Source organism: Mus caroli, unplaced genomic scaffold (assembly GCF_978045245.1).
Source record: "Mus caroli unplaced genomic scaffold, Mus_caroli_1 scaffold_1, whole genome shotgun sequence".
Classification (NCBI taxonomy): domain Eukaryota; kingdom Metazoa; phylum Chordata; class Mammalia; order Rodentia; family Muridae; genus Mus; species Mus caroli.
In genome coordinates, this window is record NW_028227256.1 from 192,239,321 (window position 1) to 192,311,409 (window position 72,089).

The window sequence follows — 72,089 nt, forward strand, 5'->3', positions numbered from 1 at the left end:
TCAATTCTAGTCTTTGGTGCCACAAAGGGAAATGGCTAACAGATGGGTGAACATTTCAAGGTCTTAATGAAGAAGAAACTAGAATGACAGTGAGTGCAGAGAGCAGTGGCAAGGACACAGCAAGAAGGGCGAGTGGCCTACCAGAGCTGCTCAGAGATACAGGAAAATCTCCTTGTTACAGGGAGGCTTTTTCTGTGACTAGAGGTTCTCCATTAGTCACCAGAAACTCTTTGACCACTCTGGTCCCTGTTCCTACTCCCCTGCCAGCATACTGCATATTTCCATGATGCCTGGGGCTCCTAAGAGGTCAGAAAAAAATGGGGTATAATGGCATATTTTTCTGTGATTCTGTGGCCACCTACCCCAGTAGGAAGTCCCGTTGGTGATACCTAGATATTCTGAAGTCTCAGAAACAGTTCTAAGGTGGACCCATGAGCTAATCCTTACCACAGTAAGATACCATCTGCTATCTAGTTGGGGAGTTCCCTCAACCATGGTGAAATTTGATTATTGCTCTTGGCAGTTCCAAAGTGTTAAGGGTTACATTAAAGGTACAGTTTACCACTTAGGAAGAGATGCATTCCCTGAAGTTTTTAAGGCCCTGGTGCCCATCTTCTGTGTTTTTCCTGGTCCTCTGCTTTTGTGTCTCCTCTCTATGGAGAGAGTGGCACCTGTATATACAAAGTGACTTGAACATTCCAACATGGAATGTTGTAGTCAACATTCTGTGAAACAATACAAGACAAACTTAAAAAGAGAAAATGTTTATTTTGACACATGGCTTCAGTCTGTGGTCACTTGGCTCATCATTTCTAGTCTGTGATTAGGTTTTAAAAAAACCCCACAAACAAACAAACAAACAAACAAACAAACAAACAAACAAAAACCATGTAGTTCAGCAAAACCTCCCACCCATGGATGGCATCCAGGAGAGGCAGAGATTAAGAATGCTAGAATCTCTCAAAACACTTTCTGGAATATGCTCCTGCTGACCTCCAGTTATGCTATACCTGTTAAAGATTCAACTACCCCCCAAAACACCATCAGCTAATGAGCTTGAAGCAAGATCCTTGCATATGGGAGACTATGTAGAACCAGACCATTAACAGGGAATAGACTCACAATCATAACATGTTCATTGGGAAACTGAGAATATGTGAAGAAAGACACTTTATCATGTCCCTGTCTCAACTCCCTCAACTCTTGGTTGCCTTGTATACTTTCTTCTAGAGGGTATATATATATATATATATATATATATATATATATATATACACAAACAAGTATGTGATAATATATACAACAATTTTTCTGAACAAAATAATTTTACATTGTATTTATTGTCTACCACCTGTATTTTACTCCATGATAGATCACTGATGTCTCGTTTTCCAAGCATTGCCATAGCAAAGTACTAAAAACTGTATAGTCTGAGCAATTGAAATTTATTCACACGCAGTTTTAGAGACTCAGAGCCAGAAATCAAGTAGGGCTGTGTTCTCCCTGAGGCTCTGAGGAAGATGCTTCTTCTTGACTCTTCTGGCTTCTAGAGTTTGTCAATAACTTTTGGCATTCCCTTCTCACAGACAGTCACAGGCTAGCTTTCCTCTGTCTATTCTTCAATCATCTGTCTCAGTGTTTGAATTTTCATCCTTTTTTAAAAGCTACCAGTCAGGGAGACTGGGTTAGAGTCTACCCTCACTGGCTTACCTTACCTTGACAGTCCTGGCTTACAAGCATCCGTCTGTGTAAATCCCAATCTCCAAGTGAAGCTTGCATTCGCTCCTTTCTTGGCCACAACCAAACTGACTTAGTGGTCACGGTTTCAGATGGATTGTTCCACGCTTTTTTGGACTCCATGTACACGGGCAGATTCTCATGGCAGTGGGAATGTGTGGCAAAGAAGTTTCATCACCTCAGTGTAAACAAGAATTAGAAGTGGAGGGATTAGAAGAAACCAAGGAAGATACTGCCCAAGACCGAAGTCCAGCGACGTCCCGCCTCCTGAAGTTGTCAGGCCCACTTAAAATCGCACCACTAAATGAAGATCAAGTGTATCACAAGTGAGCTGATCATGCGAGACATTTCATACTCAAATACAACAGGACGTACTCTGAGGAGCATGAAGGGTGCTACTTACAGTAGCAATATCAATCAATCAACAACAATCGCAAAAATATAATATTATTTATTATTAATCATAAATAATAAATGTACCATGTTGAATATTTATGTTTCTCAGCAGCTAAATAATAACCCCAAAGCCTTATTCTCTGACTTGATCACCCATCAAGTGATATGCATTTAGTATTGTCCAGTTTTACCTACCCAAGTACTGTAATAAAATTTCTTAGAGGGTGGGGAAATGATTCAGTCAGGAAGTAAAGTAGTTAATGCTCAGGCATGAGAATCTGGGTGTGGATCCTATACCACATTATAAAAATTGGTGTGTGGTGGTACTCGCCTAGAATCCTAGCATCCAAAAGATGGAAATAGAAGGATCTCATAGGTTTGCTGGCTAGCTAGTCTAGACAACCTATGAATTCTAGGTTCAGTGAGAGATCCCATCATTAATTTAAAATGGAGAATGATAGAGGAATCCATCCTATGAAATCCTGACTATATATGCACACAAGTAAATATGCATGCATATAGAACACATCCTGTTGCCCACATGGCTAGTTATATATTTTCTGCAGTATTTTTAAGTATGGTGCTAATCAGAATTATAGTGCCTGTTCAAAATTTGTATGTTGGAACCTAATATACAACTTAATCTTCAGAAACTGCTCCTTTAGGAGAGTGGTAATCCAAGAAGGCAAAGCCCTGATTTCAGTTTTCTTACAAAACAGTCCAAGAGAACACCCTGGTCCCTTCTACCCCCTTCATCAAATGAGGACACACTCTATCCCTCTCTATCTCTATCATGTGAGGGACCAACAAAAGGCATCCTCTCTGAGACAGAATACTAACCCTCCCCAGACACCATATCTGCTTGTCTTAGTCAGGGTTTCTATTCCTGCACAAACATCATGACCAAGAAGCAAGTTGGATCTCATGGAGACATTTCCTCAACTGAAGCTCCTTTCTCTGTGATAACTCCAGCTGTGTCAAGTTGACACAAAAATAGCCAGTACACTGCTATTATTTCATCTTGAACTTAGCTCCCAGACTTTGAACAGGTTTTTGTTGTTTATAAATTGCTTGATCTCACTCAAGATGATGCCCTCCCGGTCCATCCATTTGGCTAGGAATTTCATAAATTCACTCTTTTTAATAGATGAGTAGTACTCCATTGTGTAAATGTACCATAATTTCTGTATCCATTCCTCTGTTGAGGGGCATCTGGGTTCTTTCCAGCTTCTGGCTATTATAAATAAGGCTGCTATGAACATAGTGGAGCATGTGTCCTTCTTACCGGTTGGGACATCTTCTGGATATATGCCCAGGAGAGGTATTGCTGGATCCTTCGGTAGTACTATGTCCAATTTTCTGAGGAACCGCCAGACTGATTTCCAGAGTGATTGTACAAGCTTGCAATCCCACCAACAATGGAGGAGTGTTCTGGATATTAGCCCAAAACTTAGGATACCCAAGATATAAGATACAATTTGCTAAACGCATGAAACTCAAGAAGAATGAAGACCAAAGTGTGGACGCTATGCCCCTTCTTAGAATTGGGAACAAAACACCCATGGAAGGAGTTACACAGACAAAGTTTGGAGCTGTGATGAAAGGATGGACCATCTAGAGGCTGCCATATCCAGGGATCCATCCCATAATCAGCTTCCAAACGCTGACACCATTGCATACACTAGCAAGATTTTGCTGAAAGGACCCAGATATAGTTGTCTCTTGTGAGACTATGCCGGGGCCTAGCAAACACAGAAGTGGATGCTCACAGTCAGCTATTGGATGAATCACAGGGCTCCCAATGGAGAATCTAGAGAAAGTACCCAAGGAGTTAAAGGGATATGCAACCCTATAGGGGGAACAACATAATGAACTAACCAGTACCCCGGAGCTCTTGTCTCTAGCTGCATATTTATCAAAAGATGGCCTAGTCAGCCATCACTGGAAAGAGAGGCCCATTGGACTTGCAAACTTTATATGCCCCAATACAGGGGAATGCCAGGGCCAAAAGAATGGGAATGGGTGGGTAGGGAAGGAGGGGGGGGGTATGGGGGACTTTTGGGATAGCATTGGAAATGTAATTGAGGAAAATACATAATAAAAAAATATTTAATAAATAAATAAATAAATAAATAAATAAATAAATTGCTTGATCTAAGGAATCTGTTGCAGCAGCCCAAAAAGATTAAGACTGACTCTAAGATGTAGGGAAAATGGTCAAAGGATATGTAGATCTTAAATGTGATAAATGTTATAAAATCCCATAAAATTATATTCATTTAGCACCCACCAGTTGTATACAAAAGTAGTGCCTTTTCTACCTGTCTCCATTAAAACTAGGTGCCTGCTAGTACTTTATATTTGTACCAATTTCATGAGAAAATAAGAAAATTTTACTGTTTCAGAGGTATTTCTCTATTTTCTTCTGAAGTTGAACATAATCTGTGTATATATTCTATTTAATTTTTCTACTTTGGTCACTTAATTACCCAACAATAGCTAAAGACCAACCACAAAGTCCTAGTCAGAACATTCTTGCTTTAATGGGATTTTTTTTTTTTCTTCTGAGTTTGGTGTGTCTAAGTTTGCTTTTCTTCTCCTGTGGTAAACAATGTAACCAAAAGCAACTTTGAAAGGACTCATTTGGCTTACATGTCTAGGGGCTAAGTTCAAGATGAAATAATAGTAGATATGGTGTCTGGGGAGGGTTAGTATTCTGCCTCAGAGAGGATGCCCTTTGTTGTTCCCTCCCATGATGAGAGGGATAGAGTGTATCCTCATATATGTCCTGATCACACACAGTCCATCATTGACAGAAGTCAGGACAAGAATCATGAAGGAAAACTGCTTCCTGACTCACTCAGAGGTCCAAGCTTAGCAAGCTTTCCTATACAATCCAGTCCCATCTGCTTAGGGATGGTTTACCCACCGTGAACCGGACCCACTTAAATAAACTATCAATCAAGAAAATACCCTATAGTCATGCTCAGAGGCCCATATAATCAAGTCAAACCTCTTAATTGAGACCCCTTCAAATAATTCTGGGCTATGTCAAACTGACAGCTGAGGCTAAGAAAGCATCTTCTTATAGGGAATCTTTAATTCTGGAAACTATTCCACTATGATATTCTTAAATTCTTTTCTTAAGATGAAGTTTTTTAAAATTTTGTGGTGATTTTGTGCTCTATGCAAACTATTAAACTTTAATCATTTCTATCATTTTTTATTTATTTGAAATCTCCACTTATATCTTTTCATAGGCAAAGATTATAAAAAAATTTCTGATATTTTATTCTAGTGCTTTTACAGACTTGCATTTTAAAAATGTGATTAAATCTTTAATTCATGTAGAATTTCTATTTGTTTTATGTAAGTTTCTTCTTTCCAAAAAGGAGTGCTAATATTTCAATGCTATACATTAATTATTCTTTTCTTTCTCCTTCTAATCAGCAATAGAGACAATCCCTAAAATGTTATCCTTAGTTTTCTTTTAGTCTATATTCTCTAACAGCAAAGTCCAAGTCGGAAAATATGTAAATATAAACTAGAATCTCTCTCTAAGAAGCAGAAATTCAGAACTGAAGCATGAGACTTGGTGGAAGGAAAAGTCTAGGTATGAGTGTGCTTTTAGCCATTTATACAGTGAGCAGCTATTGCCTTGTGCCCCAAATCTTCTGAGAACTTTCTAAACACTTTAGAAATGTCACAAATGCAATAAGAAGTATTTACCCCTGACTCCCACTCTGCATTAGTCAAGCTCACAGACATCAACGCTGCTGAGGCTCCAGGCTAAGCATGCTAGAGTATGGAACATGCCCACTCACCTGTGCACAAACAATGTAGTATCCCTCATGGAGAAAATGAGAGGTAAGTGATGACCAATGAAGGTACCTGCAAATCTCATGTCAATTTCTGAGAGCATCATGGTGGTTGTCATGGCAACCTCCTGGATTACAGAAATATGCCACACCACTATGCCCAGTTTTCTTTTCAGTACTGGGAATCTAAACTCAACTTCTCATACTTATACAGCAAGCATTTTACCAGTTGTGCTCTCTCTTTAGCCCCACTTTCGCATCTACTTTAACATAAAAATTAAAGGTAGATGAGGAACATATTCCAATGTAAACTAGTAGTTTGTAACTTAATCAATGAAAAACAGATTGTCACATCCACTAAACCACAACCCCCAATAAATGTTATAATTCCCCTTGTATGTTTGTTACTGGTAGTTTAATGTTTCCACACACATATCTATGCATTTCCAAGGACAGAGATATTAATGAAAAAGAGCTTAACCCTCTTAAAGTCATTAATTCTTTTGACTAAGGCTTTCAGACATGGTTCAAATATTTACACATCAGAGTCTCTATTTCCCTTCTGGCCTCCACTTGAGGTTATCATTTGATGTAATTTTAACCAAGTGTATCAGCTTTTGTAAATGCAACAATTACTTTGTGACTACAATTTTATTTGTCCCATTTGTGACTGCCATGAGTTCTTGTCTTGGCCAAGGCCACTTGAGAGTTTCTGATCTTGCTTGGTGACAGTGATGGTGATTCAGAAGAAGACAAAACAAATCAGGGTAGTGTTCACTGGAGAGGCTTACTAGCAGTGGCCCATGAGGACATGGCTTCTAGGAATTCCAACATTCAACAACATTCAGGGGTGGGGATGGCAGATTTAATTCCCTTCCTCTCCAGCTAGCCCCTTCCTGGACTTGTACCTCTTGCAAAAGCTCATTTGAATCTTCTTCAAGTCTCTTACATGTGGTCCACAAAGAAAACCCTGGAGCAAATTTCACACACCAGCAGGAGAGTCTCTGGCTAAGCTTGCTATTAGAGAGCATCACATTTACTCCTAAATCAATGCAAACAATGGGGTGCTTTATATCTTCCCACATGAGCTTTAATAACCCAGCACAGCCATAATGAATTCTGGGGCTGAATTAATATAAAAGAGTAATGGTGATTAGGTAATTACCAAGTAAGGAGTGTTTAACCTTCCCAGTGACAAGACTCGAAGACCACCTGACATCATGTGTGCATTCTGGAAATAATTAATAATTAAAATTATCCAATCTGTACTGTTAATCAGAAGTAAGAATCCCAGAGCAGTGCCAGTCAAGCTGAGTTCTTCCCTTACTGACGTCTGCCAATGTGCTGCCGGGCTTTGTGCTTTGAAGGTGTCAGCCTCTTTGATTTTTATTTCAGGTTAGCTAGACTTAAGCTGTTACAAGTCTCTCAGAATATTTCAACAAGCAGAAACGCATCACCCTCTAAAATTATCCACCAGAGTGAAATGCCAGGAAATGACCTTTGGCCCCTTTCTTTTTTAATTGCAACTCAAGCCATTTTAAAGCCATGGCTGCGACAGCCCCATACTCCATTTATCTTCATCTACCTTCTTCTCCCTGTGCCTTTCGGTCTGTTTATATTCTGGGAAGGTTATGTGTATGCATGTGCAGTGTGTGTGTGTGTGTGTGTGTACACACATGTACGTATGTGTGTATATGTGTGCTATGTTTGTATGTACATGTACATAAGAATATTGAATTTGAGCCGGGCGTGGTGGCACACGCCTTTAATCCCAGCACTCAGGAGGCAGAGGCAGGCGGATTTCTGAGTTCGAGGCCAGCCTGGTCTACAAAGTGAGCTCCAGGACAGCCAGAGCTATAAAGAGAAACCCTGTCTCGAAAAAACAAAAAACAAAAAAACAAAAACAAAACAAAAAAAAAACAAAACAAGAATATTGAATTGTGTCCTGATAAAATGCTCATTTCTCTTTTCTCTGTTCTCTTTTCCATCAGTGGTTCCTACTACCCCAAGGTGTTTAAGTCCCAGAGAAGAAAAGTTTGCTAGGAAATCACTGATAGGTTCTTCCAAGCTCTTTGTTCCAACAGTAGGAAACTGTGACTCAGAATGGGAAGACCTGGCTGAAGCCTTACTAAAGACAGCAGAGTTAGAAAGACCTTAGCTCTCTTGATTCCCAGTCCTGACCTTTGATGTTGAATATCATCCATGGGCTTTTACCAGCGTAAGTCCACCCCAGCTTCCTGTTTAAGTTGTCTCTCCTTTTAAAGGTTATGAACTGAATTAGAGGAAAAGCAATGTCCATTTAACCCTTTCTGCGATGAGAGGATATTCTGCATTTCTCCATTTGTCACTGCTATTCCTGATCTAGCACACACCTCTACATCTGCATTTGTGACTCTCTGTTAAGTGTCCTTATCTCCAGTCCAGCTTCTCTTCCCTGTCCTGGAATGTCTCCCCCTTTACCACCATCCAATAAGGTATTAATACAGTAGCTGCTTCCAAGTGAACCTTTAATGAGGGTTGTGGCCATCCACTTAGTGGAATTTGATAGTGACAACACATTGACATTGGTAAGGTTAATGATCCAATGCTTTATTTCATTGAACAAGTTGAACAACACTTAGCACATTGATCCACAGTGTCCTACAATCCATCTCTGCTATTGCTTTAATGGTGCCATGGCATTGGTGCCCTTTAAGTAATTGGCAGAGTAGAAATATGGACTTGGCCTTGTCATGTCAGATTAGCACTACATTGAATTGAGAAAGATTTTTGTCATTTCTGTGTTCTTTCTTTTCTCTCATTTGATATCTTTCTGATTTAATAAAGAGACTGGGGTTCACAGAGGCCAGGAAGAAAACTCTCAATACATTGCTAAGAAAAAAAAAAACATGCCTGAGATGGTACACCCACATTTTTTTCTTAGAGCAACTGGCCTGCAGGGTCTTAGGCAAGCTTTCCAGTCTCTCATGTCTCAGTGTCTTCTTATGACAAAAAGAGAATTTATGAGACTTGCCTGTCCCCACTTGTCTCACAATGGTGAATCTTGGCCATAAAAGTGGTTCTGTTTGATAAGAAAGGGAAATGAATATGTTAGAATCTCACCAAAGTCCTTCTCAGCAGACCTCACAGAGGCCCTGGAACATTACCATTGAAACCATCTCTGGAGTGTCAGGTGGGGCAGCTAGACAAAGAATCTAAAGTCTAGGCAAGCTCCTGGCCTTTCCAGGAGGGAACAATGGGGTGCTAATCAGCCATGTGTAACCCCCTGGTAAAGAACAAAGGTAAGCAAGATCAGCCATTAATACCTGAAAATAAGCCCCCATTGAGACCTGGTTGTCAAGTAATAGAGAGCTCAGGGCAAGACTCTAGACCTACAGTTTTCTGGATAGGTGAAAACTTTGAAAGAGGACTCTGAGAAACTGGAAAGTGAACTGTTGTACTGGGCTTATACACTGCCTGGAGGCTGCCTAACACAATTGTAGCTTGTCATGGTTCAGCTAGAACAATTCCTACACTGAACCCAGGTAAGTCTTAAACTTACACACTCACTGGATGTATAATTAAGTCTTGGCCAGGACTACCTGAGAATTTGAGGGGTGAGATAGGAAGAGAGAGCTCTAAGCCAGAATGAAGTGCTCCATAGCACACCATGGGAGGGTGAAAGTGCTGAACCTGGATTTTACACAACTCGCTGGCTGATGAATAACCATGCAGGTTACCAAACAGCTCAGGGGTTTTCCCTGCAGACAATAGAGTAAAGCCACTTCCGGGTCCACTATTAGACAGGTTTGAATAGCATACACGGGTGGAGTGGAACCTGGATGCTGAGCATTAAGTTTCTGTTTAAAAAAAATGAAATGAGGCAGAAGGGAGAGACATACAAAGGATATTTAACATCATTCATTGACCAAACAAAGATTGACTATGTGGTACTATGCCCCCAAGCTGCTCCAGACTTCCCAAAAGAGACAGACTATGCATTTTGATGTCAAGCATCAAATATTTAGTCCCCCCCAAAAAGGAAAAAAAAGTTACTAACCTCCTGAATGCAAATGGTGGAGTTCCTTTTTTCTGTCATCCCACTTGGACCCCTGCAGCATGCTCTAATCTATGTGCAGCTGGATGGGTGAGTTTGACACTGGAGGAAATGATGAGAAATCTGCACTTGGCTGCAGAACTAAACCATATTCTACAATAAATTTTGCCAATGAAGTTTATATTTGTATTTCCATCTGTTTGACAACTGTGTCTTATTTCTCAATTGATTCTGCATTCAATGGAGGAAGAAAAGGTTGTTATTTATTATTTGCCACAAAACCAAACATGATACAGATTATTGTTCAACAGAAATACGTGCAAAGCATAAAATCAGCTTAGAGTGTGGAGAGGTGTGTTCTATTTGAGGGCTGTGTGTGTGTGTGTGTGTGTGTGTGTGTGTGTGTACACTCTAGTCCAGAAATTATTTGTAGAGGAGAGACTGCTAAAGTAAAGATGATTCAGGAAAGAAGAAAAAGAAAAGGTAAGGGAGAGTATATATGAAGACATTTCAGGAAGGGTAAACATTGGATCACTTATCAGTAGGAAGAGATAATTTTTGCCAAGATTATACCAAAGAACTCATTTCTCCCAATATAGTATTTCCCAGATATCTCCCTGGCTCAACTGACATAGCCTTGGGCAGCAAGCTGATCCTGTGCAAATAAGCCTGACATAGTGGTATCCTTTCAACACTCATTCACCTACATGGCTTGGGTCTCAACATATTCATAAGACTCAAGGTGGAGTTTCCCCAAATGTGTACAAAATTGGACTTTATTTTTTCTAGGTTCCTTTCAGCTCTAAATGCTTCTTCCCAACAAGTCTTCTGGAGATTTCTGGCTTTCAGCAGGACACCCCACTCTCAGCATCACTATTTTAGCCTGTTGCCAACACCGAGTACACTTCTCATACAGTGTCATCCTCACTGACGCCATCCCTTCTTATAACTGACAAAGAGGGGAAGTTCATTTTGTAAAAAGGAAAAGGAATTGGCTTAGCCATTCTTTAAATTAATACATTTGTTGAAATTCTTCTCTTACTCTTAAGAACACTACTGCTCAGTAGTCAACACGCCATAAAAAGACCACTGGCACGATGGTTATCCACACCAAATGTGATCAAATATGGGCCTGTTGAGTCCACATAGTGGGACTCTCAACTCAACTATACTAACTTTTAGACTAGAGGATTCTCCACTGAGGGAGCTGTGCCTTGTAGGATGCTTAGAGGCACCTCTCGTCCTTACTCATTAGACTCAGGCCCTGTGTTTCCATGCATTGTCTGATATCTGTTTCAAATTCCTTTTATTTAATGTGAGCAAATTGATTGTTAACATATGTGCCCAACCTCAGAAAAGGGAGATAAAACAAATAGTTCTCTCAGATACCATTCATTCCTTTGTTCTAGATTTAGCTATTAAAATCTTTCTGCATGCCTGCTATGTTGCCTGCCTATTTAAATTCTCATTTAACCACCTCTTGCTCTAGCTATCATAAGCCTGAAACTGTGGGCTTTCTGTTGCATTCCCTCAGCTGTTTCTAAGAGCTCTTCCCCAGCTGCCTGGGGTTCAATAATCTGGGGTTGGTTCTTTTCCTCCTGCCCTTACATCTGCTGTTTTTGTGGCAAACTACGCAGTGATAAAATCTCTCATCCTGAAGGTCAGGTTCCAAATTCTAGTTTCAATTCTGCCACTTCTCTGCTGTGTGATATTAGACATATGTATGCCTCTCTGTTTGCCTATAAAATGATGCCTTATAGGCCTGTGACTTGGTTGTGATGAGGGAAATATAAGAGAATGGTAGAGGAGTTGATCTGAAGTATAGAACGTATTGTTTAAAAGAGAGAACTAGGTGTCATAGTGGTTAATTCATATTAAACAAGAGATTCATAACAGAAAAAAGAATTAGCACAAAATGCCTACCCTGCATCAAGCTGTCTGGTGAAGGAATAATGTCTCCTAAAGCAAGCTCCAGACAGGGATGAAAAGGATATGTGCTTGTGTTCTTCTGGGGCAGTAATTACAGCCTTCCTGGAGCATGAACCTATAAAAAGCCCTGGGCAGGGCAGCTAAGCAAGGCCTGGAACAGGTTCTGAAGTACAATTGCAACAAGTCCAGATCTTTTCATGCATCAGATGCTAACTATATTCCAGCTACTGTACAACAGGATTCAGAGAACAACCACCTAAACAATACATCTAGAAAAGATGAGAAAGCCCAAATTCTCCCTGTTCCCAACACACAGTTGAACTAGTTCTACATCCCAGTAGATGCAGGAAGAAAAGAAATATTCAGCATCCTTAAGAAATGAATTAGACCATGATATACAGAGTCATTTGAGAATCATGCACTAAGGTTCTATATTTTCAGGTGTAATGAAAGCAATAGATAAGCAGTGCATGCCAGGCACCCGCTCTGCACATTAAACTTCATTCATTAACTAGCAGAACTCAAAGGAAAACATTAACACCATTGATGTCTAGAGATGCTTCCTTCAGCCCAACCGTTTCTATATCTTACTTGTTAGGATGTTCAAAGAAAGGAAGAAGATACCCAAAATGGACAAAGAGCCCAGGGAATACCCAGTGAAAGTCACTAACAATAGGGATAATGTCATCATATTAAAGCACAAGTAAAAGCAGGTGACACAGACAACGCCAGAAATGCTCCCTGCCTGTTGTTGGACTATAAGCAACCATGAGGAAAAGGGAATTGGTAAATGTAGGATAAAATGCTCTGCAGGAGGTTGAAGAAGATGCCAGTTTACAAGGCACCTCAGGGACTTCTCCTTTTCCACTCAGGCTGTAACTTTAGAGGGCTGATCTCCCCATAATTTTGGAGTGGGAAGGGAATGTTTGCACAACTGTCCTGTGCTCTCATGCAAAGTCTTGTGAATGATCCACGTATCTAACACTGTAAAGAGATATTTTCTTTGGCAAAGAAGAAAACACTGCAACAAAAAGAGCATCATAGAAGAAAACACTGCAACAAAAAGAGCATCATAGTATTCCAGTGACTTTATATTCCCCAGTTATGACAAAAAAAAAAAAGTATCTAGAGACCTCACTTTCATTTAAAAAATTGGCCAATACAAGTCATTTTGATACCTGGAAGTGTGGATTTTTTTTTTATATAGTTTGAGATCAAGCCATCCTTTTCTGGCCAGCACACATTTCATTTCTTCTGAGGTGAAACAGGAAAACAAGGCAGTCTTAAATGGGTCCTGGCTGCAGCCTGTGAGAGTCCTGCAGGTTCTCTATGGTTTAAATTTGAAAGAAGGTCTCTTGTCACTGAGGGTATGCTTTTTAACCTTTTAACACAATCTGACTAGCATTTAGTTTGTATGTTCAAGGAAATACCTTTGGTAGCTAAAATCTTTAGCCAGTATTTTACCTCCCATATTTAAATCCACCTGGAAAGTTATGTTGCCTTGTATCAGGGTCCCTCAGTTACAGATGCAGTCTACTCTATGCATCATTCCACTTAGTTCTCCCAACAATTCTGAAAAGGCAAGCATTGTTATTTTCCCCCATAGGTTCCCCTTCCACAACTCTTCCCCCAATTTCCACCTTCTCTGAGCAGGTGGAGGTCCCCCCTGTGTATCCCCCAATCCTGCCACTTCAAGTCTGCTAGGCTAGGTGCAACTTCTCCCACTGAAGCCAGACAAGGTAGCCCAGATAGAAGAACATATCCCACATATAGGCAATAGCTTGAGGGAAAGCCCCCACTCCAATTGTTCAGGACCCACATGAAGACCAAGCTGCACATCTGCTATATATGTGTGGAAAAGCCTAGGTCCAACCTGTGTATGTTCTTTGGTTGGTGGTTCAGTTTCCAAGAGCCCCAAGGGTCCAGGTTAGTTGACTATGTTAATCTTCCTTCTGGGCCTGCAACCCTTCCTCCTGTTCTTCCATAAGAGTCCCCAAGCTCCATCCACTGTTTGGCTGTATCTGCATCTGTCATTTGCTGGGTGGAACCTCTCCGAGGACAGCCATGCTAGACTCCTGTCTGCCTTGTTCCTCTTTTTAAATGAGTCTTTGAGTGGGCAAATGTTTCAGAACCAGAAACAGCAGACAGTCCCAGACTTCATAGAGCTGTGTTCTTAAACTCTAAGAGCTGGATATTCACAGTTACCTAAATTGCATTCCTTTCTTGGTGCAGGTTTGACAATTTTTCAGGCCTATTCTTCCTGGCCTGGTACTCATGGGCATCCTCTGGTAGCAGCATTTAGACTGTAAGGCATCTTTGGGACCATAATCGTTTGCTTTATAGGGCTCCTTTTGTGTATACACACCATCCCATTAACGTGGTTCCCTGGCTTGTGATAGGCTTCTTGGAACACAGGACAGGCACAGCAGTAACACAAAGCCCCTGATATGAGAGTTTGTGTCTGCCTTTATTTTGCATTCTCCTTCTTAAAGTTTGTGCATTTGTAGCTCTCAGTGACTATTTTGTGCCACAAGGAAGTAAATCAGACCTAAAAGCTCAGATGCAGGCCTTTGAAAAGAGCAGCAGCTTAGGTTAGCTGACAATGCCAACCCTGTTGGATGCCTGGTAGCTTGGAATCCTTCTGGTCCTCTAGGTCCCACAACAAGCAGACAGCCACTCCTTTGCCTTCTGTCACTAGATGGATCTGGGGGCAGCAAAGGAAAAGCACCTGGGGATCAGGATGAGGCCACGAAACTCAAAGAGGAGGAACCAGGATGCAGTTGTCTCTGTAAATCCTCATGTTGGTCTCTGTTATGTCCCTCATTGAGCCCAATTCTACCTCTGGATATAGCCACTGACATCTTGTGTGTTAGGTGGTAAGGACCTAATAGGCTCGGGCTGTTACCCATACCTCTTGGCTTCTTTTTCACTTTACAGACTTAATGTGTACCATGCCTCAATATACGCCATATGGCAAAATATTGGTAGAGTTGTTTTGAATTCTATGCATGCTCTGATCTGTGTTGATGGCCATAAGAAAATTCACAACAAAATCCACAGTAGAGAAATAATCCTACAAGCTAAGACTCCAAAAGGATTCCATGTAAAGAAAGAGACATTCTGATAATAGGAGCATAGTTAGGTGGTTGGACACTTGCCTGGCATGCACTACACCCTGGGGTCAATTTACAGCATTGCAAAAGGAAAAGAACGTAAACAAAGAAAGAAAAAAAGAAGAAAGAAAAAAGGATGGATAACTGGCTTGAAATAGCCATACTTGCAGACCTAGAGAGGTCATCACTGACCCTTTTCCCTAACAAATTATATTGGGGGAAAAAATTGTCAAATTATATTCTGAGAACCACTCTTCACAGTGTCTCAGAAGCCTCTCCAGCCAGGTGGAAGTCTTCTGCTATGATTTCATTGTCTGGGGCCAGAGAGCAATTAGAGAAAACAAGATGTTACTGCAAGCCAGGAACTTTTAAATGGACTATTTTTGTTTTTAACAGTTTTACTGAGGTATAATTGACATATAATAAACTAAATATATTTAAAGTATGCAATTTCATAAGGCCTGACATATGTATACATCAATTAAATTATCACCACAATGAAGACAGCAAATGTACCTATTTTCCCCCAAATTTTCCTTGAACCTCCCCTTCACATACTTTCGACCCTTGCTCCCCTGACAACTAATGATGTTTTCTGTTGCTATAAGTTTGTTTGCATTTTCTAACATTTTTCAGAGACATGGACTCTTGCCATATGGCCTTCGTTCCATTGTATAGCCAAGCAACAGAAGCCAGCAGTTTACCTGTCTACTTGTTGATGGACATCTGAATTCTTGCCAGTTTTGTACAATCACAAGTAAAACTGCTGAATGTTTATATTCAAGTCTGTCTCTGGTCATGTTTCCATTTCTGTTGAATGGAATAGATGGCCCATGTGGTGGAGGTATGTTTAAGAAACTCCAATAAAGAGAGTGACTGGGCTGTGGTACGATCATCAGCATCATGAGCTTAGAGGCTTCTGTCCACTTACACCCTCCATCTGCTTAGAGGAGCCTTGTACCTGCCTGCCCTCCATCCTCACCTCCAGGGCTCCCAGTGCCCAGGCATGCTCCATCAGCTCTGGGGAGCCCAGCACCTATGACTCACCATGGCCAACACTTAACTGACAGTTTTTACCTCAGCAATTCCCCTGGGGAGCGGTATGCATTTAACTTTTAGCCTATCCTTTTCCTAAGGCAGAAAGGTTAACCTTCCATACGCAGGTGTTTGTTTGATTGTTTTTCATTATTTCTTTGGAGTTGACCACTTTTCTTCTAACTTAGCCACTGCTCCAGTGTAATATTGTCTCTGTCTGACATGACCAAGGCCTCAGCTTTGCATAGTAAGTTCAGAAGCATTTCCTCCACTCAGGCTTCCCGCCTCCATTATGCAGATGTATTCATTCACTAATGGAGGATCTTTCTATGTCCTTATTGCCATCTGTGTATCTTCTCTGGTGTCACTCCAAATCCTTTGCCCATTTTTAATTATGTTATTTTTCCTCTCATTTTGAGATTTATGAAAAAATCAACTTCATAGTGAATTAATTTACATACATTTCAATGAGTTTTGGAAATTTTGCTCACCTTAATAAATACCAGCACAATTGATTCATAGATTTTAATCCCTTCCAGACCTTCCCTGCCTCCTTTTGACAGCTTGTTCCTCTGCTGGTGTATGTGTATGCTTGTGTCAATGTGAGTGTATGAGTATATATTGAGTGTGTATGTATGTGTGAGTGTGCATGTGTATATATATATATATATATATATATGTGATTGTGTTAAAATGTGTGATTGTGTGCATATTTAATAACAGTTTTATTTGAATATAATTCACATATAACATAATGTCCCCCTTTGGGATATATGCATGAAGTTTAATACATTCACAGATTTTTACACCCATCATAGCTAAATTTAGGACATTTCATTACTTTACACATTAATCCTTATTCAATACCTCACATGTTACAGCTTATCATTCTTTACCTACCAAGAAACCATTAATCTACTGTCTGTCTCTAGGGATTTGCTTATTCTAGATATTTCATGTAAGTGCAGTCATAAAATAAATGGCCTTTTGAGACTGGCTTCTTTCCTGTAGCCAGAATTTTCTATGATCATATGTATTAAAGTGATTGGTAGTACTTCATTCTTCAGTACCAAATTACACTCTATCATATTGATGTAGAACAAAAGCATCATTACCTATCCATGGATCATTTAATGGACAGTTGCATAGCACCCATTTGAGTCTGTTTAGAGAAAGATGCTGTGGTTATTTATTTAGAGCTCCTTGGAACTATACCACCAATCAAAGAAAACACATGGTGGAACGTGTGGCTCTAGCTATATATGTAGCAGAGGATGGCCTAGTCAGTCATCAATGGGAGGAGGGGCCCTTGGTCCTGTAAAGGCTCTATGCCCCAGTATAGGTGAATGCCAGGACCAGGAATGGGAGTGGGTGGGTTGGGGAGCAGGGGGAGGGTGAAGGAGATAGGGGATTTTTGGAGGGCAATCTAGGAAAGGGGATAACATTTGAAATGTTAATAAAGAAAATATGTAATAAAAAAGAAAAAATAATAATAACAGAAGTTTCTGTGCAAATATATTTTGTTTCACTTAGATATAGACCAGAGAGTAAACCCAGAAGTTGATAGGCATTTTTCTAAAGACTAGAATTATTTCATATTTTACACTCTGGAAAAGACTCATTCTAGATTTTTTGGTTCTGTTTGTATCTTGTGTTTCCTTTCCCACTATAGACACATTGGTGGCATGATCTGAGAATCCCATGTAGTTTTGTTTTGAGACAAAATGTTTTAACATATTCAAGCATGAAGAGAAAGGGAAAGAGGAAACAATGGCAGAGGGAAAGAGAGAAAGTGGTGAATTGTTGAGGAAAGGGTTAGTAGATACTTACCCAGGTGTGGGTATGGAATTCTCAGGACAGTTTCTCTGGAGTTTTGGTTTGCACTTATATGATAGTGGGAGAACACAATTAGCCCATGTTTATTGGTTATTTTAATATATTCTTAGAAAATGGAACTTGATCCATTTTTAATTAGGGTATTTGCCTTTCATTATGAAGTTGTATACATCCTTTATGTTAAATACAAGACTTTCATCCAACATATGATTTGCAAAAATTTCATACTATTTCAAGAGTTATCTTTTAACTTTACTTGAAGCAAAAAAGTTTTCAAGATGTTGAAGCCTTATTGAGATTTAAGAGCTATATGCATATTCCAGATATAAGTCCTTTCTCACTATAAATGCATGATTCACAAATATTTTATCTGAATTTGATTTGTCTTTTCATCATAATATCTTGGAGAAAAGTTTTTAATGTTCATGAAGCCTAATGTACCAATTTTTATAAAGCAATTATACTTTCAATATTTTACCTCTATAACTTAAAATTTATTTTTAATTTTAATCATATGTATATGTATCTGTGTAGGTATGTGCATATGAGTGCAGGTACCTGAATAATCCATAATAAGGCATTAGATACCCTGGGGTTGCAGGCCTTTGTGAGTGTTTCTCAATGTACTGGCAATCATTCATGAGTCCTGTGCAAGAGCAGTGCCCACTCTTTACTGCTGTGCCATCTCTCTAGACTCAGTAACTTTTGCCTAATCCAGGATCACAAATACTTCATTCTACAATTTCTTCCAGAATTTTGAACACTTTAACCTATGATTCTTTTGAGTTAAATTTTCAAAATTCTTCAGAGAAGAGCCATGTTTACCTCTTTTGCTAAACACAATTTACTTTTTTAAATTGGGTATTTATTTCATTTACATTTCCAATGGTATCCCAAAAATCCCCCACCCACTCCCCCACCCGCTCCCCTACCCACTCCCCCACCCACCCACTCCCATTCCTTGGCCCTGTCGTTCCCCTGTACTGAGGCATATAAAGTTTGCATGACCAATGGGCCTCTTTTTCCACTGATGGCCAACTAGGCCATTTTCTGATCCATATGCAGCTAGAGACACGAGCTCCAGGGGGGGAATGGTTAGTTCATATTGTTGTTCCACCTATAGGATTGCAAATCCCTTTAGCTCCTTGGGTACTTTCTCTAGCTCCTCCATTGGGGGCCCTGTGATCAGTCCAATAGCTGACTGTGAGCATCCACTTCTGTGTTTGCTAGGCCCCAGCATAGTCTCACAAGAGACAGCTCTATCTGGGTCCTTTCAGCAAAATCTTGCTAGTGTATGCAATGGTGTCAGCATTTGGAAGCTGATTATGGGATGGATCCCCGGATATGGCAGTCTCTAGATGGTCCATCCTTTCTTCACAGCTCCAAACTTTGTCTCTGTAACTCCTTCCATGGGTGTTTTGTTCCCAATTCTAAGAAGGGGCAAAGTGTCCACACTTTGGTCTTAGTTCTTCTTGAGTTTCATGCGTTTAGCAAATTGTATCTCATATCTTGGGTATCCTAAGTTTCTGGGCTAATATCCACTTACCAGTGAGAACATATTGTGTGAGTTCCTTTGTGATTAGGTTTCCTCACTCAGGATGATGCCCTCCAGGTCCATCCACTTGCCTAGGAATTTCATAGATTCATTCTTTTTAATAGCTGAGTAGTACTCCATTGTGTAAGGGTGCCTTTTCTTTCTCCATTGAATAGCTACTTTGTCTTAAAATCAGGTGGCATCTGCCCTGAAACTTTACTACAAAATCTACTTGGGCTTTTTAGATTCTTTACAATGTGTTTGAATTTTAATGTCAGCTTACTAATGTTCAAGAAAACACTCTAGGATTTTGATTATAAAGCAAGTAAATAGTTGATATTAGCCAATATGAATCTTCCAATTCATCATAAAATGTATTTTTCAGTTTATTTAATTCTTCTTTGATGTCACTCAACAATACTTTTTTTGTTTTCAACATGTATAGTTTTAGATTCTTTTGTCAGATTTGTTCATGCTCCATACTTTTTCAAGTGAGTTATTTAATTTTAATTTTCATTTAGTCATTATTAGCTTATCAACTACAATTATTTTATATACTGATCTTAGTACCTATAATTTATCAATTTAATGTTATTTTTAAAATTTTTTACTTCTCACCCAGTTTTCTGTTATCAGTGGTTCTCAACAGGGAGATATTTTTTATTGTCACATCTTGGAGGGGTGCTACTACTTTCAGCTAGTGGGCAGAGGCCCATAGATGCTACTGAACACCTACTAAACATAGTGGCCACCAATCCAAGGAGTTGATGAATGGAAAGTCTCCAGCAGAGGTAGGAAATTTGTTCTCCTCAGATAAACACAAAAAGAAGACCGAGTCTCACCCTCTACTTTTCATGCTTTCATGCTCGGTTTGATTAAATTTGTTTGGGTTGTTTAGTTGGCTGGTTGGTTGGTTGGTTGGTTGGTTGGTTTGGTCTCTGTAATCAGAGTATGTGTTGAACAAAAGAGGCAAGAAGGAATTTCTGTTAGGTTCTGATGGAGGCGTATTCAATCTTCACCTCAGTGGATACTAGCCATCAGTGTTTTGGCAGAGACACTTTATCAGGCTGACATTCACTCCCATACTTCTAGTTTTCTCAGGAATGGATATTATGCTTTCTCTCACAGTTTTTCTATTCTTTTTTTTTTCGAGACAGGGTTTCTCTGTGTAGCCCTGGCTGTCCTGGAGCTCACTCTGTAGCCCAGGCTGGCCTTGAACTCAGAAATCCTCCTGCCTCTGCCTCCCGAGTGCTGGGATTAAAGGCATGCGCCATCTCTGCCCAGCTCATTTTTTCTATTCTTAATTGCATGATAGTGTACTTGGTAACCCATTGATTAATATTTAGATTTTAAATATTTAGAAATTAAAATAATTTTGTTTCATAAACTCCTGTTGTTCACGGTATGTTTTAACATATTGTCTAATTGAACTTAATATAAAGGTTATGTTAATTTTACATATATGTTTATAACTAATATTAATCTAGTGTTTCCTTTACCTCTTGAACTTCTGTCTAGTTTTGATATTAGTATAACCTCTGACCTCAGTGAGTGAGCTAGAATTATCTCTTCCTCAACTGAGTCAGTTTATATTGAGCTGGTGTCTTTTCTTTAGATATTTGAGTGATTCATAGGTGAGCTTCTCTGACTCAAAAGTACAGAAAATGTAGCAATGTGTTGAAGAATAAACCGATCATCAGTTTACTGAGTATAGGACTACATGGGTTATTTGTTTCCATTTGTTTTGTTTGTGGCACTGAGGACTGGCCATAGGCCCTCACCCTTGTCCTGCTGCTGAGCTGTACCTAAATTATTTAGATCTTTTTGCATTAGAATCTTTTTAAAACTTCACTATCATCATCTGAGACTAAAATCATGAAGTTGTTCACTATATGCCTTATCCTTTTCTCAGTCTGTGTATCTGAGGTGAATGGTCTCTTACACTGATACTGGATCCTGAGTCGTCTCATTTCCTTATCATTGTGGTTCATGGAGATAAAACCCACTAATAAACTCTCTGGCTAGACTGCTTTTACTTTGTTGGTGTTTGCTTTAAACGTTATTGTTTTCTTTTGGGGGGTTATTTGTCTTATTTTTCTGTTTTCTGCTTCATCTTGACTTTCATTTTCTTCTTTTCGTTTGTTTGATTGAGAGGTGAGTGATTCAACTTGCAGACCAGGATGACCTTAAACTCCAAATTCTCCTTTTCCAGCCTAGGAGAGTGCTTGGAACAAGCAGGCCCTACCACACCCAGCTCTACTCTTTTATCAAGAGAATATGATTGTTGATTGGCAGGAGTCTGGGAGAAAGAGGGAACAGAGGACACCAAGAGAACAAGACCCTCTGTCTAAAACAACTGATCAAAGCTCATATGAACTAAGAGACTCTGAAGCAGCAACCACAGGGTCTACATGGGTCTCTACCAGGTCATCTACATATATACTAGTTTTAAGTTTGGTACTTTTATGAAATTCCTGAATGTATGAATGAGTGGATCTTTGTCTGATTCTTGTGCCTCTTCTTGGAACTCTTACCTTACTATTGGCTTGACTTGTTCAACTTTGATATGATTGTATTTGTTTTGTATTATTACATTTCATTTTGTTATACTTTGATGTTGACTCTTAGGAATCTGTTATTTTCTAATGAGATAGAAAGGGGATGAATCCAGATGGGGAAAGAAAGAACTTGGAGGAGTAGAAGGTACTGTATGAGAAATGAGTCTCTTTTTTATAAAGGAATTTAAAAAATACAAAAGAGATGATTGAAGACAACTCCTTCCTAATGTAGAGGTCCCAGTTACATCCTCCATACTACTATGGAAGAATCCTGTAAATTCTAATGTGCTTACTTTTATTCTATTCAAAATACCTTTGTTATGTGACTGGACCCAATGCACTATTTACAAATAGTGCCCAAAATGACACACTTTCTCCAAAAAGGCCATACCCACCCCAACAAGGCCACACCTCCTAATAAAGCCACTCCTTGGGCCAAGGATATTGAAACCACCACACCAGGGAAGAAGAATCCAATGTCAAATTCATACACAAATACACACAAGTCAGTTCTAGGCTCCCCTTCTTCCAGGTGTTATGCATAAAATGTTAGCCAGAGGGATCATCAGGAAGGGAAACCTATAAGATATGTGTTCTGCATATTAGAATGAGAGCCCTGGGTATCCTCCAGGTTTGGGAATATTTGACTGAGGCTAGTTACATTTCTCAGGATCATTTTCACAGCTAGGTCACCATTATCCTTGAGGTCTTAGCTCAAATGTCCTTCTCTGTGAGGCCTTTCTACATCACATATGCTAAAGGATTACCCTTTAGTGTTTGACTTGATGGAAAGAGCATGGACTCAAAAGCCAATTGTCCTAATTTAAATCAATTAGCTCACAAACTTGCTCTGAAAATTCAATGTTTTTGTTCATTTGTACTCCCTCCAATTATATGGCTAGAATGATACTTTTCTCTAGGGTTATGAAGATTATTAGCTAGCTAACAATTGTCTTTTACACAATAATGTATGTTCTATCTCCAACGATTACTAAGGATCAAACTAAAATATATGTACTGCCTTTGAAGAAGGCATGAGGTGACACTATAATTATCCTGATTATTGATTCACCAATGGACCTCTTAGGTTACAACTAACACAGGCATATCATCTACTCTATCATATTCTCTACAGCTCCTGGTATTCCTCTGGGAATGATTATGACCCAAAGGACATTTTTGTAAGCAAATGAATGAGGCAAGTTTCCTCACCCCTGCAATGAAGAATGGGCACAACATCCTCATACCCCTTTGACCAGAAGCAGCTCTATTCACTGATGTTTCTACGGGGATTAAGGTGAAATGGGTCTTCTGGTTCTAACATAAACCTTTGAAACTTTTTCCCTCTTGTTCACAGCCCTCTCCAATCTGGAGTGGGCTTGAAAGGGTGGATTTGGTGGGATGCCTCTGAACTTTAGCACACTTGTGGGCAACCAGTCTAAAGACAACAATCTCTGATTTTCCAAAGGAAGTGGGATTGAAAAATGTGTTTGTGTTTGTTTGTTGGTGCAGATTTGCATTTCATTCCATAATGACAGGCCTGAGCTGGGCTTTGGAGCCACATTCCTCTCTATGGGTATAACCTAGGAGCCAGTCTGGTGAGATTCACCCAAGGCTGGATGGCATCTTGTCAAAATGTGTCTCCGGATTCAGGGACTTCTTTTTCTAACTTAAAAATGACCTTGTTTCAGCGTCCTGAGGAAGAGAAATCAGTCACTAAAGTATTTTCCATGCAGTCACAAGGACTGAAGTTCAATCCCTAGAACCCAGGTTGGGGAAAACAAAACAAAAAAACAAAAAACAAAAAACCTCTTGTGGTAGTATGCAATGTAGTCCATTGGGAAAGTAGAGATAGGTGGATCATTTGATGGCCAGCCAGCCTAGACTATCTTATGAGACTCAGGTCCCAGTGAGAGACCTTTTCTCAAAAAACAAAATAAAAAACAACATCATCTCCTTAGAAACAATATCTAAACAATATCCAAGTTTTCCTCTGGCCTCAATACATGGTTGTGCATACACCATACACACACACACATACACACACACACACACACACACACACACACACACCATTTCAGTCTTCTTTTGTGTCAGCAAGTAGTTAGGGATGTTAGGAAAGTGATTCCATTGACTACATAAAGTCCTGGCACAGAACTGCCAAGAGCTGGACCAAAGCCTCCACCACAGCACTAAACTTATCCTAGAAGGCCAGTGATTTGGGGAGGTGGGGAGGTGTAAGTACTTCCCTAGGGTTTAAGACTGGAGATTAAAGCACAGAGAAAACAATCCTCATTTGTCTACTGGAATCTTCCTGGAGGCCAGTTATGTGCTGGGCCACTTTCTTCATGTAAACTTTGTGCTGAATTCTTCTAGCATCTGTGCTGAGTCCTGTTGTCCCCAGAATCCTAAGGACCTCAAAATTCTAAGATAATTCTAAGGACCTCAAAATCAGCTATAGAAAATAGACTGTGTGCCTATTAGACTTTAAAAGGCATCTTTTGAGATTTCCACTCTAGCCTTTCTAGTGGAGCATGTCTCTATACTGACCCTGGATGTTTGCTGTTTTCTTATTAGGTTGTTAGCTCCCTAGATTCTGCCTTTCACTTTTGGGGTCCTTAAGTCTGTTCTGCTTTGATGGTTGCTTCGATAACTGGCCATTGTAAGAGGCTAAGATGGACTTTCTACCACTTTTCCCCCTTCTGCACTGGGTCCTTCAACCCAACTGTTTGCTTCTTTCTCAAGCAGTTCATCTTGATTGGAGTCTCACTGATTTTTTTCATCTGCTAGAATTTTTTTTCTTTACCTTACAGACTTATCAAACTTCAACATACTTTATAAGCATGGGACCTAAGTATTACCCCCCAACTCCCCTTAGTACATCACTACTTCACATTTCAACAATGTAATATTAGAGTAATTACTTAGATGATGTCCACTGAACTGAACAGTTCCCCACATTATATATCTTGCTTATATTATCCATGTCTCCTTTGTTCAAAGTTTGGTACCTGCATTCTAATAGGTACTCATTTTCTAATAACTGTTTATGGTAAATGGGTGGATGAATAAAAGATGTATAAATATATAGATTGTTGGATCCAAGGTCTGCTGAGTGATATTTTCTTCCAAAATCTTAATGTTTCTAGGATTATTAATAATGTACTTCTCTCATCTCATGTATCCTTAAAATACCTCACAGACATTCTTAGGCTGTTTGTTATCTTACTTTATTACATCTAATACCCATTTTATTGGTAGAATACAATGGCAGAAATAATACAGGTAGTGTCCCTCAAATCCTGAAACCCTTCCATTTATGACAGTCTTCTACCAGAATTCTCTGTACTCCCTGCCCTCCAACCTTCAGCATAGTAATCTTGGGCAATTTCTATTTAATGTGGATTGCCTACTCCTGACAGGTGTCAAGTGTGAGGATCTTTGCCTTTCAGAGAGATGAAAAGATTTTCATGGGGTAAGGAGCCTGATACTGGCCTTCAAAGGGAACAAATAGCCTTCTTTCCTAGACTGAAGCAGGCCAACATGGTTCTATAACCTCCCTAGCAGAATTCCTGTTAGTTCTTGTTGGTCTTTAGGTCAGCATTGACCATGTAAGGCCTCAGTGTTCTTTCTTCTCATTCTGTTTTGTACTTTTCCCTGTCTTACAGTAGTGTGTAATGTTGGCCTTGCTCCAGCCTTCATTAACAAGAAACTGGCTGCTCTTCTCCTGGCATTCTGACACACAGCCCTTCCCCAGGCTCACTCTTCATTCCAGATTACCTGAGACAGCCCCCAAATACACATGTTGTCCCAGTGTAATTATTAACAGCCTCCCTTTCATTCTCATAGTGTCCCAGCATAGATGATAAATTATATGGTCATCCACCCATCTCTGTGTTTCTTAGTTCTGTCTCCAAGCTGACAGCTCACTCGCTTGTCACACCTACCTTATAATGTGCTGAGATAGGACAATTCCCACCCTGACCTACTTCTGTCTATTCCACAGTTTTCTGGTTGCTGGCCAGAGTCAGTAAATGTGTTAGAATGAAATTCTGGGCTCCCATCTGTGTTCCACAGACAATCCCATCTCTACACGCACACATATATAAGCACAATGAAAACATTAGCATCCTTGTTTTTAATGTTTTTTAACAGAGCCTTCCCTGTGGTAAAAAGGGAGGGAAGAAAGACTCTGGCAGCTTTGTAATGATATGTGTCAAACAGTGACATAGAAAAGAATTATAAAGGACCAAAAAGATGGGGCCAGACAGTGATAAGATCCCTTTTCTCCAATAGGATGCAATCCATTTTTCTTTCAACCCCCATACTATCAAGAGAGGGATTTTTTTTTACACAGACATTGGTACAAACAATGCACACATGGTATTCCCAGCAGAGGCTCATTACCCAGCCAGCCACCAAAGCATTCTCTCCCTAGTCAGACTCCATGAGCTGCTCACCTCGTGGCAAAAGAGAACATTTGCCTGTGAGCTGTGTTTCATCAGTGTGGCTTTCCATTCTGCCTCCTCTGAAACCTGCAGAAGCCTAGATGTATTTGATCTCTTACACACTTTATACTGGAAATATCTATTTAAAATGGCTTCATTATGCCTCCAGATAGGCCCCAAATGGCACCCTGGGGTTACAAGCTAAAACAGGATGGGTATCCATTCCAACTCTCTAAACATTTCTGGAAATCTAACTCTTTCAAAAAAGACATTCTGAGTCTCAAGTGAGGTCAAGTGGAAGTGATATTTTCCCTCTTAACATTCACATTCAGCCAACATTTCTCTCTAAGTATTCAAATCAGGACAGATAAATATGGATGTAATTCTGCCCCCAGTTCTTCCAGCCAGGAAAAGAACCTGGACAAAGCTCTGAGCCCTTCCCTGATGTCTGCTGTTTGTATACTAAGGCACTAGTGCTCAGCACTTAGGTAGCCAAGATGGGACCCAATGCATGTGGAGCTCAAGGATACATACCTCAGTAGGCTCACTCCAGCAGACTGTTCAACACTGGCATGTCCACATGAGCCTAGCATGACAACCTTAGGGAACAAGGACAGGCTTGCTTCCTAAGCACTCAAGGCTCTAGACTCAACCCTAAACTTTGAGGTGAACCAAGAAGAAAGATATTATCACTCATATTATGGTAAATATTTCAGAGACAATGGCACCAGGTGAAGCAGGAATGAGTGATTGGAAATGTATTCATTCTATCAGAGCAATAAATACCCTGGGTGCCAATGGTAAATGTGATACAACAGCTTCCACTTCACCTTTGGTCTTCATAGCTTCTCATTTTTGTGTTGGTCAGATTTTCACTGTATTACCATCCGAAACCAATCCAGTAACAGAAAAGTTCTACACCACCATAGGAAGAGTACTAGCTCCAACGATCACCTACCTGTCTCAGGTGAAGATGTGTATGTGGGTGACTTATAACCTAGGTTGACCTGTTTCCCCTTTTATCTATTGAAGGGTTTAATTAATGTCTTTGATATTGAAAATGCTTGACTATTTGTAGACACCCTCTACGTGCAAGTGTCTTTGTAGAATAAATGATACATTGATTTCATTTAAGCCTGAAAATGCACTACCATACCACTAGGGCCTACTCACTAAGGAGGACAAAAAAAAAACCCAAAAAAACCAGAAAACTGGGTAACTGGGTGTAACTTTAGTACTGACCCAGAGCCAATTTTCCCTTCTAGGAGCAAAGAAGACTATAGTCCTCTGAATTCATACAGTTTTAAGACAGCATGACTGGTTCTAGCCAATAGACTGTGAATCCAAAGAATTTGGGAGATCTCTCTGCACACTCTTTGTCAGACAGGTAAGGTTTGTGCTAACAAGCATAGTCATAAAGATGCATCTAATCCCCCTGGGCTCTCAGGTGGTCAGGTGCACAGATCTCTCACCAACTTCCATGAGACAGACACCTTTTCTTTGGGAAGGACCAAGGTTGTTCGCTTTTGCAGCACATACTAGCTTATTTTTGACTCAGACTTTGACTTAACCAGTCACGAAATTTTGAAACTCTGGCTGTTGCCAGTTACTTCTTTAGAAATTCACACCTCTGAATAAAGTAAAACAAGAAAGAGAAGGCAGATCAATTGAATCTTTTTTTTTACTTTGGGTATGTTGAGTCAAACAGCTTGGTAGAGTGAAATTGAAGCTACCATTTCAATGTGAGTTGGTAATTCCAGTAACAACAGGAAACTCATTTTTCAAACTAAGATCAACGGAAGAAAAAAACATAAGAGGCAGAGGCTAGCTGTTTTCTTCCCCCAGTGGTTTTGTTTGTGGTTTGCATTATTTCAGTATGTTCATCTTGGGTCCCTGTCATCCAGTGTCATGTACATTTTGACCTCTTTCTTAGTGGAGAACTGAGTGGCCCTAATTCATCTGTCTTTTGCTTCCCTGCACTTCCATTATGATGTGGAATTCTAATGCCAGGGCCCCCATCAGCACCTCCGCTCAGTGGCTCGAAGTGGGTTGAATTGTAGCCGGCGGCAGGGGGTGATAAATGTAGCGTGAGCTGCCTTTCCCCCAGAAAACTGCAAATTGCTTGAGCAGTACAACCACAAAAGGTTCCTGTGGAGTGAATTTATCTTGTATTGTCGAATGGAGAGAGAAAGAGGAGAGAAGACCGGGCATTGTATTTTTGCAAAGTCACATCCGATCTTGCTCAATGTGCAGTCCACACATGCTTGAGAGAAGACTCCAATGGAGGAGAAGACTTGACCAGGAATGTAGGACAGATATATGGATTTTTTTGTTTTTTGTTTTTTACTCTGTTGGAGTTTACAACTATGTGAGCATTTCAAGCTCATGTCACTCCTGAATAATAATAATGTGCTCTTTTGAATACATTCTATGCCTGTTACGTCACCTGGTAATTCAGGATGCAAAAGACTATGCTTCAAACAGTAAGACATAACTGACCAATAAAGGGAAAGAGCCACTTTCCATGGCATCACTTCCCTCAGAAAGAGCTATGCTCCTATCCATGGTCCAGGCTCTCCTGGGGTCTCATTTCTAAGTTAGATTGTGCAATGTGGCTATTAACTTTAAATAAAATTTCATCAATGACATAGGTCAAACAGCTGTTATGAAATCTTTCCAAGTGTTGAGAAATAAAAATAACCTAGACCTATGGCTACTTTCAATGTAATAAGCTATGGAATGAGGACCTTGAGATAAATCTTTTAAAGACACAACCTTCCCTGTCTCCTGAAATGATGAGAAAACATCAACTTCTTTAAAGAATAAAAGAGACAACAAAGGACTTCCAAACACTAGTTTAGCCACAGGTCCAAAGAAACTCTGCAAGACTCTTCTCTGTGTTTTCAGATAAGTCAGGTATTATTCAGTTTTACCTATTATATAGAAACATTATCTGATCTAAAAGACAAGTCTCAACCCTCTTCCATAATTTTGAGAACCACTTACTCCATAACAACTTCTCTAAAAACTTCAGTCCACAGAGTTGTCCCTTCCTAAAACCACTGAGTGAGTACTCTCTATATTCTCACAGCAGACAATCATTACCTTGTGGCATCCCTAACACACCTGATACCTATGTTCTCTCAACTTTGTCAGCAGCTACAATTGTAGTGGTTTGTAGCTTAGGCTCAGGAACCCTGCACAATTGAGCTGAATTGCAACCTCTTCAATTGGCAAGTTGATGCTCCTCTCCACATTTCAATTTCTTCATTGTGAAGTGGAAACGATTACTATGAGACATACTCCATGGGTCATTGGGAAGGTGAAATGAGATGATGCATAAAAGGAGTCTAATGCAGTGTTCTAATGTATGTGTTACCCAATGAGTGCTGGCTGGGCCTGTCACTCTTGGTTATAATTTATGAACACACCTGCTGTTGCTTTGTGTCTGCTCCCTACAGTTCTTTCAACTAGTACTTTCAGGGATGCATTAGTCACTCCTCTCCAAGATTTGTTGTGGAAATTTATGTCAGATATTTTGCATTACCAGAATTTAGAAGAACTGGTTGAAAGAATGCCTCTGGTAAAACAGGGGTGAATTTTGTTGTACCTGGAGATCATTTAAGACAGAAGTCAAACACCTAACTATGGGAGAACTTCTCAGGTGTTTTCTAGTGGTACAGGACTCCTTGCTCAAGTTGTTGCACTGGTGAATTGGAAAAGCCATACAGATTATAAGGTCTATGTGGTGGTACAAATAAGAATGTCCCTCATAGGTGCATAAATTGGTCACCAGGGAGTGACACTATTTGAAAGGATTAAGAGGTGTGACCTTGTTGGAGGAAGTGTGTCACTGAAGAATGGGCTTGTAGATGTCAGCTCCTATTTCAGCACTATTTCTGACTCTATGCCACCATACTTCTCACAGTGGTGATAATTTTCTAAACCTCAGAAGCTGTAAGTAAGCTCTCAATTAAATGCTTTCTTCTCTATAGTTGCCTTGGTCATGGTATCTCATAACAGCAATAGAACACTGGACAAGATAGTCATCTACCATGGGTATTAAACATGGATTAACACCTGAGAGGTCTCACTAGCCACCAAGCTGCTTGAAGATACACGACTTCTGGGGGAAGCCTAAGGCAGAACCTACTAGACCCATTTTCTCTTACTATGATATTGGGAAGAAAGGAAAAACCCACTCTTCACAGCATTAATTACTAATATCTGTTTGAATTCATGTGACCTAACTAGTAGATAGTGTTATCTTTTTCTGACTATTAAAGCATATGAGAAAAAACAAACAGGTTTTCCTTCAACAAACAGGTATGTTCTTTTATGAGGCTAGAAAACAGGAAGAATTTAGACAATTCTGTCTGTAACTTGCAGTCAAAAGCTGTTCTGTGAAGACCTCCAAAGGATGGAACAGTGTCATCCTGTTCCATCCCTCATCCCTGATGAGGGCAGGGCCTTAGTGTCCATTCTGTACCAGACAACATGCCTGCTCTGAGTTGATCTAGTGGGATTTCATTCTTTTCTCCTATGACCTTTCAAACCACAGCCCCCAACTCGCAGCCCAACCCACACCATCCCATCATCTGTGCTGCTGTCATCCAACCTCTGGTCTCTAGGTAACTTGTCACTTATAGAAGATAGTTATTTTTTAATTTAAATATGCCACAACAATAAACATTAAGTGTACAAACTGTAATGAACTGAAAAAATGATAAAAATGGGAATATTCACCCTTGGACATGTCACAAACCACAGATTATATCCTACTTGTAATTTTAAAAAGCAATAGTTCACCTGCCTTTCTAATGAATAGAATTAAAACCCAAAATATAATAGTCCAATTGGGTTAAAAATTGAGACTATTTAATTATTTTAATGGTGTTTAAATTCACTGATCTCAAGCTCCATAAAATGCTTTACTAAATTAATTTTCTCTGCTTTTCAGCCATGAATCATGCCTTCTCTACCCATTAGAAAGTTCCATTTGTCACTTATAGGTGGACTGACCCATTTATAATGGCCTTGCCCTGTTTTTCATTTGTTTGTTTGTTTCTCATGCATACCTTTGACACAGTTTTCTAGTGGTTAGAACAGAATTAAAAGGTTAGAGCTTCAATCTCTATACGTTATCCTTTGGAAATAACATATATCAGGGGTAGTAGACTTATCCAGAAGGCACAGATTGAGAGAAACTGAGATGCACCAGACAAGAAACAAATGCATACCCCTAATTGTGCTGAACACTGGCCATGTAAAAGTACAACATATTATTCATTACATAAATTATATACATCACAAGAAGAAAAGCAAATAGACAGTTCATAAATGTTTTAACCTCCCTTCTAGCCTACCACCCTCCAGAGGTAGTGGAAATGGAAAAGAAAGGATAGTGGACCTGTTTATAAATGGTTCTTTGGAGCAAATTCTATCTGCATTGTCAGGAAATTAGTAGTTCTGTTCATAGGTCAGCAGTGGCAGCTCGTGGCAGCAGTGCTGGGTGGCCACAAGCACTTTACAGATATATCAGCTGTCCAGTTTGGTAGTGGTAATAGTAGCAGTTGTTGTTGTTGCATGACTTAGCAAAACCAGCTAGGCTTCAGGCAAATCAGCACAACTCAGCAGGAAGGACCAAGAGGGACACCAGGAAAAGTTCTCAGTGGTTCTGCTCAGAGAATCGAAGAATAAGTGAAGACACAAGACCAACAAGCATTCCACAGCTTGCTGTACCAGCAAGCCAAACCCAGCCTCCGTCAGTGTCCGCTGAGTTCTATTTATACTCCTTCCAAATGTCAAATGTCCTCCATGGGTCTTGCCTCAGCATGTGTCTTGCCTTAGCATGTGAGTCTGACTTAGCAAAACCCCATGTAAGTGTGTCTCAGCTGACATCACTGCCAATCTGCACAAATCTGCAGAACAGCAAGAAGCTTAGCCACACCACCAGAAGATTTTTGATGTGTATCTCTCTATATAGTCATGAAAAATGGAGCTCAACTACAAAATGTAAAGTGGACCAATACATGCATGTTGTTATCAAAGAGTCCTTCATCACATGTCCCTTCAAGTGCTTACTTTAGCAGAACACCCTTTCACCTGTGTCTGCTTCAGCAAAATGTTTCCTTATGTTTCTGCTTTAGCAGAATACCCTCCTACTTGCATCAGCTTTAGGAAAACACTCCATCACGTGTTTGCTCCAGCAAAACATCAATACAACTTACTTTCCAATGAACCCTTAAGTTTCTACTTTGGGCTTGCATTTCAGAGGTTTAGTACATTATCATCATGGCAATATCATCATGGCCATATGCAAGCAGGTATGGTTCTGGAGAAGTGGCTGAAAGTTCTACATCCAGGTCTTCAGGCAGTGGAAAAGAGAAGCCATTGGGCCTAGTTTGGACTTTTGAAACTTCAAAGACCACCCCTAATAAGGCACTTCCTCCAACAAGGCCACAACTCCCAATGCCACTTCCTGATGACTAAGCCCTCAAATATATGAGCCCATGGAGGCATTTTCTAATTCAAACCACTACAGACCCCTTGAAAGCAGAGAGAAAACAAAAGATAAGCTGGGAGCCTCTGATTGGACATTTTAAAAATACAATGGAGCCAGAATGCCAGTGTTGATTTGAAGGTGAATTAGGAGCTTCAATCAAAGAATGCAGATTATTTCCCAGGCCCTCCAAGAAGAGCCAACCACCACTAGCTCACACCCTGACTTCAATTTGGGAGATCTACTAGGCAACACAGACAAGCCTGCTTGACTTCTGAACTCTATGAGATGATATGGGTTATTCAAAATTAATTTGGTTTTTTTTTCTTGTTTTTTTTAATTGGGTAATTATTTCATGTACATTTCCAATTCTATCCCAAAAGTCCCCCACACGCTCCCCCACCCACTCCCCCACCCACCCACTCCCACTTCTTGGCCCTGTCGTTCCCCTGTACTGAGGCATATAAAGTTTGCATGACCAATGGGCCTCTTTTTCCACTGATGGCCAACTAGGCCATTTTCTGATCCATATGCAGCTAGAGATACGAGCTCCAGTGGGGGAATGGTTAGTTCATATTGTTGCTCCACCTATAGGATTGCAAATCCCTTTAGCTCCTTGGGTACTTTCTCTAGCTCCTCCATTGGGAGCCCTGTGATCCGTCCAATAGCTGACTGTGAGCATCCACTTCTGTGTTTGCTAGGCCCCGGCATAGTCTCACAAGAGACAGCTCTATCTGGGTCCTTTCAGCAAAATCTTGCTAGTGTATGCAATGGTGTCAGCATTTGGAAACTGATTATGGGATGGATCCCCGGATATGGCAGTCTCTAGATGGTCCATCCTTTCGTCACAGCTCCAAACTTTGTCTCTGTAACTCCTTCCATGGGTGTTTTGTTCCCAATTCTAAGAAGGGGCAAAGTGTCCACACTTTGGTCTTCGTTCTTCTTGAGTTTCATGCGTTTAGCAAATTGTATCTCATATCTTGGGTATCCTAAGTTTCTGGGCTAATATCCACTTACCAGTGAGTACATATTGTGTATTACTTTGTTTTTTATGAATTATGAAAGTAACCATGGAAAACCAATACAGTCACACACACACACACACACACTGCAGAGTAAAGGATAGGAAAGCTAAGATCAGAGCAGAGCTGTAAAAGTAATAAAAATTAGCAAGAGATGCTTCTTGCAAAGACTAAGTTCTTTTTTCACCATGAACAAAAGACTGACTAACCCAACTCATGAATATTGGGTTAAACATGTTCAGAAAAGAAAATTTGTTAATTATAAAACTTAGCTTGACACTCTAGTCTGGGTGTAGTGGAGTTTTGTGTGGAATAATGAAGACTAATCCATTTCTGGACAAGCCTGACATTCTGGGCAGTAAGATTGATGCCTTGCTTCTACTGGAAGTTGTATTTCCCAAAGAGGTGGGCTTTCTCAGTGAGGGCTTCCCACACTGACCTGTGTCATCTTTCCCTTACAGGTTCAACCTCTGCACTGAATTATTTTACAACGGCATAGCCTTTAATTTTAGCAGATTTCATTCCTCTTTTTAGAATTATCCCCAGCCACAGGCAACTTCAGAAGGCTGTTCCTTGAGTCTCAAAATAAGTAACACATCTCTGCTTACAATAATTATGTGAATAATTAGAGTGGAACTTGGGTAATGTGGGAGTCAATTCTCTTTCTATCAAAGATTATAGAACAATCTACCAGAAATCTCAGGTCCAGATTACTGTGTCTGTTAGTGAGACGGACCTAAGGAGTCTAGTGAGCCATGTTCCTGCACAGGTGTGTGTGTGTGTGTGTGTGTGTTCACTAGTATAGCTAAAAAGACACCCAAGTGGAGGATAAAAACTGTTGTGGTTTTTAGCATCTCTACCATGTCACACTCAAGGTAGTTTTCCTCTAGCACCTCCAGGAAATCGCCACAATATTGGAGCTCTCTATTGATGTGCTTTATCCCAGACAATGACAGCCACTGAAACATCCGTCTGATCACATTGGTGACAGTAATTATCTAGGAATTGGACACCAAGTCATTACCAATGAATGAGTTATTACTGGAAACTGTGTCCAATAATGAAGTTAATGGGAGATAATATGACAGTCATTAGATGGACATGGCTCTCTTCATTGTTGAAGAAAGAGAAACAGCTATCAAAGGCTGGCAACAGGCAAGAAGGATTAATCTATGTCACCAGTGTTTATGACCTGCCTGAACTCTATTCTTGAGGCTGATCTATGACTGAAGCGATTACAATTCCTGTTGGAAATTTGCATCAGCATCAAAAAAGATCCCTGGATTTGTAAACTGTCCTATGATTCTCTGGCATTGGAGCCCTAGTGCAAGGTCCTGTTTATTCTGCCTGGAATAAATTTCTCTTCATTCATCTACAAAGATTTGTTTTGGTTAGTTTTTGCCAGCTTGAAACAAACTTAGACATATCTAAGAAGAGGGAACAACAATGGAGAAAATCCTTCTATAAGACTGAATTTTGGTCAAGCCAATGGAACATTTTCTTAATTAGTGATTGATGTGGAAGGGACCAGATCAATTTTGGGCAGTGCCATCCCTGAATTGGTAGGCTTAGATGATGTAAGAAAGCTGACTAAGTAAGTCATGGAGAGCAAGCCAATAAGTAGCATTCCATCATGACTTCTGCTTTAGTTCCTGATTCCAAGTTCTGACTTTACTTGAGCTCCTGCCCTGATTTCCTTCAGTGATGGATTGCAATATGGAAGTAAAAGACCAATAACTCTTCCCTCCCCAAGTTGCTTATGGCCATGGTGTCTACTCATACCAAAAGAAATTCTAACCAAATTAAACTCTTCTCATCTCTAACCCAAATGTTACTTCTAAAAATTTACTATATTTTTAATCTAAAAATGTTACCCTAATAATTTAGCTTTTGCCACATAGAACACCCCTGCCTTATCTGATCCTTTTCTCTTGCTCCTAAACATTGCATTTCCTGCTAAGTGGATGGTTAGCTGACCTCTATTCTTTCAAGGGTGTCTCAGAGGCAGAATTTGTAAAAGTCTACCAGGTTCCATACAAATGCCTGATGAAGACTGGAGAGGAAAATGAAGCAAAGGAGAAAAAGAAGAAGCACCAGTTTCTAAGTGTGACTCCACAGTGTAACTGGCATCAAATCTCTTTTTTATTATTAGATATTTTCTTTATTTACATTTCAAATTTTATCCCCTTTCTTAGTTTCCCCTCCCAAAACACCCAAACCTCTCCCACCTCCCCCTGCTCACCAACACACCCATCCCTGCTTCCTGGCCTTGACATTCCCCTATACTGATACATAGAACCTTCATGAGACCTAGGGCCTCTCCTCCTCATGATGAGAAACTAGGCTATCCTCTGCTACATATGCAGCTAGAGCCATGAGTCCCACCATGTATTTTCTTTGATTTGTGGTTTAGTCCCAAGGAACTCTGGGAGTACTGGTTAATTCATATTGTTGTTCCTCCTATGGGGCTGCAAGCCCTTTCAACTCCTTGGGTACTTTCTCTAGCTCTTTCATTGGGGACCCTGTGCTCCATCCAATGAATGGCTGTGAGCATCCACTTCTGTGTTTGTTAGGCACTGACAGAGCCTCTCAGAAGACAGCTGTATTAGGCTTATGTCAGCCAGCTCTTGTTTGCATCCACAATTGTGTCTGGGTTTGGTGGTTTTATATGGGATGGATCCCCAGGTGGGGCATTCTCTGGATGGTCATTCCTTCAGTCTCTGTTCCACACTTTGTCTCTGTAACTCCTTTCATGGGTATTTTGATCCCCCTTTTAAGAAGGATCGAAGTATCCACACTTTGGTCTTCCTTCTTCTTCTTTTTTTTTTTTTTTTGGTTTTTCGAGACAGGGTTTCTCTATATAGTTCTGGCTGTCCTGGAACTCACTTTGTAGACCAGGCTGGCCTCGAACTCAGAAATCCTCCTGCCTCTGCCTCCCAAGTGCTGGGATTAAAGGCGTGAGCCACCACACCCGGCAGTCTTCCTTCTTCTTGAGCTCACATGTTTTGTGAATTGTATCTTGGGTATTCTGAGCTTCTGGGCTAATATCCACTTATCAGTGAGTGCATATCATGTGGACATCAAATCTCCTAATCCATCTCATCCTGAAAGATCATCCATACAACTTCTTAACTCACCGACTCAGAAAAGACAGTGGAAGTAAAGCCAATAACGAATAGCATGTAAGGTAAGGTAAGAGAATGTAAAAATACATAGGGATTTTACCTCTGTGATACAGAAGATAGAGATCACAGCCTTTCGACTATATGAAAACATCATTCCTCGTGATTTAATGCATCTCTTTGTGGCCTAGGTAAAAGAATGAAACTCCAGAGAAGGTAGCTGACCACTGACATTCTATAGCTGAAGAGACTTCTTTTCCCTTTAGATTCATTGAGTATGGTAGGTAAGAAAAAAATTTTGAAAAGAAAATTAGTGGTAAATCTTTTCTAACACAGAGAAAAGGAAAAAGAAAAAAGAGAGAAAGGGGTACACTTCCATCATGGCATTGTCTCTGATGAGATATATAAGACAGTGATTCCACAAACTACTAAACTTCATTTTTAAGATGGCTGACTCTGTCCAGGAAATAAAGCTATATTATGATCATCTCTCAGAAGGAGACTGAAGTGAAGAGGTTCTGGAGGCTGAAAGTAAAAAAATAAAATAAAATAAAATAAAATAAAATAAAATAAAATAAAACAAAATAAAATAAAATGGGAAGTTGCCCATCCCATCTACCATCGCCCTTTTTACACACAAAAGAAGCTTCCAGACTGCCAAGACACATCAAGAATGAAGTGATAATGTTGTAAACTGCTCAGAACCTAGGATATGTGAATTGATGAGGTTGAAAAGTGGAGGCTAATAGATGCTCATCAGCTGGGCTTATATATGGTCAGGCTTCTTGGGAGAAAGAGAATAAATGACATAGTGTAATATAGTTATGATAAGAAGTTGTCTCATGTAGTTATGAAAGTCAAAAGTCTTAGTATCTGCAATCAGTAACCTAGAGACTCAGGAGTATCCATGTGGAGTTCAAGTCCAAATTCAAATACTAGAATACGATGAGAACTAACTAAGTCCTAGAACAAAACCCAGCATGCTGAATACCAAAGAAAACCAAGTTTTATATCAAAGTTTCAAGGCCAGAGATCACTGTCTCAGATCAAGCAGTCAGGATGAGGTGAAATGTTTAGTCTTACACAGCTTTCCATCATACTTAGGTCTTCAACTGACTGGACAAAGACCCCCTACTTCTGCTCATTCCACTAGTTCAAAAACTTCTGGCCATCTACCTGGGGACAAATCCAATTGTCATATAAATTAACCAAGTCTACTGAATGTCCATTCCTTTGGCCCCTCCACAGTGTCAGTATCAGACTCCATTCTAGGAATCCCACAGCCTGGAAGCACAAGTCTGCCATCCATGATGCACACTGCTTTTATTCTAGAACATTGTACCAGGTGCTCTAGATAGTTTTAACAGTCACCTTGACATAGTCTAGAGTCGCTGAGAGAAGATCCTCAGCCAGAGAATTGCTTAAATCAGATTTATCTGTAGACACTCTGTAGAGGACCCAGCCTACTGAGGGAGGCACCATTCCCTGGGCAGGTGGCCTTGAACTATGTAATATGTTAGATGAGAATAAATCTGTCTACACACTTGCAAACAGCATCTTCCCTGGTGCTGCCACATTTCTGTAGCTGTGAAGCAAGTACCTTTGTTGAAGGTAGTACTTTATGGAATTGCAATCAGGCCAAGTTGACCTCAAGGCCCTGACTTGAGCCTCTCAATAGCAGACTATGACCTGAAGTTGGACACCAAATAAACTGTTTTTCCTCCAAAGTTACTTTTTGTTAGGACTTTTGTCATAGCAACAGAAATGAAACCTAAGCACCCAGTTACACCAACTGCCTCAGCAAACTGCAGCTACTATGATATGGCCATGTAGGAGCTCCTATGACCCTTGTACTCCTTGAAAATAGGAGCGACATTTTCATCTTTTTGTTGTTCCACTTTATTGATGTCTTTCATAGTATCAAGCCTCTGGCACACAATAGGCTCTCTCTTTAAAGATCTTTTCCCTTCCACCCCTATGACTGAATGAACCACCAGCTATGATTGGGTGATTTCTCTTGCTTCTCTACTTTTGCTAAATTGTACCCTGAAGTTCTCTGCTCATATCTACACATTTGCTTGTTCAATGCTTGCACAAACCAGCTTCAGTGTCCCTTGGTGACCATATAGCTTCTACTATTTTTTACTTAGCTAGTGGTAAAGCAAAGGGTCTCATCTCTACAAATAGCACACAAATACCACAAAAGGATGATACTGCTCTTGGTAGAGCTGAGTATTGAGTGTGCCCTGCAACAGGGCCTCACCTTCATAGATAGTATGATTATCAGACATGTCCCAGGTCAGATTTCTTCTCTGCACTTGGATACTTGATTCTGAGAACTGTATTACTCTTATATAGTTAGTCTATTCACCTTGAATTCTACAACTGCAAGTAATCACAGAGCCTACTGACTACCCCTGAACACCAATTTTTACCAATGGGTGGTAATACAGATAAAGTAAGACCTGAGAAGTAGGACATTGGGAAGACATACTTTTCCTGACTCCCCTGCAAAGTCTTTTAAAGAAGGCAACCACTCTTGTATTTATTCAGCTTCAATCTAGCTCTAGATGGAAGCTCTTACATAGAATCAATACTAGCTTCTTACCAAAATTCAATTAATTCAAGAAAAAGTGTCTCTGCATTCTCAATTCTCATAAGACTAAAACAGTTTAAGAGTCAGGGTGTGAACAGACTCAGTGTTGGCAAAACATTTCTGCACTTGGGTGACCAGATATTGATGGTGGCCCTCCAGAGAACTTCACACATAAGTACTGGAGTTACTGTGGTAAGCTGCATATTCTTAGAATAGTGCCAATGTGTATAAGGTGTATTTTGTTAATTCATCAAAGTATGAAAAACTGCCATTTATACCAAGCCACATAACAATATTACTTTAGCATCAGATACAGACATGATTCTTCACTGAAATTCTACCCTCTTGGGTCACTGAGGTGCCTATGACCACACTTTGACTGTGCAGCCAGCTCAGATCATTGAACGAGGGATTGAAGTCAGCCTGAGATTGCCTATTTGTAATGACTAGAACATTAATTAGAAGTAATTTGGAAAACATCTTAGTGACTATACATGTGTTGAGTGTAACCAATTAAACCAATGAAGCCAGATACTTAGGCAGCCAGGCTGCTGCTCATAGATGTTTCAGATAAGAAGGAAGCTTAGTAATGCCCTTCCAGAATCTGACAGTTCTGCATCATCAAGCAGTGTTCCCTCATAGAGGCTTCCTCAGGCTATGTTGATGGTAAGCAGAATGAAGTATCGGATAAGTTCTAAATGATGAAGAAAGCCCTCATTATTTTTTCAAAATTATGCACATTTCTAGAAGTACCAAAGCTATTATTGGCAATTATCTGACATCAATATACAGGAGCTGATGTTGGAAAGGGGTTAATGATCTCTTAAGTTAAATCAGCATATACTTAAGATGAAGACAAGGCAGTTAGAGGAATCAGGCCAACTGTCAACACATCCAAGCTAACCCATGATGTTGGGAGCTATTAAGACAACACTATTGTCCTGATCTCTGAATTGGGTCTCTCCCCCTGAGAAGAAAAGGGGGTCAAAAGTGGGCCACTGACGCACCACTCAGAGAACAACCACAGATTGTTCCAGCCCTAAGTCAGTGCCGAATGTCCTGACCTCAAGATGTACCCTGATACCACCAAGTTCCAAAAGAAAAATTTCTGCTGCCCCATCCCTCCTGCTGAGAAGTACTTCCCCTTTTTGCTTGTGCACTTAAGCCTTGAACCTTGCTAATACAGTGACACCTTGATGTTATTCAGAATGGTTCCGTGTCGTTTCTCGCACTTGGTGTCCGTCTTTCCCTCCCCCCCCCCATTTGGTTCTTAGGAGAAGGTCCCCTTAAGACCCTCGAATAACTGGACCTGCTGGACGGGTCACCATGATGGAACAGTTTAGTCTGGTTCATAACCCAGTCAGTTCCAACATGGGGAAAACAAGTAACCATGGGTTGGTCCTTCGACCAGTATCATTGTTCTACAGCATTACAAAGGGCATTGCTGATTCTCACAAATCTCTAGATATCTAAGTTCTATCTCAACTAAATTCCTATTTCTTTTATCTTATGGCTGATTTTAGTATAAATAATCAGTATCATATTTGACACCTTTTAGCTTTGAACCTATTCTACTCCCATATCTTGTACATGTTTGTATTATTTGTTGTTTTTCTAGTATGAGCAAGCACATCATTTAAAGAAGTTCAGTTAGGAATTGCTTCAGGTTTTATATAGTCATGGTAACTGTATCAGCTCATAGGCTCTGCTACTTTAACATACGGGCAGCCACAGTTAATTGTAGGTAGACAAATACAACTCTGTTCCAATAAAGTTGTGCTTGCAAAAACAAAGGAGGGCAGGTCAGACTTGCAGACAGTACTTTGCCAGTCCAGTCCTATAGGATCTGAAAGGAGGATTCCACTAACACAGAAATGTGTTTCTCCACTGTGCATTTCCACTTGAAATAACATTCCCTTCCACTTCTGCTGTGCAAGCAGAGGGAAATGACAGGGGACTGGTTCACTTGTACTTTATACCAATGGCTCTGGCCCAGAGTAATTTTATCACAATATAGTGAGGCCAGATAATTTATCTGCTAATGGCTCCTATGGCTTGCCATAGCATATGAAACCTTAACTTTATCTGCTCCAGGAATCACTCTGTCTTCTCACTATCCTCTTCTTCCTCCAAGAATCCAGAGTCTTCTGCTCTGTACCCTTGTTCTCTGTAACCTTACTCCTAGATTAGTTCTTCCAAAATCTGTGTAGCCATAATCTCTTCTTCCTTCAAAAGCCCTCATGGAAAGACTTCTGGGTTGTACAACCTCATACTTTGCCTGATAAACTTAGGCCTCCCTTAGCTTCAAATATTTCCTTACAACCCAGCACTGTGTAGTATTTTATACACATGTGTGTGTTGTATACATGCATGTATTTACTTAATTTCTCCTTCCTATCAGAACTCAGACTTCTTAAGGGCAGTCATTTAATCTGCTTTGTTCGGTACAATATTCCCACTGTCTGAAACAGTGTCTACAGTCCTATAATCTGTGGGGAGTGGGTGTGGCAGTAGTCCCAAAATTATGCCCAGGACTGCAGCCAAGTTTTATGACTTGCACCTGACTTCCTCATACACCCGAAAATAAGCCACGTCCATTGTGAGAGCTGCACAAGCGCACCACAACGCAAGATCAGGCCATTTGATGAAGGCCAATGAACTGGAAGGCCAGTGGACTGGGCTGATGGGGCGTGGTTGAGGGGTGATATAAGGGATTGTGATTGGGGGCTAGGAGAGATTCCTGCTTGCATGTTGAAAGGTTCCTGAATAAACTGCTTTGAGAAGAACTCTGTGTTGTCACTCTTTTCTGCTGGTCAGAGACAGAAGCGACAATTGGTGACCAGTACTACGAAACTTCTCTTCATTCAGAACTCATCGCAGTCAAGGCAGCTAGCTGGTAAGTTCCCAGTTAAGTGGGATGAGTTACGTTCTCGGATTGAGACTATAAGGTTTCCGGTTTTTGGACAAGTTGCACCAAGCACCATGGGGAATTCAACCTCAGTTCAGACTGTTCGCCAAGCCCTTAAGGACTTATTGAAAGTGAAAGGAATAGGGTTGAAGAAAGAAACCTTGGAGAATTTTTTAAAAGCTGTGGACCAAGTGGCTCCATGGTTTCCCATGTCAGAACATTTTACGGTGCCCAGTTGGGAAAAACTAGGGAAAGACTTGAGGTTTGCAGAGGAACAGGGGGTTTTACCAAAAGGGGTTTTGCTGGTCTGGAAGTTAGTGAGAAATTGCATAGAAGATAGAGAAAGATGTGGCACAGAACTCCAGAGAGGTAATGAGGTGCTGACTCAGGTAAGAGAGGAACGCTCTCAAAAACCGGAGGCAGAAGGGAGTTCTAGTGAGGGAGATATGTCGGAGGATGATCTAGGAAGCATAGCTGACAGTTCAGAGAAAGTGAAACTGAAGGTAGAGCCATCAGCGCCAGGGCCGTTGCACCCAACTCGTATGCCCCTGGAGGAGCATCAGGGCGCAGTCTACATCCAGAAACTCGGAGAGCACTGCGACCCAATGCTTCCCTGTATTTCAGGATGCACAGGGCAGATCCCTACCATGAGCCGCTTGGTTGGAAAATTATCCAAAGACTGGCCAAAGGGGTTCATGTGTACAGCGTTAGCGCTGCTTTTGTAGTAGCGCAATTAGAGTCTTTGCATCGTTACTGCCTGACTCCCAGTGACTGGCAGAATCTGGCTTGCACCAGCTTGTCACCAGGCCAATATTTAGACTGGAAGGCATTTTTCATTGAGTTTTCAGCAGAGCAAGCAGCAATAAATGTGGGTACAGGCTAGCCTGCCTGGGATCAGGACATGTTGTAAGGGCAAGGAAGATTTGTAGTGGCTCAAATAAATTATCCCATCCAAGTTTATGAACAGATCAATAAGATAGGAATGAAAGCATGGAAATCCCTTCCTAATAGAGGGGAAGTGAGTGGGAATTTAACCAAGATCGTCCAAGGCCCCAAGGAGCCACTTGCAGATTTTGTGGCTCGTTTAGTAGAGGCAGGAGGCCGGGTGTTTGGAGATCCTGATACTGCTATGCCATTGTTGAAGCAACTGATTTTTGAGCAGTGTAATAAAGAATGCAGGCAAGCAATTAATCCATATAAACACAAAGGGTTAGAGGTTTGGATAAAAATATGCAGAGAACTAGGAGGGCCTCTCTCTAATTCTGGTCTGACTGCTGCCGTCATGCAGATGTTCCAAGGAAGGGGCGGCCAGAAGAACAATAACTGCTTTAAGTGTGGCAGCCAGGTCACATGAAGCACCAATGCCCACAGCTGAGTGGGTCAGGAAATCAGTGGCCTAAGATGCCTGGGCTTTGCCCAAAATGCAAAAAGGGGAACCACTGGGCCAGTGATTGTCGATCAGTTAAGGATATTCATGGACAGCCTCTTGATTCTGGAAATGGTGGTCCTCGGTCAAAAAACTTGAGGAGGGGACCCCAACCCCAGGGCCCACAAATATATGTGGTAGTAACCAAGGGATGGCTCAGTTTGAGACCCCCAATGCAATGGAGTCACCCAGGAGAGCAATGAGAGGGAGTGCGGAACTTGACCTCAGTTCTGCCTCCTGACTCATATTAACCCCACGCATGGGTATCCAGCTGGTGGATACGGATTTCAAAGGCCCATTACTGGTGAATACAGTGGGGTTGATTTTAGGGAGAAGCTCGGTTACTATGCAAGGATTAATAGTTCATCCGAGAGTGATAGATCCAGATTTTACCGGACAAATTAAGATAATGGTATCTTCCCCTAGAGGCATTATTGTCATTTCTCCTGGGGATAGGATAGCTCAAATGCTTCTTTTATCTAGCTGTCATTCTCAATTTCCTGCAAAAGATTCAGAATGAGGGGACAAGGGCTTTGGCTCAACAGGGACTTCTAATGTTTTTTGCTCTTTGGATCTTGATACCCGACCTTTATTAAAGCTTTCTATTGAAGGAAAGTCCATGCTGGCCTCCTAGATACAGGTGCTGATCGTAGTATCATCAGTACCAAGGATTGGCCCTCTGGTTGGCCAAGGCAACAGTCAGAGCAGACTTTAAGAGGACTGGGATATGCTCAAATGCCCCTACATTGGAGGGATGGAGAGGGACATTCTGGCCAGTTTCAGCCATATGTATTGGCAGTTCCGGTGTCTTTATGGGATCATGATCTACTGAAGGAGATGGGCTTTATTTTAACTAATGAAGGAAGCTACAGCACCAAGGCCAGGGATATCATGTTGGATATGGGCTATGTCCCCAGAAAAGGACTAGGTAGCTCTTTACAAGGAAGAGCCTCCCCAATGCTGGTCTGCAGAAAGAATGATCGTGCTGGGTTGGGTTTTTCCTAGGGGCCACTGAGGGAGCATTACCCATCACATGGAAAACTGAGGATCTGGTATGAGTTCCTCAGTGGCCACTTCCCTCAGAAAAATTGAAGGCTGCACAGGAACTAGTACAAGAACAATGGGAATTAGGCCATATATGACCCTCCACCTCTCCGTGGAATACTCCTATATTTGTTATAAGGAAAAATCAGGGAAATGGAGACTTTTACATGATTTGAGAGAAATAAATAAGCAAATGGTTTTAATGGGACCAGTACAGAGAGGGCTGCCATTGCCTTCTGCCTTGCCCAGGAATTGGTCCATTATAGTGTTATATATCAAAGATTTCTTTTCTCTATTCCTTTATATCAGGTTTGCTTTTACTGTCCCTTCTCAAAATCATGCTGAACCTGATAAGAGATTTGAATGGACGGTTTTGCCACAGGGAATGGCAAACAGTCCTACTATGTGTCAACTATATGTTGATACAGCCTTGAAAGGGGTTAGAAAGAGATTTCCGAAGGTAAAATGTTATCATTACATGGATGACATTCTTATTGTTGATCCCATGGAAGAGTTACTTGATGAAGCATATAGCTTTGTGGTAACACAGTTGAAGGAAAGAAATTTAGTAGTGCCCTGGAAAAGGTACAAAAGGATATAGTAGTAAATTATTTAGGAATGAAAATAACTGCAGAATTGGTGTCCCCACAAAAGGTCCAAATTCGCACCGATAATTTATGTACCTTAAATGATTTTCAAAAATTATTGGGAGATATTCAATGGGTCTGACCCTATTTGTCTTTAACTAATAAACAATTGAAGACATTATATGATATTCTACCAGGCAATACAGATTTGAATTCTCCCAGATATCTTACTAATGCTGAGCAAAGAAGCTTTACTTTTGGTGGAGCAGAGCATTCAAGATGCTGCCTTGAAACAGAGAGATGAGTCAAAGCCTATTGCATTGTGTATTTTGCCAACAGAATCACAACCAATGGGGGTCTTATGGCAAGGGGCTCCCTTGCTCTGGATACATCCAAAGATTTCCCCAGCCAAAACACTTGTTTATTATCCCGCCTCAGTGGCTCAATTAGCTTTGCTTGATATTCAGCAAAGTGTGCAATTTTTTGGCATTCCGCCAGAGGATTTGATAGTTCCATATAATGTTAAACAGCTAGAAGTGTTATCAGCTACAGTAGATGATTGGGCCATTTTGAGGTGCAGTTTTCAGGGCCAATTTGATAATCATTTCCCAAAAGATCCAATATTACAATTGATTAAAGCTCATCCTGTGATTTTTCCTTGCTATCCTTCAAAAAATCCTTTGCCGGATGCTCCACTTATTTTTACAGATGGTTCTAAGACAGGATATGGAGCATATTTAGTAGCAGTGTCATCACCAGTTACCACACAATTTCCCCCCGCATCACCACAAGTTATTGAATTGCAAATTGTGATTAAGGTGTTTGAATTAATTCCAGGCCCTTTTAATTTTATTTCTGATAGCCAATATGTTGTTAATATGTTGCAATGTTTGGAGGTGGTAGGCAAAGTTAATCTAAAATGTACCATTGGAAAATAGTTCTTACATTGCAAGATTTTATCTTGAATAGACATTCACCTTTTTTGTGTAATATATTCGTGCTCATACCAGATTGCCTGGACCCCTTGCAGAAGGGAATGATATTGTAGATAAAACTTCTAAGGCATACATGGCCTTTTTAATTGCCTCACCTATTGATTTGGCACGTGGTTTTCATTCACAGTTTCATGTTATTTCCAAAACCTTATCCTCCCGATTTAAATTTTCTCAAGTGGAGGTGAGAGATATCGTGAAAATGTGCCAAACATGTGCCCCATTATTGCCTCAGATAGGGGTGGGGGTCAATCCATGTGGATTGCACCCCTTGCACCTATGGCAAATGGATGTTACTCATTTCTCTGATTTTGGAAAGTTAAAATATCTTCATGTCTCCATAGATACATCTTCTGGTGTCATTTTTGCCTCCTTGCATACAGGAGAGAAGGCACGTCACGTGATTGCACATTGCTTTGAAGCTTGGGGTGCCTGGGGACAACCTAAAGAATTAAAGACTGATAATGGACCGGCTTATACTTCTGCCTCTTTTGTTTCCTTTTGTAAAATGATGGGTGTCTGATTGACCCATGGGTTACCCTATAACCCTCAGGGTAAGGGCATTATTGAACGAGCCCATCACACCCTAAAAGAATGCTTAATTAAACAAAAGGGGGAATTGCCTCTGCTGGTTCCACTCCTAGGGAGAGATTAGCCATTGCCTTTTTTACCTTGAATTTTTTGAATGAAGACAAACATGGATGGGTTGCAGCCGAGCATCACATCGATCCTGATGTTTCTCCAAAAGGCATGGTCATGTGGAAGGATGTCTTAACTGGTTGTTGGAAGGACCCTGATCCAGTGTTGGTTTGGGCAAGAGGGTCTGTTTGTGTGTTTCCTCGGGATCATAGACAGCTGCTGTGGGTCCTGGAGTGGTACCAGAGCAATCCAAAATGAGTGGAGTGGGGATGGTGTGGATGTTCCTGGTGTTGAGGATACTTCCCATGGTAATGACTGAAGATCCACGTTGGGGAATCTGTGTTTCCCAAACCCATGCAGTTTACACATTCGGCACAATGTTCCCTCGATTTTTCACATCTAATGCTTCACTGCAGTTACCCTTTTTACCATGGGATGGGGAAATAGCGCCTGTGCAGGAACCAATGCAGCTTCAGTTGAGAGGATTGCTATGCTTTCAAATGATTCAAGATATTTCTCAGAATAGTGGCTGCGTTCAAATGTATAATCAAACAGCAGCATGGTTTGATATGCCAGTTAATAGTTCTACTAAAGCTAATGCCACAAGGATTCAAGGGGTGTGGCCTGCCAGTATTTCCAAAGGCAATGATACCATACCTCCCCAACCTAGATGGGCTCCCTTTTGCAAGGGTACCCATGATTACCTTCCGCCATGGACTGGGTATCAGTCTAGAAAGGCAGCTTGGGCTGTAAAGAAATATTTTACCTTTTCTCTTTATATTGGCACAGTCCATAATAGCTCATTTTCAGGATATAATTGGACCTATCAAAATCCAGCTCAAGTGGGAGTTAGTAATCCTTTTAATGTGTGGTGTGAATGGTAGTTGCACAGATCTTTCTCCTCTGAGTATGCTAGTGGGAGGGGCATGGGGTAATACAAGTTTTTATTGGAATGGGTCTAGTGTGTTTGAAACCTCTGTATCTCAACTTGCTGGAGGGTGCAATGCTTCCTTTAAGGCTATGCCTGTTTGTTTGTGGCCTCCTTTTGTGTTTATTGTTTATAATGGTAGTTATGAGAATAATGTTGTTAATTGTAGTAGTGATATTTGTTATTATAGTATGTGCTGGAATGCATCTGAATATCATTTAGCTGTTGTGACTAGGATGCCTCGCTTTGTACCTTGGCCTGTTCAAGCTCCTTCTTCTGCTATGACTTTGTTTAGACCTAAGAGGGAATTTTGGCATTACTGCGGCCATTGTCACTGCTATAGCAATTTTTGCCACCGCAGCCACGACTGCGGCCATATTCCTTACCTCTGTGGTACAAACTGCCGCAGCTGTGAATAATTTATCCATGGGTGTTGCAGAAGCTTTGGATGTTCATGGAAATTTTAATAGCCAGCTGAAAGCAGGAATTTTATTGCTGAATCAAAGGGTTGATTTAGTCCAGGAACAAGTGGATGTTTTGATGGAGTTAGCACAATTGGGTTGTGAGTGGAAATATCCGGGACTGTGTGTTACATCTATACCGTTTGTGACTGCCAATCGTGCTGCTCATTTATCCCGCAATATATCTCAGTACCTTACAGGAAATTGGTCTCAGCATTTTGATGGATTAGTTCGGGAATTGAGACAATCCATTGTCCATATTAACTCCACCATGTGGACTTGTCCATGGCTGAAGGACTGGCCAGCTGGATTTACAACTGTCTCCCGCTTGAAAGAGTGGGCCAGAATTGGTGGACTTGCCCTGTGTCTGATATTAATCAGCATCCTGGCCTTTTGGTGCATTTGCCTTATACAGTTTCATCAGCACAGAACCCAAGCCTTGATGATACAGGCTTTTGCAATGGTGGAGACAGGACAGTCTCCTCACGTGTGGCTTGGCATGCTAGAGAAGTAGTCAATGACAGGTAAGACTCCCTGGGCATGTCACCAACCTAAGACAGGGATCAAACCAAAGCTGTTTGTCTTCCAATGATGGGTAAGGGGCATTGCCACAGGGGGCAACCTAAGACAGGCATTCTCTCTGCAAAAAAAAAAAAGGGGGGGGAGATGTGGGGAGTGGGTGTGGAGGTAGTCCCAAGATGGCACCTGGGACTACAGTCAAGTCTTATGACTTGCACCTGACTTCCTCATACACCCAAAAATAAGCCATGTCCATCATGAGAGCTGTGCAGGTTCACCATGATGCAAGATCAGGCCATTTGACGAAGGCCAATGAACTGAGATTATGTGGACTGGGCTGATGGGGCATGGTTGAAGGGTGATATAAGGGATTGTGATTGGGAGCTAGGAGAGATTCCTGCTTGCATGTTGAAAGGTTCCTGAATAAGCTGCTTTGAGACAAACACTGTGTTGTCGCTCTTTTCTGCTGGTCAGAGACAGAAGTGACAATAATCAATACACATTTGTTAGATGTATGCTTTTGTGGCATTGTACTACAAGTGTTCTCTTAAACTGAAATGCTATGTAATGACTGTGGCTTCTCTTCTTTCTGAATGTGCACTTTCCATACCTTAGTTTTATTTTTCTACCCTAAGCATTTTCCTGCCTAAGAGAGATAAAAGATTATTATAGATTTAATGTAAAAAAACAAAAACAAGGTAGTAGTCCATTGAAAGTAATGTTCCCTTGAAAGTAATATATTATAAATTATAGATATTATTATTGAATAATGGATATACAAAATTATATATATTATAAATAAATTATTTATATAATATCTATATAATATATATACAATAGCTGACAAATAAACTTTCTGCTGCATAAGAGTATTCTTCAAGTCTATTTTCTTCTTTAGCACCTCAGTATATGGCCTAGGTCAACTCCTGACCTTGGCCACAAGTAGTTTCTATAGTACAAAAGGCCAGTGCTGTGAGGGGAAAAGTGAGGGGAAAAGTGAGGGGAAAAGTGAGGGGAAAAGGTTCAGCCATCATTGGATCTTCTATATTGTAGAAAGGAATGAGATAAGACACCAAAGAGAAGAGAAGGCTGAGAAAAACACTAACAAGATGGGGTTTTATCCTTTTATTTTAGTGGAATATGAGGTTAATCTTGCTAACAAATAGCCTCCTACCACCCTTGGGCTTAATCATGGAGAAAGTCTGTGATGTGATAAAGAACAGCCCAATATTTAGGACAACTGATTGATCCATGGGTGTTCCTAGATAAACATAGGTGTTGAGTTGAGAATTACTAGAACTTTTACAGAAACACGACAGAACCTACAGTAGGGCCTGGGAGTAAACTTCCTGGCCACCAGAGTGACCCAGACACAGTGTGAGGCCCAACAGTAAGATGGCAGCGAAGCCAAGACATGACTAGAGAGATGGCAGAGCCACTGTGAACTATGAGTTTGACTCTTCACTAGCCTTTTACAGAAGCTTCAATAACACATGACATCAAGCAGACAAGAAGGCTGAACACCAACCTGCAAGGGCGCTGGAGTAAAATTCCTCTAACAGATCCTGGCTAGATCCCAAAAATGCTACTTCCTTTCTCAATCACATGGAAAAATTCACTGATATGTTCATTAATATTTCTGTTACTTGATGAAACACCATGAACAAAAGCAACTTGCAGGGAGGAAAGGGTTTATTTTAGCCTATATTTTTACATCATATGCCATCATTGCAGGAAGTCAGGCCCAAGGAGGGAAGGTACCTAAAGCTGGTAATGCAAGTGGAATCAATGAAAGAGTGATTGCTCCCCAGGGCCTGATCAACCTGCTTTTTTAATTTTTTTTTTTTTTATAGCCTGGACCGCCATCCATGGGTAGCACATCCCACTATGAACTGGACCCCCATACATCAATCATCAGTCAAGAAAACACAACACAGGATTGCTTACAGGCCAATCTAGTGGGGGAATTTTCTCAGTTGAGGTTTACTCTTTCAAATATGACGAGCTTCTATCAGGTTGACATAAAAACTATCCACCTTAACTAAGTCAGGACCAACTACCAGATCCTTGTAAGTAGAATGTGAGCAGTATTACAATATTGATATATAGCACTTCAGGGTAGATACAAAGACCCAGAAATCATATATACCTAGGAATTGCCACAAGGTCAGTCAGCCTAAACATCAAGCCTATGCATAATTCTGGTGCATTCATTTTTCACAGCAAAGCACCCAGCAAGTCTACTGAAGTGGAGTGTTTGGAAAGGGAGAAGGTCAGAAATGAGCTTTGATCATCAAGCAGATGCTTATAGAAAAGCCACCATTCTTACATTGCACAGTGAGGTCAAGGAGTCACTTGTCTTAGGTTAAGTTCTGGGGATGGAGAGGAGTGATGTTTGTTATAGAAGATAGCATGTGTATCCTGACTTAATACCTTCATAGTGTCAAGCCATATCCCTCTCTCCCATATCCCTATATGCCAAAAATGAAACTAACCTTCTTCTAGAAAGAGACTGAACATTACCTGAAGGGTTATTGCAACTGTTAAATTTGGACCACAGATATATCTGACAAGATATTAAGTTCATTTATTCCACTCACTAAGTAGAATTTCAGGAGAAAGATCAAATTAATTATAGACAAAAATAAAATCTCATATTTTACTCTTTTGCATATCTGTGCTAAGTTGGAAGTTAAATTTGCAATTTGATTATGCAATTTTGGAGAAAGGTTTGAACAAGACTTCTAAGTCTGATTCTTGCATTTAATATATAAATGAGGTGGGGTTTGGGGAAGCACAGAAATAAGGGAATGTGTTCAGGAGCTATAAATGCATTATTTTAAACCAATTGAAACATGGCTTGCCATTTTTTCTGTTTTCTTTGAATTTGTGGCTTGGGGGGGACATTTGTGAGTTTGAGTCATGTTTGATTCATCTTCAACATGGATGACACATGTTGTATCCAGGTGTAATGTTATATTTAAACCATCTAACTCAGAGCTGGTACAACATACATCCATAGTGATTGGCAGCTAAAAACAGATGGAGACTATTACAGAGATCTACTACTGGTCAACATGCAGAGAATAAGTGACCAAGGGATGTCCAGGCCCATTGATACATCGGCAGTGCAACACACATAAGGCTCACAAGAATTACATAAAGAAGATGAAATGATTCCGAGAGCCACAGGTCTGGAATACCTGTTTTAGATAGCATCCCCAAGACAGTACAGGGAACAATACCCTTAAACTCTCAACAATATGATTGCCTGACAAGACCAGCATATTCATAGCTATTAACATATTAACACAGGCAGGAAAATTCCCTAAGTCCTGCTCTTAGATAAAAAGGAATCAATGAATATTGAGAAAGGGAGAAAGTTTCCCCCAGGGATGAACTCCCATATAGGTTGTCCAATCTTAAGTGCTCAGCCCTTAAGGACACTGATAAAACTAAAGATTGAATGCAGACAATGGGTGACCACTGCATAGGATACTGAGAAGGGAAATTGTTCTTTCCAGCTGGTCTTGAGCTAGTCAGCTATGTGGTATAATATCTTATTCCCTGGAGATCAAGGACCATTTATTTCTGAAATAGCAAGCTCTTTTGAAGATCTATATGAGCTCATTGTCTGTTCCCCGGAACCTCTGGACATTGGTCTAATCCTTGACCCACAAGGTGTAGCTCTTCATCGTTTGGGTCCAGCCCTTAGTTCTTCTTTCCTTCCAATACCCCATAGATGGATTCAAGCCATTTTCCATCATGCCAAAGGCTCTGGACCCTCAAGGTTTTAAGATCCTTTTAGCTAGACCTAGCTTGACAGCTTCCACACCACATTAACCATACATCAATGGACATAGGCATGTCCCTCTACAGTGCTATGTTACTGTAGCCCAGTATTTGACCTCAGTGCACAGAGGCTTACTAAAATTCCTTTTCTTGTCCTGTGATCTCAGTCACTAATTTTTCAAGACAAGATACACTAGCATGGGTTATCACCTTGAGAAAAGGACAGAAATAGCCATTCTGTAAGTAGCAGCTGGTTAGCAGACACCCTTCTCACCATCAGTGAGTAAGAGTTGCTGATATTTTTCAGAATATTGTACCCTTTATAATATCATGAAAAAGTACCCTCTCCCCATCATTCTTTTAGTATTTGCTGATTAAGAAATGCATGACAAGAAATGACCATGAATTCAGTTATGTCTTCATATGCTCTTACAAAGCCCAGTAGTGTATATATGAATGCATGTATGTTTAAATGTATTAGCATAAATATGTATGTCTTATGCACTATGTATGTATATGTGTGCAAATATATTTCCATGTGTATATTAGCATACATTTGTATGCATGTTTATATATGCATATTTAACAATAAGATATATAGATAACAACAAGGCATACTGAGAGTGTTAAACACTGCATTAATCTCCTGTCTTCCTAGGTAACCACCATTCAAGAGTAGATTCTCACACAAGAAATCACATATACCACAAAGAAGAAGTCAGAATAGTGCCAAGAATCTTCACTTAGTTTCCCTTCATTTTGTAGTCAATATCTGATGCTTTCTTCCTCATTTTAGGCTGGGCAAAATCTCTCCTCAGCAATCAGCTTTATTCCTTCCTCCCTTCCTTCCTCCCTTCCTTCCTTCTTTCCTTCCTTCCTTCCTTCCTTCCTTCCTTCCTTTCTTTCTTCCTTCCTTCCTTCCTTCCTTCCTTCCTTCCTTCCTTCCTTCCTTCTCAAGATACTGCATGATTCTCCAAGCATAAGTGGCAGAAATACAAAGACAACATTTATTATAATTTAATTTACAAAGCAGGCACATGGATTCATAATGCCAGAATCTTATGCAGTGTGTATGATCTTTGCCAGGCCCTTTTTCTATTTTACCAAAGAAGAAAACTTTAGCTTAAGTCAGTGGTCCCCACCCCAGTGCTTCCTGTACACAACCCAATGTACCTGTTTCACTAGAAAAGAAAGCAAACTGTGGGCATTCATAAATTATATGAGATTTTGTCAGCACTCTCATGATTAATATAGAATGTTCTACAAGGTCAGCTGTGAAGATTCTTACACTCACTAAAACAACATCAAGGTAGACCTAGGTTCTAACTAGGCTACTCAGTAGGGAGATACATTGCTGTGCATGTTTATGTCAATAACTTAAATGTAGCATTCATAGTGATTAAGATCTCAGATCAAGATCTCTCTTGGAGTCAGACTACCTAAATTCTGATAAACCTTCTGATGAACTAGGAAAGTATTTCCACACATATGTTATGTGGGAAGATAATTGTGTCAGAATTAATACACATAAGTACTTAGTACATTGGTTCACATATAAAATAGAGAATAAAAAGATGGATGGAAGTATGGATGAATGAGTGGATGGACAGGCAGATGAATAGACAGACAGACAGATATCAAACAGTACTTTTGCATTGAATATATGCCCATCTGCTACCTCAAAACAAAACATGAAGTAAAAATAGCTTGAGCTTAAGGGCAGTTAACACAAATTTTCAGTACTAACAATATCTGGCAGGTCTCATTGGTCCATCCATCTGTTTTCTACCATCTATAACATGCACTATTCCTACTTATGCAGTCATTGGAACCCATGTATGTACATCTGAAACTCTGATGGTGTCCCTTATTAGTTGTATCTATGGTCTTATGAGAAATATGTGGTATAGTGTGGTTGAAAAACCAGTTGAAAGAATTCTAACCCTGACTTGGACTCACGTTAGCAGATGATCTTCCATAATTTTAACCAAAATGCAGTGACATTTGTGAGGAGACTGGAGAGAAAAACCTCATGAGAAAAACATTGCTCTTTGCCATTTAAAAATACCAAAATGAGCACATTACCTAAGCATTTACATTGGACTTGAACTATTCTCTCAGAATGGATAATATGTGGCAGGAATTACAAATGAGGACATTACAAAATGTTGTATTCTGAGTCAGCTGTTACTGAGCATGAAAGCAATCTGAGTAACTGACAGTATTGAGGAGACAAAGCCCTGCCATCCAACTCATGGAGGATCTGATGGATGAGTATGGAAGGGTCATCCTAGCTGAGCTAAGTTATGAAAGGAGGTGTGGGACTGTGATAGGCAGTCTATTTTGGTTGAATAGGGCTTGCTGTGGTGACCCAATAAAGAAATCTACAAGGGACAGAAAGGCAAGCCACGCTCCCAGAGTTAGGTGCCTGTCCATAATTTTATGACTATCAGTCATGCAGACAATGTCCCAAGCTTCTGGCATTCTGGCTAGACTCTACTCTCACAGTTACCTGATTATAGCCAGGTGTGCTCCTCCCCACAGTTACCTGGCAACAGTAAGATAGCCGAGCCCATTATAAGAGGGGCTGCTTGGCCCCTCCTCAATCTCTTTAGCCCTCACCTTTCTTACTCTCTAGTCCTCCTTCTCTCTCTTTCCCTCCCCCCCCCAATATGGCCATGACTGGTCTCTCTCTCTTTCTACCTTCTGTCCTTTCTCCCTGCCTTTCTACAATAAAGCTCTAAAACCATAGATTGTCTCTGATCATGAAGGCCCACCATGCTTTAATGATGGGATAGGCTTTCTCCTAACGAACCACCTCTAATCTCCCACCAGAAGGCCATCCTGTGCTCCAGCCATGGTCCTGACCAAGGACTCTTGCCTGTGTGGGAACCATCCAGGCCCTCCCCCACCCCACGCCACCCCTGTCCTCTCCTCCCTTCTTTCCCCAGGGCCAAGTGCCACCCCAGGGCCCCTATTCTGCTCTCAGCTCCTCCACTGTATCCAGTGTGGGATACTAGAGGCTGAGAACCTTGTCCACCACCTGCTGTGTGGGGTCAGTGGATTAACACAGCCAGATGCCTACCCAGGGCCTCATGGAAAGCAGTCCTGAGACTGCTGCCCAGAGCACTGGAACTCTGGCAAGACACGGGTTCTCTCCCACTCCCCTCTTTCCCCCATACCCACATCCCTGCAAGGAGAAATGTAGAAAATGATAAGTTGTATTGTTCATAAGACTTTCCCACTAAAATGTCTAAAGTTCTGGTAGGAACTTAAGAAGGAAGAGGAATAGCAGACTCGTCTTCATGCTGAGCCCCAGTCCCTAGTCCACAGAAAAGGTAAGTGACTTGCTGATTTTCCACAAATTAGCTCTTTCAAACCTGAAAATCTCTAAAATTAGAGGCTTCAGTACCTCTCTAATTTCTCCCTGGATACTTCCAGGATAGAGAGGAGGCAGATCTTCATGTAGAAGTTAACCAGTTATCATCTACAGAAGTAAAAAGGAGACTCCTTAGCTCTTCAGGGCTGCTGTATGAACCACTACTAACTAGTACTATAAAACAACATAAATTTATTCTCACACAGCCTCGAAGACTAAAAATATGAGATAAAGGTGTCTCCAGGTCATGATCCTCCTAAACGTTCCTACGACTCCTAGGGCCTCCAGGTATCTCTTAGCCTATAAAAGCCCTACTCATTTCTGTTTTCCAGTTTCCTGTGGTTTTCTTCCCTTTATCTCTTTATATTTTCTTTTATTTCTGTAAGGACACAAGTCACTGGACTTGGAGACTACCCAAAATTTAGTATGATTTCATCTTGAGAGCCCTAATTAATTCACATTCAAAAACTCTATTTTCAAATTAGGTCACATGAATATTTGTGCAATACTATTGAATTCAGTTCAGTAGTCATGAGCAAACATGTAAGGACTAAATGCCAAATTCAGAAGTGCCTGTTCAGCTTCTATCTCTACCTCAGATGCCAGGCATAACCAGTATAGACCCCGGGTGCCCACTGTAGACCCTTCGCCCACGTTGTATTTCTGCTAGCCTTGGTGCTTTCCGTGGATCAGGCAGAGCATTGCAAAGGTCACACTTTTGAAGGGAGAATAAAATTTATTTTGAATGCATGCTCCATTGAGCAAGGATCTGAGGAGACAGCCCACGCTTCCCACTTCCCAGAGGGCTGGCCTTGACTGTGGTAAAACACTCAGAGGAAGCTGCAGAACTACAGAACCATGACCTCCCATTAGATGCGCTGGTAGAAAACATGACACAGAGAGATAAGGAGCAGAGAGACCACAGGGGAGCCTGCCTCTGGGGCAGCAGCTCAGCCTCACAGCTGCTCAAATGATACAGACTGCAGGCCCAAGGAAATACATCTTTCCTACCGGTGACCAAGCGATTGCAGTGACCCAGAAGCAGGTGGCCAGACAGTTCAAGAACTGTCTCTAGAGGGAGGACAGACTCAGAAAGCCTGGCAACCACCTTTTCTCCAATTGTTTAAAACAGGACACTGGACACTAAGGCTGTGGTTTGACTTTGGGGAGAGTGTGAAGCATTGTGCATTGCCCTGTTGACTTTTCCCTGGGAAATACAACAAACATTTGTTTACCCCAGATAAGGCATCAATGACAGACCAAAGTATGATTCCATCAAAGCCCAGCTTGACAAAACAATGAATTTATCAGGCTTTCTTACAGAGCACAGATTAGGAGTTGTTTACAGTATATAGGCAACCCCTAAACAGATGCACTGCTGCAACCCTACCCCCAAATGATGGCCTCATGAAAGTTTCATCATGAAGTCACACTTCCAGCTGACTTTCTATTTTCTGTCTACCCCAGCATATATCAAGATCACTTGCAGCTAGGGTAGTGAGCAGAAAGGAGGAGTAGTTGGAATCCCAGGTGAAGATCTTATGACTTTCTGTCTTAGTTAGGGTTTCATTGCTGTGAAGAGAGTCATAACCAAGGCAATTCCTATAAAGAAAAACATTTAATTGGCACTGGCTTAAAGTTTCAAAGGTTCAGTTCACTATCATCTCATTGTAATGGGAAGCATGACAGCATCCAGGAAGACATGATGCTGAAGAAGGAGTAAGAGTTCTACCCCTTGATCCTCAGACAGAAGATGATTGTGTTCCTCCACATTAGGCAGAGCTTGAGCATAGGATACCTCAAAGCCTCCCTCCACCATGATACCCAGCCTCCAAGAAGGCCATCCCCCTCCAATAAAGCCACACCTCCTAATAGGGCCACTCCCTATGGGCCAAGCATTGAAACATATGAGTCTATGGAGGCCAAACCTATTCAAACCACCATACTTCCTTTTCCCCTCTACTACTCCTTCATCATTACCACAGACTTGGATATCACTGTATTGTTCTTATTAGTAGCCATGGCTACAATCTCAAATTAATTTCTACTCTAAAATGGCATAATGTTTTACCCAGAAGGGGAAAAACTGCCTCACAAGTGTTATCCCCAGGCATTTTTGTCATCAAAGGTCTTGTATTCTCTGCTTTTGCATCATTGTGACCATAATACCTTGAAGAAATGATGTAAAGGAAGAAAGGATTAGTTTGGCTCATGTTTCAGAAGATTGCATCCATGACAGGTGGAGAAAGAGTCCACCTCTGTTTTTGATGGAAAGAGGATGAACATAGATTGTTCATATGAGTATGGACAAAAACGAGAGAGTGGCAGAACCTAGGAACAACTATAGACATCAAAGGCTCACCTCTATGACCTACAGTCACTGGCCAGGTCTTATGAGTTTAGAGAGTCTCTAGTTGTCACTTTATTTCTCCTCCAAATCAGGCCACACCCCTTGTAGGCTACCCTTCTCCAAGCAGTAAATAAGCGGCTGCTGAGGTCTTGCAGTTTCTCTCCCCCTTGCAGTTACAAGTCCAGTTTTTCCTGATATCCAGGCTCAAGACAAACATGAGTTATAATTTGGTGCCTACATACCTAATGACTCCTGATTTATACACTATAGGTCACATCATATGGAACTTTCTCCAATCCTTTGAAAACCTATGAAAGCAAGGAATTTCCTTCATCCTTTGGAATTGAAGACCCTATCTTTTCTTCAGGAACCCTGTCTGCACTGCTGTCTGGGGAAGAGGAATTCAAAGTCTGAGACTACAGGAATATCTTAGATTTTCTATTTGCTGCAATGAAATGTCATGACCAAAAGCAAATTGGGGAGGAAAGGATTTTATTTGGCTTATACTTCCACATAATAGTTCATTACTGATGTAAGCTAGAAAGGAACTCAAACAAGAGCAAATATAGAGGCCAGGTAGGGGTGCTGCTTACATGCTTGTTCAACATTTGTGGCTTGCTCAGCATGCTTCTTTATAGAACCCAGGACCATCATCCCAGAGATGGCACCACCCACAATGGACTGGGCTGTTTCCCACTAATCACTAATAAAGAAAATACCCTACAGCTGGAGCTCATGGAGGCATTTTCTCAATTAAAGTTCCTTCCTTTAAGATAACTATAGGTTGGAGAGGTCAATCTGCTGTAGACTGCAGTACTGGGTTTTTATCTGGTAGGAATTACTAGCACACTGCCCATTTCCATGTGTTTCATCAATGTGCTAATGCAAAGGTTCCCTTACTATGTAATCTCAGTGAGAAAAAGTACCGATCCCACACAGAACAAAGCCATTTATCACACACACAACTTGTTTGTGTATGAAATAAGCCAAAAATTAATTATATTTTGAAATACTAAGAAAAGCAAAACAAAAATAATATAATCCTTGCCAACCATAATAAGCAAAAGAGAAACATGAAATATTTACCCTCTAGTCCTTTACAAAAGTATAATATGGGGAAAAGAAATGTCACAGCTCAGTCACAGATCAAGCATCTATAACTGAATTCTCTGCAGCTTCTCAGATAGTGGCCAAGGGCTTCAATGTCTTTCTCTATCAAACAGAGGCTGCAAGGTCTGGGTAATGGCTCAGTTGAAAAGAGTGCTTGCTGTGTAAGCATGAGGGACCAAATTTAAATCTCCAATTCCCACATAAAAATCCATTCATGGTTGTGGGTGCCTGTAAAGGCAAAGAAAGGCAGATCCCAAGAGCTCACTAGCCAACCAGACTAGTCAAAACACAGGCTGCCAGTTCATAAAGAAACCCTGCCTCAAAGGCATTAACATAGAAAGCGAATAGAGGAAGACCCTGAAGTCTTGTTCTGGCCTCCGCATATGAACACAAAGGTGAATAGACATGATTCATTGTGAGTTGTGAGAATCACACAACAATCATACTTTTAAGAAGCTTAACAGTCAAAGGCATGGCAGAAAGAGTACTCAATAAATTACAATGCTATTTAAAATCTATTTCATGAAGGACTTTAGGATAAGAATATAAAAGCATCTAGAAACACTGTACCATCCCAGGTGTTCTACAAGTAAGAAATGAATTTAAAAACAGGATCCATTTTTTAAATTATATCTTTCTATGTATTGTTTATCACTATTTTAATTTAATAGCAGCATAATTAATTCCTAACACCTCCAAATTAATACAAAGACCTGAATGTGTGGGGTAGTCTGTCTCTTTCTGCATTGTGTTCTAAGGGTCTCGCAGGAATCAAGCCAGCAGGATTATTTGTGCAGAAAAATGGAAAAGAATACCAAGGTGTCTGAAAGGCAATGATGGATATGATGCCACAAAGGGACCAGGCTAAGGAAGAAGTGAGTTGAAAGTTTGCTTGGTAACTTTGAAGAGCAATGTAGCACAAAAAACAGTAAGTTCAAATACTATTTATTGGGACTTTATTTTAAAAACTAAACACATGTTTACAATAATATGATGTTAGAACTAAGGCAAGAGAAGGACACTCACATCCTCAACCACACATCCCTCCAGAAAATCAAAATGGAGTCTCTGAAGTTTGTCAAGCCAGTGTGCCTTCCTCGAGCATACCTATCTCTGCAGACACAAAGTGCTTCATTTATTCAGTTCTAAAATGAGGGTGAGACTTCCTTGCCAAGGTCTGATAGATAAATTAAAATACTCACATAAAGTTCGAGGTACACAGTAAGCATTCAATAAGTGGTACTGCCCTTACTATAATAGTGATTATTCATGCATTTCAATGCGATTATGCACAAATCAGTCAATTACTAAAGAGGCACTTCTGTGTTTCCCCTGAAAGAATCTTTTCCTGAAGCTTCACTGTGAAAGGCATGAAGTTGACTTGTGGAACAGTGACACCTAGACACACACACACACACACACACACATCTGTTAAGCACAGTTCCTTTACTGTGCCAGCTTTGGTGACTCACACTAATCTGATACCGGGTACAAAACTGTATTCTGGTTGCAGGCTCCAGAGGATTTCTGGGACAACTACCAGGAGAAAAGTCGTATCCCTCATTCTAGAGAAAATAACTGGGAAGTAGGCCTGAAAGGCTACAGAATGTTAACATCTCAGGCTGCCCAAGTCGGGCCATTACCTGTGTATTATAAAATTTTGTCTCTTTAGAGCATCTTACCCATCACTTTTTTTCCAGACCCCTCAGTATTCTTGGTCAAATAAATTCAAATTTTTTCACAAATACCCCTCAGAACACAATGTAAAAATAGACAGACTTCCTTTCATGCTCAGACTGTTGTATTCATCTGGAGATAGCAGGAGTTAAAGAATTAATTATCCAATTATTTATGCAATTATGATAGTAATAAATGCTACAATTGGGATGTACAATAAAAAAAATTCCTGACTTCATTGCTTACCAGTTTGAATGACCCTGATCTTGTTCATTTATTTGAGCTTTAGTTTCTTTATCTGTATAATGGGGTTAATACACACCATGCAAGATTATTGAGAAGAGGAAATGAAACGATGCATGCATCCCACAGTGTTAAGTAACTGGTGTGCACTAGAGGTTAACAGAGGGTAATCATGTCATCTTCATGCAGTTGCAAACCTCCCATGTTGATGAGGACTGAGACATAAGAGGTAAGAATTCAGACAAGAGGCCATGGGAATTTGCAAAATCTTTGGTAATAAACAGCAAATCTTGGCCTTCCGTGCAGAAAGAAGAGAAAGCATCAGCAACTTATACAGGAAGTGGTCCAGGATATTTTAGAGATATTTGGGATTCCCCTCTTCTCTCTTAATATTTCCAAAGATCCATTTTTCTTCAAAGGCAGGAACTCCAAAGAAGGAATTTGGACCTATCTTAAACCAAACAAGGAATGCAGAATGAACTGCTTCTATGGACCTGTGTCCTCCAACATCTCAAAGCAATAGTTGTCAAGTGTGGGGCAGCACTTGGTCTGAGGTTCTTCTACATGGACTCCCACCAAGGATAACATCAGAGTTAGGTTAAGACTTCTCTCTAAACTTTTCCAGCTCCTTTCTGAAAGCATACTTCAGAGTCATGGTTTATGAAAGATACAGACTCAATCTGCCAAAGTTTTATTCTCTTATCCCTTATCATTGGAAGAATGAAATGAAGAGAAAGTGGGGTCCAGCCTACTGTCTGCAGATGGCAGGATAAGTGTCACTCAGTCATTCTCCTCTCTCTCTGTTTCATCAGGGGGGTGTCAATCCTCCAAGTGGAGCTGCATCTTCCCGAAACATCAAGCAGGGTTCCATTATCCACTCCTTCCCAGGGACTGCCTCTGCAGTGTCCCACTGACCAGAGCTGTCTCTGTTTCTGGAAGACAATCCAGCCTGAACCTCAGGCAACAATCCCAGCCACCCCTGCCTACTCCTCAGGTTTAATTTCAATTTACTTAGAAGTATGGAGTAGGACACTTTCAATAGATCAAAGGAATAATGTAAAAATGAAAGAAAGTCTGTGACAGGGCAAAACCAGGTAGTTATACTCAGAAAGTCAAGCAATTTCCTGAGATGTACTGGGCAAGTACAGCCTCCACTCAGCTCTGTGAGAGACAAAGATTGCAAACAGAACCTGTATGTTCTAGAAGTTGGAACAGTGCTACCAGGTAAGCTCTACAGAAAGGTCCAAGAAAGCCTGGTTGTCAGTCTGTGGCTCTATTCCAAGAGTAAAACATTGACAAGGTGGTGAGGATGTTAAGTCATTGGAAATGTGCTCTTGAAGAGGATATTGGGACTCTCCCTACTTCACATTACTTCTTAGCCTCAAGGTCAATAGCTTTATTCCTTCTACATATTTCCCATGATTCTTCTTCCCTCACTGCATTCCCAAGGAAAACAGGATCAAGAGACCATGTGAAATCTCTGAAACCAGAAGCCAGTCACCCTGAGGCTTTCTGCTGTATGAGTTGATTTCTTGGGTATTTTATCATAGGAACAGAAAACTAAACAACACAATCTATCATCAATATCTATCATCAAATGAAACTTTCTAGCTGTAGAGACGGAACAGTGGTACATTCCATTAGTCACAAGAATGTGAATTACATGAAAAGTCTGATATAGCAAAGGGAGATAAAATAAGAAGTAAAGAGGAAACTCTAACACAAAGAGCAAACCCAAGAAGACACAGTCTAGAGCCACTATTGCTCACTAGCAAGCAGCAAGCAATCATTTTAAAGTATCAGAACGTGAAAACTTGGCCACATTGCCTCTCTCATAACTAATATCATCATTCAAAATAGAATTAATAATCTGGACATAGTGGTGTGCACCTTTAATTCCAGCACTCATGAGGGAGAGGCAGGTGGATCTCTGTGAGTTTAAGGCCAGTTCGTTCGGTTTACACAATTATTTCCAAGTCACTGTGAGTTACATGGTAAGACCTGGTTTCCAAAAAACAAACAAATTTAAAATTAATAATGCTTGTCTTACCAGTTTGTTTGGAGATGATATACTAAATGTTCCCATGGAGAAGTTTCTAGAATTAAGTCAATATTTAAACACATTTGAATAGTGAATAAAAATTTGATGAACTAAAATACTGTGGCAGAGCCTTTGAAAGACAACAAGAACAAAACATGTCTCTGTTTCCCAGGCGTTCATAGTCCAGTGTTTTCAGTAGCTCTATGGGAAGTTCATGCATCCTTTTGAGTGTATATATCATCATTTAAAGCCTCTCTGTATAGTGTGTGCTTAAACATAAGTTTAAATTGTTTCTTAATTTCAAAAATAAATACAAGTATCTCCAACTCAAGTCAGAATATGATGAAAATTTTGAAAGTGGAAGTCAGTTGGAAGACACAAGTAAAACTTAGAGTAACTCAGTGGTGGAACATATATTTAGCATGCAAAGGTCTTGGGTGCAATACCAGGGCACACATGTTTACATGTAGATGATATAGATAATACGTACAGAAGTCTAAGAATTGAAGTCAGCATTTTATATTGTGCACATCTACTCTCTCTGACAACACACTGAAACTAGCAGTGCTGTTCATCTTCTCATCTAGCAGCTATGAAAACTGAAGCACAGAAGTTAAACGACTTCCCAAATGTGAGCAGCAGGGACTCCCAGCCATACAGCCTGGCTGAAGAGTTCAGGCTACATGCTATCTATCTAATCTCAGCTAGGAAACACTGCACTACCCAGAGTTTTAATTTATTGAAAATAAAGAAACAAGCTATGTGTCAGAGTGACAGTATGGAAGTGCTAGGTGGGTTAATGCAGAGACCACAGGTAGTGAGGTGGTTTGACTTGTAAATCAGCTTTCCTGCAGTATAAATTGTCCCTAACAAAATATAGACATTATAGGTACACAACTTGGTGAGCTTCGACAAATTATATTATCCTCAGCTAATTCAATCCTAAATAATGAAAAGATAGAGAAAAATGTCATCAGTCCAAGAAGTCTATTCATGCTCGTTTGAAAGATAGAATTTCTGCTTTCCTCGGAGCCAGTTAAACACCAACTTGTTTACTACAAAAAGACATTAATTCTGGACATTCTAGAATTTCATATCAATAGACTCTATGCTGGGTAATTTTTGTTAACCTCACACAAAATTGAGTTACCTGGGTTTAGTAAATCTTAATTGAAGAATGTCCTCCACTAGACTGTCCTGAAAGCAGCTCTGTGGGGCATTTTCATGATTAGTAATCGATGTGGGAGGGCTTAGTCTTGAGTGTTGCCACTACTGGGCAGGTGTTTCTAGGTTGTATAAGAAAGGTAGAAGAGTCAGGCATGGGAGCACCAGTGAGCAGCATTCCTCCATGTCCTCTTCTGCAGTTTCTGACCCCATGGGTGCCTGCCCTGATTTTCTTCAGTGATGAGCTATGGCCTTGGAGGTGACTATAGAATTTATTTTATATACAAATAAGCTCTTTGCCAAATATATTGTCTTAGTTAGGGTTTCCATTGCTGTGCAAAGACACAATGACCAAGGTAACCCTTATAAGGGACAACATTTAATTGGGGCTGGCTTACAGTTTCAGAGGTTCAGCCCATTATCATCAGAGCAAAGAGTATAGCAGCATTCAAGCAGACATAGGGATGGAGAAGGAGCTGAGAGTTCTGCATCTTGCTCTGACTACACGCAGGAAAGACTGACTTTTCTGTACTGGGAAGAACTTGAGTACTAGGTAACCTCAAAGCCCATCTACACAGTGACAAACTTCTCCCAACAAGGCCCAACCTAATACTAGCACTTACCATGGGTCAATCATATTGAAACCACCACATATACGTAGAGCGAATACCTCTGTGTCTGTATCATGTAGGCAAATAACTATTGGATACACAGCTTCCCCCCTTAGAAAAGCACTAAATTTTTACCTTTAAATTAAGAGGAGGAGAATCTCAAAAAATGGAAAAAGGAAAGTAAGGTTGTAGGGGTACTTTTAGCTACTTCATTGGGTTCCTAGATCTGCCATACTTCTCCATCCCAATCCCTTCAAGGGGGCATTGATCTTGTTAGACTACTTCCTGCTTATTAAGGGGGTTGAGTTCCACTCTTCATCAACTGGATATCCAATTTCTTCTTCTCATTTCTTTGCTCATTACCACGTGACAAGCTACAGCAACAGGAACCAGCAACAACAGGAACCAGCAACAACAGGAACCAGCAGCAGAGGCAGTAGCAGGGGAAGCAGTGGTAGCTTTGGGGGCCCTCTTAGGGACCTTTTGTTTATACCCCCTTAAGAGCCCCCAGAATTCTAAATGTAAACAATCTGCAGCTAGAAAAAAAATCACACCCCTGCTAGAGCATGAGACAAATCATAGTTAGCAGCTGTGGACCATCTGAAGCAGTCCAGTATCCCACACACTGGATTAAAACAAAAACATATTTACATAACATAGCTGGGCTTTTTAAGAAACCAAAATTACCATGACATAAGGTAGAGAGAGGCAGGTTGGAGCCAGACAAAGGGGGTGATACACCCTGAATTTTGGAATTTATTCTGTTGGCTTCCAGAAGCTGTGAAGAGTTCCTAACATAGAATGAATAGAATTAAAGCCCTGCTTTAAGGAAACAATTTAAAAACAAACTGACGAAAACTCAGTTTTCTTAGTTACGTTGTAGTCATTGTAATAGAATGCCTTAACAAAACAACTTACAGGGAAGAAATCTTCTAGAACAAGGTTTCAGAGAGTTTGTGTGCTCAGACAGAACCCAGTGGCAGTGGGCAAGTGAAGTGAAGCTTTCTTACCCCATGATAAACAGGAAAGCAGAGAACAAAGGGAATGTGGACAAAATATGATCTTCAAGACAAAGCCCCAATGATCGAATTCCTCTAGGTATGTGCCATCTCCCAAAGGTTTACAGACCCTTACAAAATAGTAGTGCCAGACATTAAAAATATAAGCCTCTGAGATACATTTTAAATCCAAATCATACCAGAGGTCCTGAGCCAGGGTATTACAAATTTTAATTTATGCAATACAATCAGCAGCTCTTGAAAGTGACTAGAGGTCAGTTTAGAAGGAGTAGAACTAGATGATGAGGGCCCCAAGATTCTAAACAGATGACTGGTAGGCAGACAATGCTGCTGCAAAGCTTAGGAAGGCAGGAGTAGGAGAACTTACAAGAAATGTGAGAAAGGGAGGCAGCTCTTTTGCTAATGAGACCTTGGCCCCTCTGGGTGAACATAAAGAGCTACTCTACTCAGACTAGACCACTTACTGAGACAGTGCTAGTGCAAACACCAGAGGACAGGCCATGAGGCATGAGTTCAATAGGGAGGTGGACCAACATAAGAAGCTAAAATATCTATTTTCCCAGAGAAAATTAACTTAGAGATATAAAATTTGGGACTAGCTCACATCTGCAAATGAAGAAAAATAGTCATCAAAGGTTTAGTCTGATGGAGAAGGAAGAGAAGGATTTTTTTTTTCAGTAAAAATTGGGAAGATAGCAAATACAGGTTAAGGGAACAGAGAAGAAAATGGTTTCAAAAATCAGAAGAAACCCAAAAGGCTGTTGTAAATATCTAATGAAAACCCAGGCTGGGCTCTCAGTGCTTCAGAGAAGACAGATACTGGAAACACTGAGAAAAGCACACATCTTGGTCCATATACTCTGTATTTAACATATTCTATTTAAAGAAAAATTGTCGTATTTTTAATTTTCCTTATTATATTTTATATATTTTATCGCATTGTCAATTTAAAGTAAAATTCAAATTAACTTGTAAAATTGTTTATACAAAGAAAAGTATAGAATTATCTAAGATGGACGAATATGTGGAGGAGTTTTCAATTTAACTGAATAAACAACCTTCCTTTAAATCAAACTTTACTTAAAAGTCCAACTTCTGAAACAAATGGAAGAAAAACTGATCTGACTGTGGATAAAGCAGTGGGATCGCCACCTCACTGCACTGCCAGTGCATTAAAGCCGATAACAGTTGATCATTAAAGATGGACAGACAGTGATGTAGGTTGAAGGATCAAGCTCAGTGGCAGAGCACTTGTCTCGAATGTACATGACTTTTGGTTCATTCTCCAACATCATTAAAAAAAAATACTAATAGATAAAAATATGTGGGTAGATTGACAAATAAACAGACAGCTTCTAGCATCTTCTCTAATACCCTGTAGTATGTAGTCTGTCCATGAAAAAAAAAATGGCAGTTTGATTCTGCTCCTGCATTACTGGAGCCTGAATTAGTGCCTGGCACGTTATTAGTACTAAGTAAACGTTGGTGAGTAAGTGGATCTGAGCCTCTAAATAGAGACAGAAAAAATTTGAAAACAACTGCCATACATTAACCAAGTTCAGAATGCTAAGCTATTTAAAAGTATGTGGTGGATTTAATACATGTGACATCAGTCTCAAAATTGTGTATTGTTAGCCAGCTGTTCACATAAGGAAATGGTAGTTTTGAGACCTTCATCCAAGATACAAGAATCCCAAGTTGTACAATCCTAGTTGTAGAAGTATTTATTACTACATCTAACCTTATTTTTCCATCTCTACATGTTGGCCTACTCTCCTCCTTGAACTCAGGGGCTAATAGCGTAGCATCAGATGGTTGCTTTAGCACCACTCAAATAACTTGTCTAGTCCCAGTGGAGAAGCTCTTTATGCTAGATGACAGAGTGCACAACTGAGGGAGGATGGGAAACAGCATGGCAGCAACAGCCATGTCTCTGTTGTTTTTACTGCTGGTATTGGATCTTGGATTAGAAGACTATGAGGCTAACACAGGTCAGCATACATTCTGCTCTCATAAGCATCCATCTATACCCTCAGCACCATACAGAGCAGTGAGAATTACTAGGAGCTCTGAGGCCAGCTAAACACTCATGCTTTTTCAGTAGAATGTCTGAATTCTTCACCATTGTACCAAGCATCCATTACTACCTGCAAAGTGACCACCAAAACTTAGAGATTTAAAAGAAAGGCCATTTTCCAATATTAGTGGATTGGAAACTTGGGATGGTACCATTTATTGGTCAGTTCTGCTAATCTCAGCAGTAGACTTGGCTGACCTTGGCATAGCTTGGACCTGGATCTCTGACTTCTTGTTAGGTGGGTATGGCTAATTTGCTAGGGCTGCCAGAAGCACATTTTGGGTAATTTTAGCAACAAAAATATCATCTTCTATACGTCAAAAGCAAAGGTGATTTCTTCTAAGGCTTTTGCCCTTGGAAGGTATGTGGTTATCTTCCTCTTTGTTGTATCTACCTCTTTAAAGACTTTGCTCCTAATTATGGTATCATTCTGAGGTTTCATGAGTACAGACACAATATATCAGCCAAATGTATCTGAAGACCTTAGAATTATTAGCTAATGGCTCAGCTGTGTTCCATACAGTTTGTCATCCTCCAGCTGGCTACAAGTGTTTGCTCACCTGACATAAGTCATAGGGACAACTATGGGGGAGAGGAGAAGGAACGCAGCACCTTTCTAGGCTTGTGCTCAAAATTAGGACATTAAGAATAGCACATTCTATTGGTCACAGCAACCCAACCTGCTCAGCCCCAAGGAGTAGGTAATCATGGTCATTGTTGCAACCAACGTAAGCCATTCACTTTCTTCATACTCTTACATATCCAAGACCCATAATTTACATCTAACCTAACCCTGAAAGCCTGTACAATTCAGTGAAAAGTTTTTTCAACCCCAACAACTTGCTTTTGATGCCTCTCCTTCTTCCCAACTTTCTTGGCAGTCCCCAATGTCTCTTTCTATCACAGAAAGGGTTATGGGAAAAGCATTTTTTTTTTCTGAGAGAAAATGATTAGTTGGCATGTGCCACCTCTTCTGAAGATAAGTTTATTCTGATAGCTGCATATATCTGAAGCTCAATGATGGAGCACTGTGGCAGCATTTCTAACCCTAAGTTCCACAGAATAGAAGAAACTTCTGAAAGCCTGTGAAAATTGCTTCTCTACATGGGGCAAGGGAAATCTTTGGTTTGTTTGCTTTTTAGTTGCTTCTGACAAGTCAAGTGCATAGCCCCACTTCCAGTAGGCACTCAATAAGCACTTATGAAGTGTTCTACAATCTATGTGAGAGTGCAGTCTAAGGTTCTTTATTGTGTGAGTGGTCGTGGAAAGATATTAGAATGAGTTAGGAAAGAGAGAGCTGAGCCCCAGGCCATTCTTAGCTCTCACCTGATGATTTGACCTTATGCAAGCTATTCTTAGCTTATCTGAATCTCAGTTGTTTTCTCATTTGCAAAATGAGAGATTTGGTGAGACAATCTCTAGGACTGCTTTCAGATCTGATTTCCTATGAATTCTAACAAATATTCGGCAGAAAAGAATGACGCTTCATCCTCCTTCCTCCCTAGCAGACCAGCCCATCACTGTTAATCAACACACAAAAGTCAACATATGAGTGTATGTGCAAGTTCAGGTCTGTATTGAATATGTAGTCCCCATGCATGTGTGTGTGTGTTAGAGAGCATATGTGAAGAACCATGTACCTTTGAAAGCCTGTGTGCATATTCAAAAGCTCTAAGCATTTGTGTGTGCCTGTGCTCTTGTGTAAACCCATGTGTCTGTGCAAGAGTGTGCACATGCACAAATGCATATATTTGATTGTTCCAGAGTCTATGGTTATAAGTCCTCTGCATGTATGTAAAAATGTATATATTTGTACATGCGCAAGACAGTGTGCATGCAAGCCTTGCATGTGTGCAGAAGCCCATTAGAAAACACAAATCCATGCAAACACGTGTGAACCTGTGTGTGAAAATACAAGGCCATGAATGTGTAGAAGCCATGTATACAAACAATGTACATCTTTTGCAAGTCTATCTGTGTGTGTGCAGGCCTGTGTGTGTGAGAGCCTTATACATGTGTTTGCAAGCCCCTCTGAGTATGTGTGCATGCATGCTCAAGTATATGTGTATTTATGTGTAAGCTTTGTCATACATGTGAAAGCTTGTGTCTTTCTGTCAATATGTAAGCCTGTGTATATATCTGCAAACCTATTTGTGTGCAAATCTTGTATGAGCTCATTTACACATGTAAGCCCATATACATATGTGTGCAACCCAATGTACATATTTGTCATATACATGTTTGTGCAAGACAATATAATGTGTATGCAAGCTCATGTATGTATGATTGCTTTGTGTGTGTTTGTGTGTGTGTGTGTGTGTGTGTGTGTGTGTGTGTGTGTGTGAAGACTATGTGCACATGTATATGCAGCCCAATACCCAATTGGCATTTTATCTGGTTCTCTGCACTGTGATTATTCCTACTCTGACTAGCCCAATCAGTTGGTCATAAGCTACCCTAGATTTTCTAGATTCTTATTGGCAATTCTGTGGAGATAATAAGACTGTTAAGTTCAAAAGAAATTGTTGATAGATTTATAGTCACCAAATATTTTCTTCCACTCAGCATAGCTCAATAATGAGTATCTAAAGGGTTGTAGCCTTTCATTCTGGCACTCAGCCAAGTTCCTCCAAGAAGCAACCATGAAGAGTGTGTATTTCTCTGGGTATACATTTAAATGGAGCCCATTGTATACATTTTCCTTATCCATACAGTGCGTCTATCTGCCCTAGATATACACAGACAGCCTCTGCCTTTAAACTTAGTCTATATATACAATGTGGGTGGCTTATATTTGAACCTGGCTGGGACAAGGCCATGCACCTATACATTTCATGGCCCTGTCTTAACAATCTGCCATAACATAAAATGAGAAAAAATAAACAAGTATTGGTCTCTCTTGCAAGTCATTGAGTGACTCTGCTGTGCAAGAGCAGTTAAGTTCAGGAAGAGCAGCTCTGAGTTTTGTGTTTTGTAAAGATTGTGATACAATGCTTCATCTTCTCCTGGACTCTGTCAAGCCATATCACCTGAGTGGAAATGGTTTGCCTCAAACAGAATTCACTATTCATTTGTTTTCTAAACATAAGGTGCCTTCTTTAGAAAGTAATTCCCTAGAGATAAAATGTTTAGGGGCTGATTTGAAGCTTAGCAAGTTGCCTACCTTTAAAACCAGGCATCCAAAGTTAAAAACAGAAACTGAGTTCAAAGGTGGATTACTTTCTGAAGCAAACTTAAGCTTTTGTTAAGCTTATACTCAACATTAACTGAGAATGATATATACGTATGAGAAGGTATCCCTGTTCAGAAATAAGCCTATGTCTCCAGTTACCTTAAGGCTCCAAAATTCAGTATCTCTAATCTACAGGAGTACATTGACTGGCGCCCACAGAGATATCATGTAGCATAGAATTCCAGGGGGTTTTCCTAAGGCTTGGAAC